This window comes from Carcharhinus amblyrhynchos, chromosome 16 (assembly GCF_965287045.1).
Source record: "Carcharhinus amblyrhynchos chromosome 16, sCarAmb.v2.hapA, whole genome shotgun sequence".
Lineage (NCBI taxonomy): Eukaryota > Metazoa > Chordata > Chondrichthyes > Carcharhiniformes > Carcharhinidae > Carcharhinus > Carcharhinus amblyrhynchos.
In genome coordinates this window covers 23796522-23868610 of record NC_137339.1, presented here as the reverse complement: position 1 = coordinate 23868610, position 72089 = coordinate 23796522, and the positions used below count along the sequence as shown (strand labels likewise).

The window sequence follows — 72089 nt, the reverse complement described above, 5'->3', positions numbered from 1 at the left end:
GTCCTGCTGCTGGGAATGGAGACTTGGCTGAGTGCCAAATGCTTTGTTCTCATTGCTAGTGGCAGCGAGAGACCAGAGAATTGTGGCCATGATGTTTTGCCTCTGTGTTAGCCATATCTGCCTCTTTGGCATCATTTGAAAATGTTGATATTATTGCCAGCTTCAAATTATTGTTCAAATGTAAATTATGAATAACAATGGTGCCAGTATTGAATATCAAACATATCTGAATAAACATTCTTTACCTTGACTCTCTGTTTAATTTTTTTAAGCCTCTCTGTCATCAGTTTAGTTGTTTGTCCCCTGACTCCATATACCCTAATTTTTGTTATGATTATGTGGCACCTCATCAAAGGCCCTTAGAAAATCCAATTATACTGCACTATGTTACCTCTTCAAAATTTTCAAGCAGGTTAGTTAAGCATGCATTAGCCATTCAGAACATATGCTAACTATTTTGTCTCTGGTTAGTCTATTACTTTGTTTAATATAGATTCCAATACCTTTCTTACCTCCGGTATCAAGCTGAGTGGTCTACAGATCCCACGCATTGTTCTTGCTCTCTTTTTAATATGGATCCAGGCTTTTATCCGCATACATTCACCAGTTGGTCATTGTTATCTCTTTTTTGTATTCCAGCTGTAAATATTCATTGCTTGTGCTATTGTGTGAAAGCATTTGAAAACTGAAAATAATAGCCAACTCCCAGCATCTCTGCAGTTTTATATTTCACTGTGTTTGAATTATAGAGAGTGGTTATAGAGGAATTCTTTAAACCTGAGTAACAGTGGACTTTTGTGGTGGCTTAATTAGATGTGATCAGAGATTCAAAAAAAATCAATGCATGACATTTCGGAGTCCATTATGCATTTGATGTAGCTGTGTTTTGGGTATTGTTCAGACAAGTTAGCCTGTAAAAGCAATGATTTACTGTGAAGTATGTACATTGTTTACTCTGGTGAGTAATGAAAATTTTCGAGTACAAGATAATCTGCGTATATTTGCTGATATATTGGCAAATGCAAATCATAATGCAGTTCATGGAACTAGAAATAAAACTTTTAGTAAAAATGGCATTCCACACTTCTTTCATGGGTTCTGTTGAAGAGTCCACACTTGAAATGTTAAATGGTCTTCTCCACTGACCTGCTGAGCGTTTCCAGCATTTTCTGTTTTTGTTTCAGATTACCAGCATCTGCAGCATTGCATTTTTTGTTTATCTCTTTGTTCAGTGATGTAAGATATTGTGAAAATCACAGTGATTAACAAGCGTTCTTTTCTGTGTATTCACAAAGTTCTGACACCACTTCAATTAGAGGGAGGGAGGAATGCACAATAGAGGTTCGGTACAGTGCATTAAATAAATTTACAATGCTCAATGTCTTGTTGCACAGTGAAAGTGTCAACGTCGAAACTAAATCAAAATATGAATGCCTGACACATAAATATGATTATTTGAATTTTATTGTATTTCGATTGTGTTAAAATGCTATTCAGTTTCGTCTGCTGAATTATTTGAAAATAGTCCTGTAATAACTTCAACAAAATCCAAGAATTTGGCCTCTCTGAATATGAGCTTCCTGATTGGGGCCATAATTGCCTGCACAATCAGGGAGAGGCCAACCTCATGGACCTCCTTGAAGTCATTACATACCCGACTGGTCATGTAAGGATAAGATTTATCTTTACCTTTGTATGTTTATAAATTCACATGACTTAGGCATTTTATGTGCGCCAACTTTTTAGATAGAAAGTTCTGATCAGATGTTAATAAACAATTTTCTCGATAATAAGATCACAATAATTTGACGTGTCTCAGGAAGGCAACATGTGTATAGATGGAGAACAACCGTGAATGTGTTGGCATCAATATCTTAGCACCTGACAACAATCCCACGTAGACCCTACCCCCGCAATCCCACACATTTACCCTGCTAATGCCCCTGACACTAAGGCATGGCCAATCAATCTAATCCAGGCATCTTCGGAATCTGGTAGGAAACTGGAGGAAAGCCACACAGACACGGAGAAAATGTGTAAACTCCACACAGAAAGTGACCCAAGGCTGGAATCGAACCCGGACCCCTGGTGCAGTAGCCTGGTGTGGTGAGGCAGCAGTGCTAACGACTGTGCCACTGTGCCACCCTGTCTCCTTCAGCTCCACAAACGTGTGAGATATCACTGCTCATTTAATTCTGGCCTTTTGAAAATCCCCAATTTAATCACTCAGCTGTTGGTGGCCATGCCTTCAGCTGCTTAAGCTCTGGAATTCCCTCCATACACCACTCCACCTCTCTGTCACACCTCCTTCCTTTAAGATATTCAATTAAAGCGTACCTCTTTGACCAAGCTTTTGATCATCTAATACCTACCTTTGTGGCTCAGTGACATGTTTTATTTGACAACGTTCCCACGAAGGCCTTCAGATATATTAATATAAATTGCTGTTGTGGTTGAGTTTTTTTGGCATTTTCTTGACTGCCAGTTGCTAAACCTAATTACAAGTGAATAGATTAGCGGCAGTAGTATTAAGATAGAGGCTGAGAAAGGCTATATTGTTTTTAATGTTACTTCATGTTTCATTGGAACACAGAACATTTGCACAGCAAAGCAAACAATTTATGTTTTTCTGTCTCAGAATAGTCTCTCCCCCAAATTCTTCTGCATTTGCTTGATTATTCCTGTGATCCACGCAATAATTCCTCAATTAGTTAACTGCCCCAAATTGTAATGAGGGGCAGTAGCGTCTGCAGCTTAACCCTGATTATCGGCCTGTGCTGCAGTCCCTGTGAATCTCAAGCATTATGAAGGAGGGTCATACTGCCAACCTCTGTTTGTGGGGGGGATCATGCAATCAATGAGGGGAGTCCTGATGCCTGTGGGTAGAAGGGTTTTAAATTCAATTTGAGTTTGGGGCGCCCCAATCTCTGTGTAGCCAGGCTTGCAATTGTTTTTAGGCCCCACCCCTCACAATGCTGGCAGTGCAAAATGTGCCCCCTTTCAAAAAAAGAGGCAAAATGTGGGAAGATCTCATTGGAAAACTTCTGTTTTTCTGGGGAGAAACACACTGGTTTTCTAACTGATATTGACACACAAATCAACCTTCCATCTATTGACTCTGTCTACATTTCCCGCTGCCTTGGTAAAGCAGCCAGCCTAGTTAAGGACCACACACACATCCTGACATTCTCTCTCCCACCTTCTACCGTCGGCAAAAAGATACAAAAGTCTGAGGTCACGTACCAACCGACTCAAAAGCAACTTCTTCCCCGCTGTCTTCAGACTTTTGAATGGACCTACCTTATACTAAGCTGATCTTTCTCCACATCCTAGCTGTAACTATAACACTACATTCTGCTTTCCTTTCCTTCTCTATGAATGATATGCCTTGTCTATATAGAGTTCAAGAAACACTCTGCCTCTTGGGCAGTGCCAGGGGAACAGGCTAACACTGCCAGGGTGCTCATGCCCAGCGGGAACCAACCCCAACCACCCAACCCCCTGAGGGGCTCTGATTGCACCCCCCCACTTCACTCCGGCAGAGTCTCCTGCTAGTTCCCCACAAGCGGGGAGCTAGTCTAAAACCCCGTTGTGACCTACAGGTCCAGTCTGGAAAGTCGCTTTGTCAGCCGATTCACAGGATTCGCGCATGCATTTGAGAACATATGCGCGTCTCCCAGAACTAATGAACAGGTGCAGTCAGGACCTTGCTGGAAACTGGCAGAAAGGGGAGGAAGTGATTTTAACCTCTTTTAAATATATTTTAAATATAGTTTAAATGTCATTATTGGGCCTGGCACGAAACTTGCCAGATCCAATAGCACCTCCTACTCTGCCAAGAGTATCTCATTCCGGCAGGGTTTGGAGTAGCTCCCCACTTGCAGGGAGCTCACAAGAGAGCCTGTCGGAGCGAAGGGGGGAAAATCAGGGGGGTTGGGCGTCCCTTGGTCATGGACACCTTGGCAGTGCCAGCTTGTGCCCTTAGCACTGCCCAGGGGGCAAAGTGCCAATGCTGATACGGCACCTCAGCACTGCCCACTGGGCATGGGGCAGCACCAAGGGGGCAGGGCCTATTGTGGGCAGGGCATAGGGGGCAATTGGTGGATCCCGCTGCCACTCTGCATGGGGTTCGGTCCGGGCTGGAGGGAGGCCAGCAATTGACTGCTGAAGGGTGGTCTGGATATCGAAGCACTTCGGGATGGAGGGGGGTTGGAGCTAGCCTGGGGATTGTCATGGGGGCCGTGATCGGGCTATGGTGTTGTCGGGACGGGCAGCACTGCAGTGGTACCAGGTTGGCCGGCCATTGAGTTCATCAGCAAAGGGGAAAACTGACAGATCAGAGCCATTGTGCATGTGCAGAGTTCTGGAACTGACAGCCTCCAGCGTGAAAGGCCCTGTTCCCTCCATGTTTTTAATGATATTCACGATTGGGACCTCTGCATTGCATAGAGTGGGGAGATTCGAGTCTGAAGCTGCACTGAAAAAAATGACATGATTCTGAACCAGTTTTCTCGCCAATTCAGCGCTTTTGGGAGAATCGCCCCCAAATATTTTTCATTGCATAACCAGAACATGTGGCAATAATAAATCAAATCAAATCAAAACTAATTTTTTGGGAAACTTCCACCTAGTACTTCCAATAGTGAGGCATTTTCTCAAGTCTGTCCTGGAGAGCCAAACCAGGTGGTGTACTTAATTCACTTTCCGGATTTGGACTACTGCTGATGTACATTTCATTTAGGAAAATTGTCTTCTACAGATACCGTCCTCAAATAACTCATCCCTATGCGTCTGCTACAGTACACTTTCTTCATAACTTCTATCGAAAGTGTTTGCTGATTCAACTTTTGATCCTTTACTTCTATATCACATGTATTTCATCTATAGTTCATTTCATTTCATTGAAACCCGTTGGAGTAAAATTAAATGGAAAAATTGCTTAACTTGAGCTTTCGTCTTTTTATAGATTTTTTTCCCCACTGTTGTAAGTTAATAAATGAATGCTATCAATAAATGGATTTTCACACTTCCAGTTTGGCCTAATTACTACATGTTCTGTGTTAAATATCCCACAGCACAAAATTAGTGTTATTGTATTGGGTTGGCCCTCCACTTAATCTTGAGATCCTAATGTATGAATCATTGTTATTCTGGTTTCGGTGCAAGAGGTTTGGTTGCTATAAAATAATTATGAATGGATGTCACAATCTCAGAAATGTTAAATTATTTTCAAAATGATGACTATGATGATTAATAAAGAGCAGCTGTGTAGTTATTTTATTTTATTATCCACTCATCAAGGATTGAATTTAGGGCAGCACAGTGGCACAAGTGGTTAGCACTGCTGCCGCACAGCACCAGGGTCCTGCATTCAATTCCCGGCTTGGGCCACTGTCTGTGCGGAGTCTGCGTGCTCTCCCTATGTCTGCATGTGGTTCCTCTGGATGCTCCATTTCCTCTCACACTCTGAAAGATGTGATGGTTAGGTGCATTGGCCATGCTGAGTTCTCCCTCAGTGTACCCGAACAGGCGCCAGAGTGTAGTGACTGGAGGATTTTCACAGTAACTTCATTGCAGTGTTAATGTAAGTCTATCTGTGATAATAATAGATAAACTTAAACTTAAAACTTACCTATTAAAATGTTGAAACCTCATGCCCAACATTATGTCAGGCAAATCATTTTCCATGTAACAAATAATGTCTTCTCGAATGTGTATAGTTAAGGTTCGAATTAATGATGCAACTTCCTTGTGTTATCGTGAATGAGAAAGCTTTTTTTGGCAATTTATTTACAGTTACTAGAAATGGAGTCATTGTTCTAATAGTAATTATGTGTTTGCAAAATAAGCGTGGGTAAGAAGTGTACACATTGTAATGAATTATCTGGCAAAGTCACTTAACAAACAAAATACCACAATGAAAGCACTGTTAACCAGGCACAGCTCTGTGGGGAATATGGAGTTCTCTCACACCATTATCCCTTTGCCCTTGCAGATATCAATTCAAATTCCAATTTGAATCCTTCAGGGAAGCCAGTGTTTATTGCATTGAAGAGGCAGCATGTTCTACAAGACAAGTCAAGAAGTTATCCATTAACTTAAGTTTAACTTATCTATTTAAGATATATCTATTTTCTGTAAAAATAATCCTTTAGATTATAGGTCCACCCCCTCCATTTATTTACGAACTTAAAAAGTTTAAAAAAAACTGATTTTTGACTGTCTCTCTTCAAGTCGATTCAGTTTGTCAGTTAAACTTTGTTCATTTTGTTGTAGGTAAAGATACCTCTGAGACCAATTGTGAGTCAAAGTATAGCAAGTTTATTCAAAAGCTTTTGGGAGATACACCTGGTACCTAACAGCAGTTCCCCAGGTGTCTCTCGGAACACAACTTAAGAGCATATATTTATACCCCCCGGTTATGCATGCATCTTTTCAGTCTCAGCAGTTTCCCAGGCTGTGGATTGTCCTCCATCGTGGGAACATGGCTGCCTCGGTGTTTCTTCATGGTTATCTCAAGGCCGCAGTTGTTGTGTGTGATTAGCCCTTAACTAACATACAGGCCGGCAAAACAAGTTAAAATTAACGGGACCGGTGTAACAGTTTGTGTTCATAAGTTGTATAGCATACTATATGTATAACATGTTGGTACATGACACATAAGCAGCGCATAACGTATATATATATGAATATATATTTACAGCATGCAAGCTTCACTATGTTAGGCAAAAGTCCACAAAATTAAAGACACAAACATAGATACAAGCTGGATCAGCTACATTTCTGAACAGACTATCATAAACTTGTGTACAACAGCAAGGATAGCTGCAGTCTCTTTGTCTGGGCCCACAAAAACAAATCTTGCATCAATCTGAGATACACGAAAGCAAACTACATACAAGTTGTACAATACTTTTTTTCATTCTCCAAGTATTACAAGGTTCATTAACCCCTTCACTACTGCAATTTCAACATTTGTTTATGAATGGATTGCCACAATTTGACACTTTTCCATTTAGAACTTCACATAGAAAGCATGCTTCCTGGTTATATCACAGCTTGGTATGGCTCCTGCTCTCTCCGAGTTGGCAAGAAACTACACAAGGTCACAAATGAAGCCCAGTCCATCACGCAAACCAGCCTCCCATCCATTGATACTGTCTTCCCACAGCTTCTGAAAAACAACCAGCATAATCAAGGACCCCATACACCCTGGACATACTCTCTTCCACCATCTTCTGTCAGGAAAAAGATACAAAATTCTGAGATCACATACCAACCAACTCAAAAATGACTTCTTCTCTGCTGCCATCAGTCTTTTGAATGGACCTACCCCGCATTAAGTTGATCTTTCCCTACACCCTAGTTATGACTATGACATTTTCCACGTTCTCCTTTCCTGCTCTACGAGCGATCAGTACTTTTCACTGTATGCTAATACATGTTATAATAGTAAATCAAATCAAATCAAATTAAGTCAAATGGGTAAATGTCTGTTACTCTTCAACATCTTTCCTATAGGCTGGACACTTAGTTGCCACTCTGCTCTGATAATATCACTAACAGTGTGGCTGGTTTGTGAATGGAATGTTTGCTGCAACTCTAACAACAGAATGGGTCCTGTTCCAAGGAATTTCACAACTCTCATGTTAAACTCAGATGACGCACGTTACTCCAACTCTAACCTTGCTGAGGATTTGTATGGCTTCACCAATACTTCTCAATTATATCCTACACCTTACCATTTAGAACTCCAGTGACCCAAGCCAGGAATCGAACCCGGGTCCTTGGCGCTGTGAGGCAGCCGTGCTAACCACTGCACCACTGTGCTGCCCATTTGAGGAGAAACTACTTCTCCCAAAGGGTTGTGAATCTGTGGAAGTGCAGTGAATGCTGGGACAGTGAGTAAATTTAGGGAGGAGTTAGACAGATTTTTAATTGGTAAAGAATTGAAGGCTTATGGGGAGAAAGATGGAAAATGGGGATGAGGAGCATATCAGCCATGATCGAGTGGCGGAGCGGACTCAATGAGCTGAATGGCCTAATTCTGCTCCCATATCTTACGAATTATAGGTAGGGCGAGGAAGCAGGTCCCAATCCACGCCAGCTGGAACATGGATTGAATCCCAGGCTGGAGGCACCAATCTGATCCACATCAACCATCTAGTCAATTGGGTCCTCCAAGGCGCCTAAGCTGCTGTGGCAATATACACTTTTACATGTATATTGTAACCTGGAGCTATGAGTAGTGATGGTAAAGGCTCCAATCTCTTTCCATCACATGACTGGCCAGGAATCTCTTACTGACGGCTATCGGCGAATGTTGGAAGGATTTAGAATCTTTGACAGTCAACCTGTTTGGTCCCATTATGAACACAGCTTGCTTTGGCCATCATGTCTTGGTGTGGGATTTGAACCCAGACCATCCGGCTCAGAGGCAGGGACATGAACACTGTGCCACAAGAGCTTCTTGAATATAATACCATTATTATTTATTTTGCCTTGTTCAGCCACTCTCGACATGCATGCTGAATTATTTAGCATGACAAATATTTTCTGTCAGAGGCAAACAGCTCTTCCTTCCTTCTCCAGAGGTCAGCACTGCTGCCTCACAGTGCCAGGGATCCAGGTTTGATTCCCGGTTTGGGTCACTGTGCGGAGTTTGCACATTCTCCCCATGTTTGTGTGGGTTTCCTCCGGGTGCTCTGGTTTTCTCCCACAGTCCAAAAGATGTGCAGGTTAGGTTAATTGGCCACAGCAAATTGCTCCTTAGTGTCAGGGGGACTAGCAGGGTAAATACATGGGAATACAGGGGTAGGGGGTGGGTGGGATTGTGGTCAGTGCAAACTTGATGGGCCTAATGGCCTCTCTTTGTAGTCTGGGGATTCTATGAAGATCAAGGCATTCTCATCAACATTCCACCTGCAGCTCCACAGCATGCTTTTGGCAGACACATCAGTGAAAATTGCATTTTCTTAAAGATTTAGTCAAAACAATAGATTTGAAGGATTTTAGAACATTAAATATATTGTTCTGAATGAGATTTTGCAGGAAAATTATTATTGAGCAAATGCCAACCACCCTCCTGGGAGATTTATAGAAACACAAATGTATTGACTTTTTAAACACTTTAGAAAACTTTGAGAAATATGCCATGCGTTTGTCGCCTACTAGCCAGTTTAATAGTGTTGAAATATTACCTCTGCAACTTTAAGGTTTATTTATTCATCACAAGTAGTCTTACATTAACACTGCAATGAAGTTACTGCGAAAATCCCCTAGTCACCAACTTGCATCAAGTGACTTCCACTGGAGGAACTTGAGTCTGCCTATATGTCCCCCTACCCCAGCTGATAAAAATGTTGCTGTGACTATGATAAGTGGCACTGCTGAAGAAACTGTCAGGCAGGATTCCTTCACATCCCTACCCTCTTTCTCCCTTCTTACTTTTATCTCATCCTATGCACACTCTGCATTGTAAGCTGCAGCTGTTTTATAAAATAACGCCATCTTTCTCAGTTCTCCTTTCACACCCAAATCTAACCCTTATTCCCTCCTTTCATTCCAGTTGTTGAAGATGTGAACATGCCTCTATCACTGGAGAGAGGAGGCCTGCCTTCTTGAAGATGCACCATCACATGATCTGATTTTAGTCAGCTGTAACATAATTTGGTGTCGTCAGTGTGATTCACGGACTACAGTTGTGCAGGAGTTAGGCCAGGGAATCAATGCCACAGGTGCCAGATCATCAGAGAATAATTCATAGTACTCTCCCGCTCTACAAATTCCAAGCAAATCTTCTTGGTAGATGCCTATCCAGTTTGCTTTAGGCCAAAATTCATGCACAAGGAGGCGATGGCCTTGTGGCATTATTGCTAGACTATTAATCCAGAAAGTCAGCTAATATTCCAGGTACCAGGTTCAAATCTCACCACAGCAGAGGGTGAAATTTGAATTCAATAAAAAATATTGAGAATTAAGAATCTACTGGTGACTATGAAACGATTGTCAGAAAAACCCATCTGCTTCACTAATGTCCTTTGGGGAAGAAAATCCACTGACTTTACCTTTTCTAGCCTACATGTGGCTCTAAAGCTTCAGCAATGTGGTTGACTCTCAGCTGCCCTCGGGCAGCTAGGGTTGGGTAATAAGTGCTGGCCAGCCAGCGACACCCATGTTCCCATGAATAAACACAAAAAAGCACACATTGTTTAGCTGGTGGAGCTTCCATTTTTGCTAGCCAGCGCCTTCTCAAATTACCCGCTGATCTGATGCTGCTTTCGGTCTGATTTCAGGCAGATGGCTGAGTGGTGTTATATGGCTAAGGTTCATGTGTTAAAACCCCGGTCTCAAATCTGGTATATAAACTCATTTTAAACTTGTCCTTTCTCCTTGCCTAGCCAAAACTCATTGACCTCACTGGTTTTTGTGAGACTTTGCAGGGCACACATTGTTGCCATGTTTGCCTATGTAAGAACTAAATTTCAATTCATTTCTGGCCGGTTGTTTTGGGATGTCCTGAGGCTCTTTACCTGTGATTTGGATGAACATCAAAGAGCACTTTTCAAAGATGAGCAAGAGATTCTGTTGGTATCTGGTCAGTTTTGTTTCCTTACCGGCACATCCAATATAATCTCACTGCTGTTAATGGGATCTTGATGAGTGCAATATGCATATTGTGTTTTCCTACACAACATGAACTATATTTCAGTATCTTTAATTGTACATAAAATGCAGAGATTTATGTGAGGGTGGCAAATGAGGACAATTCTTTATTATTAATATTTATTGTAATTCTAAGAGATTTGTGATATAATTTTATAAAGCTAGTTCTGCTCACTGATTGGAAAGGTCATTAGCAGAGGAACTCCATTAAGTAGTCTTCCATGTTATGTATCTGTGTGCATGTATAGAGAGCTGTCGTCTTTTATCAAACTCTACCATAAAACTAGTGGCAGCATGCTCAGTGGCAGCATTATGGTCACACTACTGTCATAGAAATCATAGAAACCATAGAACCCTACAGTGCAGAAAGAGGCCCTTTGGCCCATTGAGTCTTCATCGAACACAGTCCTACCCATGCCCTACTCCCATATCCCTACGTATTATACCCATTAATCCCTCTAACCTACGCATCCCTGGACACTAAGGGGCAATTTCTTAGCATGGCCAATCAACCAAACCTGCACATCTTTGGACTATATAGAGTCAGATTACTTACGTATGAAAAGCAACGTGCCCAATTTCATATTCCTTATGCACCTTTAACTATATGGCCAAATGCCCCTCCGATTCGATTTTCAACTTTGCTGATCTCAAACAAAAAATAGAAAGGGTCAAGGATTTCAGGTTTTTAGGAGTCCAGATCACCAATAATTTGTCCTGGTCCCACTATGCCAACATTACAGTTAAGAAAGCTCACCAACGCTTCTGCTTTCTCAGAAGATGAAGGAAATATGGCATGTCAGCTACGACTCTCACCAACTTTTACAGATGCACCAAAGAAAGCAATCTTTCTGGTTGTATCACAGTTTGGTATGATTTCTGCTCTTTCCAAGACAGCAAGGAACTACAAAAGGTCATGAATGTAGCTCAATCCATCATGCAAACCAGCCTCTCATCCATTGACTCTGTCTATACTTCCCGCTGCCTCGGCAAAGCAGTCAGCATAATTAAAGACCCCATGCACCCCGGATATTCTCTCTTCCACCTTCTTCCGTCGGGAAAAGGATACAAAAGTCTGAGGTCACATACCAACCTACTCAAGAACAGCTTCTTCCCTGCTACTGTCAGACTTTTGAATGGATTTACCTTGCGTTAAGTTGATCTGTCTCTACACCCTAGCTATGACTGTAACACTACCTTCTGCATGCTCTCATTTCCTTCTCTTTGAATGGCATGTTTTGTCTGTATAGTGCGCAAGAAACAATACTTTTCATTGTATGTTAATACATGTGACAATAATAAATCAGATCAAATTAAATCAATGATGAGACACAGTACAGGAATGAGCTAGAGAATCAGGTGGACTGATGCAACGACAATAATTTCTCCCTCATGTCAACAAAATGAAGGAGATAGTCATTGACTTCAGGAAGCATAGTGAAAGGCATGCCCATGTCTACATCAATGGGGACAAAGTTAAAATGGTTGAGAGCTTTTTTAAAATTCATTCGTGAGACATGGGCGTCACTGGCTGGCCAGCATTTATTGCCCATCCCTAGTTGCCCTTGAGGAGATGGTGGTGAGTTGCCTTCTTGAATCGCTGCAGTCCATGTGCTGTGGGTTGACCCATAATGCTGTTATGAAGGGAATTCCAGGATTTTGATCCAGCGAATGCGAAGGAACGGCAATATATTTCCAAGCCAGGATGGTGAGTGGCTTGGAGGGGAACTTGCAGGTGGTGGTGTTCCCATGTATCTGCTGCCCTTGTCCTTCTAGGTGGAAGTGGTCATGTGTTTGCAAGGTGCTGCCTAAGGATCTTTGATGAATTGCTGCAATGCATCTTGTAGATAGTATACACTGCTTCATGATTTTAGGTGTCCAGATCACCAACAACCTTTCCTGGTCAAGTCATGCAGAGGCTATAGTTAAGAAAGCCCATTAACCCCTTAATTTTCATTAGGAGACTAATGAAATTTGGTATGTCAGCTACAGCTCTCACCAACTTCTACAGATGCATTCTTTCTGATTGTATCACAGCTTGGTATGGCTCCTACTCTGTCCAAGACCGCAAGAAACTACAAAGGGTCATGAATGAAGCCCAGTCCATTACTCAAACCAGCCTCCCACTCAATTGACACTGTCTACACTTCCTGCTGCCTCAGAAAAGCAGCCAGAATAATCAAGGATCCCATGTATTCTCTTTCACCTTCTTCCATTGGGAAAAAGATACAAAAGTTTGCCTTTACGTGACAATGTGAAATCAATGCTGAATGGAATTGTTAAATTTTTAAAGATGTATTCATTCGTGGGTCATGGACATCACTGACTGGCCAGCATTTATTATGTGGAGATGCCGGCGTTGGACTGGGGTAAACACAGTAAGAAGTCTGACAACACCAGGTTTAAGTCCAACCGATTTATTTGATAGTAAACTCACAAGCTTTCAAGGTTTACCTCTTCATCAGGTGAATGGAGAGTTTAACCTCGAAAGCTTGTGAGTTACTATCAAATAAATCGGTTGGACTTAAACCTCGTGTCGTCAGACTTCTTACAGTATTTATTGCCCAGGCCTAGTTTCCCTTGAACTGTGTGGCTTGCTAGACCATTTCAGAGGACAGTTGAGAATCAATCCCATTAATGAACCAAATGGGTTTTTCCAACAATCGACAAAGGTTTCATGGTCATCAGTAAATTCTTAATTCTAGATTTTTTTACTGAAACCAAATTCCACCATCTGCTGTGATGGGATTCAAACCTAGATCCCCAGCTGAGTTTCTGGATTAACAGTCTGGTCATAATACCACTGGACTATCGCCTCCCCCAAAAGAAATGAAATATGAGAAAAAATCAGAAGGAAAGAACAAAAGGAGGAGAAAGAATGTAATTTACAATCACCTTTAATTAGCATATATTTAGGACATTCCAAACGAATGAATTATTTTTGAAATGCAATTATTATTATTACCGAGACCAACCTGGTAGTCAGACTATGACAATGGAAACCTAAGTGATTATGTTACTGCGTGATTGAGAAATGATACAGAGAAATGACCCAACAATGGCAACTGTGGAATTTCAATTCAATCAATAAGACATTTGGAGATTGAAAGAAGAATGCTGGTGATCATGTAACCATTGAATTGCTGTAGAACCATATCTGGTTCACAAATGTTCTTTCGGAAAGGTAATTTGCTTTCCTTATCTCACCTGGCCTGTATGTTTCTTTTATTTAATCGTGGGACATGGGAGTCGCTGGCTGGGCCAGCTTTTAATGCCCATCCCTAGTAGCCCTTAGAGGGAAGTTGACAGTCAACCACATTGCTGTAGCTTGGGGCCACAAATAACCCACAGCAGGTAAGGACAACAGATTTCCTTCCCTAAAGGGCATTAGTGAACCAGATGGGTTTTTCCGACAATCGACAATGGTTTCAGTCATCAGTAGATTCTTGATTCCAGATATTTTTTATTGAATCCACCATCTATTTACCAGAATTTTACCGCCTCGCTCGCCCAAGACTCGTAAGATCGCCCGAGGCCAAAGGGGAATGCTGTTCTGTGAGCCTCGCCTGCCCTGATTCTGGGGCAGCGTGCCCTTAAAATTCGATCCATTATGTCCAGTTGAACAGGCAGATAAGTCATGATTAGCATCCTTGATAATCCAACACTCTCTCAGTACTCCATACAAACAAGCTAATATTTAATTCTTCTTTGGGGCTTTTTAAAAATTTGTTCAAACATTCTGTGTAATGTTATGGTTTATGAAAAATTCTAAAGTGCACATAAAGTTTTTAGATAGAAACAGCCTGATGCCTGTGTGTTATATTTTCTGTATAGAATCCTACAGTGCAGAAGGAGGCCATTTGGCCCATCGAGTCTGCACCAACCACAATCCCACCCACAACCCCATGCTCGTCGCCCTACGCTAAGGGGCAATTTAGCATGGCCAATCCATCTAACTCACACATCTTTGGACTGTGGAAGGAATCTGGAGCACCTGGAGGAAACCCATACAGGGAAGACATGCAGACTCCACACTGCTAATGACCGAAGCCAGGAATCAAACTCGGGACCCTGGCACTGTGAGGCACAGTGCTAACCACTGTGCCACCGTGCCGCCCTGTCTTAGTGTCTTAATAACTGGCAGAAATGCATGACTTTGATTTCAAGTTGCACAATTCTTCATTATTCAAATTTTTAACGTGAATAGCTTGAAGACTTTGGCTATTGCACGTAAAATATCATATTTTCCCATCCTGGGGGAAGGAGTCCCAAAATGTATGCTGTATATGGTCTGGCATGTTGACTATGCTTCAAGCATTGACAGTACCATGTCAAGCAATGTTAAGCACCGTAAAGGAAAAATGCTTACGACTTGCAATTATGTGGTATAAACATTAATTTTCAACAATAAGTATGACATTTTCAAAATGAAAATTAATTACCAGGGAAATAATTTGAGCAGAATAATTGTTCAGTGGAGTCCACATAATCACAAAATGACATTGGATCCAAAAGCTTTATTGAATTTTTAAAATCCTAACTAATAGATTTACAAAATCAATAACCCTGAATTTTACACTTGCTGTTTCAACAGCAATAACAGGGGTGTAAATCATCTGGTGGCCTTTACTTTCCCATGTGTAAATAATCACATGGCATTTACAAATGGCATTACTTCTGAAATATTGCAATCATGATTGAAGACTCCTTATAAACTTACGTTTGGTATGTGTATTACTTAAAATGTTCAAATGTCCTCAATGTAATTGTCTTTTGAAAACCAACACCAGCTTTCATGAATGGAATTACTGGTGATTAATCTTTTACACTGGAGAATAAGTGTACACTCATGACTGAATTATGTTGGAGCAACTTTTCATAATTTGATGTTAATCAGTCACAATTAGATTCATTTACTGGCTTAAAGTGAAAGAAAATGGATCTTAGAATGAGAACCAAGTAACTGAAAGAAAATCCGGGAAACATTTCTTTACGCAAAAGTTTATTTATTAGTGTCACAGGTAGGCTTACATTATTACAACAACAAAGTTACTGTGAAAATCCCCAAGTTATCAAATGCCTGTTCAGGTTCGCTGAGGAAGAACTTTATCATGACCAATGCAACTAATCAGCGCGCCTTTCAGACTGCGGGAGGGAACCGGAGCACCCGGAGGAAACCCACGCGGACAGGGAGAGAGTGCGCCAACTCCACTTAGACAGTCACCGGAGCTGGGAATCGGACCTGGGTCCCTGTCGCTGTGAAGCAGCAATGCTAACCAATGTGCCAGAAGGAAGAATTGCATATTCTTAGATATATAGTTCTTTCTTTTCAGGTACTATACCTTGAAAGGGCATTGGCAACCATTGACTTATGTGTTGGTCCATGATTATGCTTGGCGTGGGGTTGCTGTGCTTCATTAAACCTTCAGCAGGTGGTCTAGCTGGTCCCCCTGATACTAAGGGGCAATTTACCACGGCCAATCTGCCTAATCCGTACATCTTTGGACAGTGGGAGGAAACTGGAGCACCCGGAGGAATTCCATGCAGACACAGAGAAATCCTCACAGACAATGACCCAAGCCGGGGATCAAACCCAGGTCCCTGGTGCTGTGAGGCAGCAGTGCTAACCACTGTGCCACCATGCCACCCAATACAATCTTGCAAATAAGATCCAAGCTGGGAAGATGAGGACCCCATCCAGGGCTTGATCTAACACTTCATCTTAGGCAAAGGGCAAGATGACCTTGAAAAATTGCATAAAGTAGAGCCTTGGTTCAACCTTATTGGCTTTACTCTAGCACAGCCCTTGCCACCACAGGTTCAGCCAGCTCCTCAGGAGGAGGATGCAGTAGAGTAGGAGGAAGAGAAAGCTGGCACATGCACATTCTAGTGAGGCTGTCCGTGAACACATCTTTTGATTCCATTTCTCCTGAAAGAAATCCCAGATGGTCTTCCAGGGTGGCCAGGCCTGAGGGCAGCTTTGGAGTGGACAGATTGTCCATGGCAACAGCATCCTAAACTGGCTGACAGGCAACAGAAGGGGCATGGCCAGATTCACATTAGTGGGTATACAATTGCTGTCATTTTGACAGAGATTAGCTCTCCAATATAAAATAATTGCACACAAAGGCACAATGGTGCCACAGATGTTCAACATTGAGGAGATCAGAGATCTGGAGAGCGTAGAGTTCATCCAGCAGCAAGGAAACTTTGTTGCAAGCAATAAAAGAACTAACTTCACAAAGTAAATCAAAGAAAAAGGTTTAATAAAGAAACTTCATTGCACCACCACTTGTTCCCCACAATCCCTATCCACTTTCTATTTATGCTGGGTCAGCTGACCCAGACAGCATGTTACCATTGGTTACATTATGACAGATTCCTATGTTATCATTGGTTATAATGCACAGGTCTCCTGGCATGTCGCAACTTCACATTAGTGACAATCCATGGAATCAGTCAGGCCTCATATGGCAGATAAACCTCAGAAACCATTCCTGTCATTTCAATTCATGACTTAACATCAAAATAGTCTCTCCACTGTATACCACTGTGCCACCACCTCTGCTGGGCCCGCCCTGCTGGTAGGACTGGACATACCCAGGAATAGTGATGGAAGTGTCTGGGACATTATATTTGAAGCATAATTCTAAAAATATGTCAGGCTGTTGCTTGACTAGTCTGTGAGACAGCTAACACATGCATGTTCCAGTGAGGCTGTCTGTGATACATCATTAAACACTAATTGCAAATGCAATTAGTGAACTGTTAGTTGTACACCGAAAGTTTCACGGTAGTAGGTTTTGCTATAGACTTTCATGTCTGTGGATACATGCCTTTTACAATTTGCAGGGCCAGTATGTTGACACTTGCAGCTTGCCCGTGTCAATCTTGGTTGAGAATGGATAGCTACCAACTTTCTTAGGGCAGATAATTTGGATCTTGATAAACGCTATTAATATTGTGACAGTTTTACTGTTTTCCACGAGATTTATGGTGTGAAATATGTTTTCACTGCTCTTCACCTCTTTCTGTACATCATTGTCATTTACTGGTTTGTCAGTTACCTCCATGTATTTGTTTCTGATGGGATATCAGATCAATCACTTCATGTATATGGCTGCAGTGTCACCACTGTTAATGCCTGGGGGATTTTCCCGTCCCTTGAATGAACAGGCACCAAATTCTCTGAACCCACTGCCGCGGGAGCATGATGTGAATGGCCGGTAAGATCGCACCCTATGGTTGGAATTTTACCATCTTGTCCGTCCTGAGATGGGCGAGATTCACAGAATGGAATTCTCTGTTGGCCTCGGGCAGGATTTTATGAATCTCACCCAAGCGAGGTCGTGAAACCCAGCATATGTTTCTGACGGGCTATCAGTGGTTATTCTTTGCTCTTAAAAGTACCTGTTGTGTACGGACTACTGGATCAGCGCATGGTTCTTTGTAGCTGCATCAACCATGGTCCAGTGCAGTGTTGCTAGCTTTGACACTTTCTGCCACATGCCTTGAAGAATTGCTAGAAGATTGAGCAATTCTTTGGTGCATAAAGACACCCACAAATTTCATGTGGTTTGCTTGGATCAGGTGTTCGAGTGAGTGCATCAAGAATAGAGCTTGTGATAAGGACCTGTAGAATTCAGCAACCTGCAACAACTGCTTTGTGCTTACTTCAATCCTTGAGTAGCTTTCAATGTTTGGGTTTGTCTAGCAGAGCTTTCTGGAACATTCTGGAGTGGTTGCAATCACCGACTCAACAATTCTGTCAGCCAGCTCTGTGATTGAAAAATCAGAGTAATTACCCTTTCCTCTGCAACTGCTGACAAAATGCTCTATGGTTCCTGTAGGCTATTGTCGAACCCTAATCGATGAATACAGAAGTTTATCCTGATTCTGAACTGATGTTCCAATGTAGTTCCTGTTTTTTGGGGATGCTTTAACTCTTCTGCTGCTAATCCTGATGCATTCACCCTGTGTAAATCTTCATTCCCAATTGCTGACTGAATTTTATGTCTTGCTTGTCTGGTTCAGCTGTAACTGAATAAAGAACTATAGCTCAGTACGCTGTTTAAACATTTTGAATGTGGATAGTGGGTCAGCTGGATTCTAATTCAGACTTGAGAATTTTGACAATATTTCTTTGACCTTCCTTCTCCTATGGTACCTTGGACGAATGTTGCTGTAGCTTCTTTTGTTTGCTTTTCCAAAGTTTCCCCCATTATGATACAACTTCCTGGCTTGATTTTATGAGGTTTCTTTTGTTTGTCTTGCCATTGCTCGCCATTGATCTGGCCCATACTCTGCATACTCACCCATTCTGACTGAGTTAATGGTGCTGGTCCTCTCAACCTGCTATCCCACTCAGTGGACTGGTAGGCTATGCTCTGAAATTGCACCACAATGGATCTGGCTGCTACAGATCTTTACTCAAGCACGATTTTTCACTGTGTCTTCAAAGCTTCACTGTACAGTTGGCAGGCCAAGATTCAAACACTCTCCAATGCTATGACTCCACTACAGATTTATCAGAAGTTCAAGAATCATCTCATGCCATTTACAACGATCTAAGACTCTTCACCATGTCGTAACTGTACTGAATCTTGATGCCAGGCTGAGCAACTTGTCATGAAGAGAGCACTGTTGCACACCATGTTGTGTTTTCATAATGAAAGAAACACACTAATCATTCATAATAAATTGGGTAAACTTACTTTTGGTTCATTTATTGAAACTTGGAACATGAGAACAGATAGCAACAGGGAAGCTTGAAGGCAACAGACCTGCAGAGCTATTTGTTAGTGCTGTGCTGAAAGCAAAACTAAAAGTGGATCATATGACAAACTTCCTTTTTAGTGATGTTATGCTGCAATCTCTTAAAGGCGTATTACAACACACAATATCTCAGCTTGTGGCTATGAATGTCATTTTGAGTGCTGGTGTTTCATCTTCCTCAGACCCTTGTCTCTCAGCCTCAGACGCCGCTGAGTGATGGATTTAAGCCTGCCTTAGCTATTGTTGCTGTCTAATATGAGACATCTTGCCCTGCAATGCAGAGTAGTGTGTCAATGGGCAGAGTTTGCTGCCTTTTCCCAAGGCATGTTTGGAGATGGTGGGAACATTTAACTGAGTGGGAGGATACAGGATGGGGAGCTTGCCACTTTTGCTCCTCAGCCCCAACTCAGTATGTTAATGTTCACTTAAGGGCCTTATCCTACCTGTGCTGATGGTCACCCTGTGGCAAGTGGAAGAATCATGCAGGGAGACCAAAAGCAAACTCTGTCAGATTTGCAAATGGACTGCTTGGGGGGGTGTTGATTGTTGGGGGTGGAGAGGTGATTCTCATTCTCATTTGCTTTCAGACACATTCTCCCCACGTCTGCGTGGGTTTCCTCCGGTTGCTCCAGTTTCCTCCCACACCCCAAAGTTGTGCAGATTAGGTTGATTGGCCATGCTAAATTGACCAAGGTGTCAAGGGGATTAGCAGTGTAATTGTGTGGGGTTGTGGGAGTGGGGCCTGGGTGGGATTGTGATTGGCACAGACTCAATGGGCCAAATGGTCTCCTTCTGTACTGTGGGGACTTTATGTATGAGCTTAACGATTTCAATCAGATTGCCTCTTGCTCTTTTAAACTCTAGCAAAAACAGCCTAGCTTGTCCAATTTTTCCTTATAAAACAATACATCTACTCCTGGTATTAGTCTTGTAAACCTTCTCTGAACTGTTTCGAATGCACTTATATCTTTCCTTAAATAAGGAGACCAATATTAGACACAACCTTCCAGCTGTGGTCTCACCATTGCTCTGTACAGCTGAAGCATAATCTCCCTAGTTGTTTAATCAATTTCTCTCACAATAAATTTTAACAATCCATTAGCGTTCCTAATTACTGTATCTTCATACTAGCTTTTGTGAGTCATGCAGTGGAACACACAGATCCCTGCAAATCTCAGAGCTCTGCAATCTCTCACTGTTTAGATAATAGGTTTCTTTTTTATTCTTTTTGCCAAAGTGGACAAATTCACATTTGCCTTCATTATACTCCATTCACCAAATCTTTGCCTACCCGCTTAACCTATTGATGTCCCTTTATAGGCTTCTTATGCCCTCTTCACAGCTCTGACGTTAGTGTACATTTAGGAATGGTTATTTTTTTAAATATGATTTCTGCAGCTTTCACAGCTTCAGTAGTTTCTTAGCTCACAGATCCAGTGACATCAGTGCTGCAGGCTTGACTGGAAATGTCCTTTTATTGCTACTTAAGTGGCTTAAATGGAATTGTTTGTGTTTATTTTGGGATTAGTTTTACAATCCTGCATTGTTAGAAGGATGGTCATGTGTTTTTGGACAGTTTTGTTTTCAGTTTGGAGTTGAAGGTCTGAGTTTTAGTTTTAGAAGGGACAACAAGCTAAAAAAAACTGTTTTCCCTTTCTCCCTTTTTTTTTCCATTGGAAATTCTCCTGCTTTCCTGAGGGGTGAAAATCTGCCGTTGTTGGGGGCTGGACCATAGTCTCTCTAGTGTTTTGGGAAGCTGCCTTGTCTTCAAACTATTCAGGGTGAATCCAGGTATCCAGAGACTTCAACCAAAGGACCCAATTTCCAGCCACTGTGCTGCCTTACACTGAGCATTCTTCTGCACCGTAGGAATTCTATGAAGATTTTGATCGGGTGCCTTAATGTCTTCTTATGTGGTTTGGTGCCAAATGTTGTTTGATAACCCACCTGTGATGAGGTTTAGGATGTTGAAGGTGCACGATAACTACTTTGTGTTATTATTGAATGATATTGCTTGCTCATTCACTGTGAACGCACAATACATTTTCCAAGGGCATGGTGATATATATCAATTTATTGAAGTTCCTTTTCAGTAATTTGAAGGTTGACATGGTGTGTGTGTGTGCGTGTGTGTGTGTGTGAGGATGAGGGGGAGGGAGAAGAGCAGCATGTATGGGATTAGAAAGAATTTGGAGTCTTTGAGGCATTTAGTGTACCATGTGGAGGTGTGTGCTGTCTTTGAGAAATTAAATCTCATGGAAACCACAAAAATAGACGAACAGAAAAGTCATTTCATTGCGATTTCAAAGCCTGTCCTTTCCATGGTTTGCTTCAGAAGACATTTTAAGTATGGCCCAGCTATTATCAATCTCAAAAATGCACCAGCCCAATACTTTCCATTCCTTATAGGGACACTTGAGTGGAACTAAGACTAACCCTGTGAAATTATGAGATGGGGTATTTTACAACTAAGTGATAGAAGTCTTTTTTTGGGCCTGGCATCTAAGGAAAGATGTGCTCGCCTTGGAAATGGTCCAGAAGAAATTCACAAGAATGATCCCTGGAATGAAGAGCTTGTCGTATGAAAAACAATGGGTCTGTACTTGTTGAGGTTTAGAAGGATGAGGGGGGAATCTTATTGCATACTCCGAGGCCTGGATAGAGTGGACGCAGAGAGGATGTTTCCACCAGTAGGAAAAACTGGAACCCGAGGGCACAACTCCAAGCTAAAGGGATGATCCTTTAAAACACAGAAAAGGAGGAATTTCTTCAGCCAGAGAGTGGTGGATCTGTGGAACTCTTTGCCGCAGAAGGCTGTGGAAGCCAGGTCATAGAATGTCTTTAAGACTGAGATGGATAGGTTCTTGATTAATAAGGGGATCAGAGATTATGAGGAAAAAGCAGGAGAATTGGGATGAAAAAAATATCAGCCATGATTGAACAGCGGAGCAAACACAATGGGCTAAGTGGCCTAAATCTGCTTCTATGTCTTATGGTCTTAAATGTAACTTATAATTAGAATTTGAGGTTGTGTAAAGTGTATATATTGATTGCTATATGCATGTCTTACACACACACAAATGCTTCTGGACAAAGAGCCCTTAGAATAAGTAACAAGTCTTCTAATCTTTGAAAGAAATATTGTGAACAATTTAGATGATAGAGGCATGAAGTGCCAGCATTGGACTGGAGTTGGCACAGTAAGAAGCCTGACAACATCAGCTTCCATCCTAAATATGTTAAAGAAGCCATTCCCTACAGACAAGTCCTCTGTATACACAGGATCTGCTCAGATGAGGAGGAACACAACATGCACCTACAGGCGCTGAAAGCTGACACTATAGTTAAGAAAGCCCACCAATGCCTCTACTTTCTCAGAAGACTAAGAAATCTTGGCATGTCAGCTGTGACTCTCATCAACTTTTACAGATAGAAAGCATTCTTTCTGGTTGTATCACAGCTTGGTATGGCTCCTGCTCTGCCCAAGACGACAAGAAACTACAAAAGGTCATGAATGTAGCCCAATCCATCACACAAACCATCCATTGATCCTGTCTACACTTTCTGCTGCCTCGGCAAATCAGCCAGCATAATTAAGGACCCCACACACCCCGGACATTCTCTCTTCCATCTTCTTCCATTGGGAAAAAGATACAAAAGTCTGAGGTCACGTACCAACTGACTCAAGAATAGCTTCTTCCCTGCTGCTGTCAGACTTTTGAATGGACCTACCTTGCATTAAGTTGATCTTCCTCTACACGATAGCCATAACTGTAACATTACATTCTGCACTCTCTCGTTTGTTTCTCTATGAACAATATGCTCTGTTTGTAAGCGCGCAAGTAACAATAATTTTCACTGTATGCTAATACATGTGACAATAATATATCAAAGCAAATCAGATCAAATCAAAAAGCCATCCATGTAAGACGGGGATTTTTAAAAAAGTTTATTTATTAGTGTCACAAGTAAGCTTACATTAACATTGCAATGAAGTTGCTGTGAAAATCCCCTAGTTGCTACACTCTGGCACCTGTTTGGGTACACTGAGGGAGTATTTAGCATGGCCAATGCAGCTAACCAACACATCTTTGGGACCATGGGAGGGAACCAGAGCACCTGGGGAAAACCCATGCAGACATGGGGAGAACATACAGACCCCACACAGACAGTGACCCAAGCCGGAAATCAAACCCGGGTCCCTGGTGCTTTGAGGCAGCAGTGCTAACACTGTGCGACTGCACCGCCACTCAACTCATTGATCAACATTTCCGATGCACCACAGTGAAAAACCACACTGACCTCCTCAGAAGACAAACAAGGTACACGACCGACAGAATACCCTTCGTCGCCCCATACCTCTCCAGAGCAGAGAAACTATAACATCTTCTCCGGAGCATTTATATGTCATCCATAAAGATGAACATCTCGCCAAGGCCATCCCCACACTCCGACTACTTGCCTTCAAACAACCACGCAACCTCAAGCAGACCATTGTTTGCAGCAAACTACCCAGCCTTCAAAAGAACAGTGACCACGACACCACACAACCCTGCCATAGCAACCTCTGCAAAATGTTCCACATCATCAACACAGATACCACCATCACACATGAGAACACACCCATCAGGAACACGGTATGTGACTCATGCGACTCGGACACCTCATACGCTGCAGGAAAGGATGTCCTGAGATGTGGTACATCGGCAAGACCATGCAGATGCTACGACAATGGATGAAAGGACACCACACAACAATCACTAGGCAGGAGTGTTCCCTTCCAATCAGAGAACACTTCAGCAGTCAAGGGCATTTGGCCCCCGATCTTTGGGTAAACGTTCTCCAAGACAGCCTTCAAGACATATGACAACGCAGAATCGCCAAGCAGAAACTGATGGCCAAGTTCCACCCATATGAAAATGGCCTCAACCAGGATTTTGTGATCATGTCACACTATATGTAATTTTCACATTCGGCCTGGGCTTGCAAAATCCTACTAACTGAGCTGGCTTGAGACAATTTACATATCTTTAACCACTGATTATCCCTCTCTACACTTGTGCTGTCTGTATTGGTAAAGACTTGATTATTTGTAAAGACTCCCATTCCAACCATCATCCTTCAATTGTGTCTCTGTCTATATATGCTATGATTGTGAACCCACCTCTCCACTCACCTGATGAAGGAGCAGTGCTCTGAAGCTCGTGATTCCAAATAAACCTGTTGGGCTTTAACCTGATGTTGTGAGACTTTTTACAGAGTAGAGACAGTGCAGTGATAGGCTGTTCGGCTGACAGATTGTTCACAGTGAATTGGAATAATTTTGGCGAACAGTTGATACACATTTGCCCAGCACTTGGACTGTTTTGATCAAATATTTTGAAGACATTCATCAATTCACAAGTCATGTATGTTTTGATTCGAAATCCAAACCCCATCCTGTTACTTTCTTTCTTGATAGCAATGACTTAGTACCTTCTCTTTACTATTGACAAAAGGTATTACCAGCAATGTTTGAATGCGCATTAAAGTTTGACACTTCCAGAAGTGTGTTTATTTTTAAATTATATCTTTCATTATAGAAATACAGAAACATAGGAGATAGGAGCAGGAGGAGGCCATTTGGCCCATCAAGCCTGCACCACCATTCATTACAGTCATGGCTGATCATCCAATTCAATAGCCTAATCCTGCTTTTTCCCTACAACCTTTGATCTCATTCACCCCAAGTGCTATATCCAGCCATCTCTTGAATACATTCAATGTTTTGGCATTAACTACTTCCTATGGTAATGAGTTCCACAGGCTCTGCACTCTTTGGGTGAAGAAATGTCTCCTCACCTCCATCCTAAATGGTCTACACTGAATCCTCAGGCTGTGACCCTGGTTCTGGACTCCCTCACCATCAGGAACGTCCTCCCTGCATCTACCTGTCCAGTCCTGTTGGAATTTTACAAGTCTCAATGAGATTCCCCCTCATTCATCTGAACTCCAGTGAAAACAATCCTAACCTAGTCAATCTCTCCTCACACATCAGTCCCACCATCCCTGGCATCAGCCTGTGGAGGAAGTTGAATCCAGTGCCTCCTCATTGGTAAATTCTGAAGCGATTGTTAAATCCTTATTAGAAAAGGAGTTCTGATCCAATCGCGGTTTAGAAAGGCTTTTTGGGTTTAGTCACTATTATTGAAGAGAAATCATTCTAAAGACACTTGAAAGTCAAGTGTAAATAACGAGTAACAGGTAATTAGTTTCCTCACATTCCCTGGGTCCTGCTCTTCCACTAAGATCAATTTTGAGACTGTTGGTCCAATATTAAATATATTTTTAGACACCAGCAGAGTTGCATTTGTGCTTGGTGTCACTTGTATTCAAACAATTCAACAAATCTTCCATCCATAGCCGGAATATGATTTGCAATATTCAAAGTCTTTGCTGCAAAAGCATTACCATATTATTTATGCATATCAGAATTATAGGGAGTGGGATAGCTTGATCTTGGGATTGGACATAGCTCGGCACAACATTGAGGGCTGAAGGGCCTGTACTGTACTGTAATGTTCTATGTTCTATTCGGTTTTGTCAGCATTTTTAGAATGAAAATTTGGTGCTTTTAAGGAATGGAATTTATTGGTTCTGATATTCTGTCATCAAATTAAAATTATGCAACAAAAACAGGAAAGGCTGGAAAATCTCAGCAGGCCTGATAGCATCAGTGTAGAGAGAATCAGGCCAATCTTTTGATTTTGGATGACCCTCAGAGTTGGCTCATTGAGGTCGGACAAAGGATCATCCAGACTGGAAACGTTGGCTCTGTTCTCTCTCCAAAGATGCTGTCAGACCTGCTGAGATTTTCCAGCATTTTCTGCTTTTGTTTCAGATTCCAGCATCTGCAGTAATTTGCTTTTAATGCAGAATGCACTGCCCTCAGGTTGGACCAAACAACCCATGGTTGGCAGAGACCTACCAACACATCCACCCTGGAATCAGGGTGGGTGAGCCTCACAGAACAGCATTCTCCGTTGACCTCGGGCGGGATCTCGTGGGCCTCGGGCGGGCATGCCAGTAAAATTCCAGCATGGGAATAGGCCTCTTTTAGGGAATAGGGAACATGGAAAAGTGGCCAAATGATGGAAGTGGTTTCAAACATTTGAAAGACAAACTGCGGGCTTTATTGGTGATGACAAGACCAGTCACCATGTGGGCTCAGTGTGGTTTGAAAATAATTTGGTGGCAGTTTTGTTTTAACACACAGGGGAATGTTGTGACATTGCACTCCTCCACAGGTGTGAAACTCATTGCGATGTAGACGGTGTTTTCTTTGTAACAGCATTTTAATAAGGTGCTTATTTTTGGTTCTATTTCTGCTAGCCCATCAGATTGAAAAATTGGAACTGGTGGCGCATTTTGAGAATTGTTGACAAAGAGGTTTTTGTGTGTGTGAGAGAGAGAGAGAGAGAAAGAGAGAGAATAAAGGGGATCACAGATGAAAGCCCAGCGGATTGGACGCCAGTTGCAGTGAAGAGGCAGTTCCTACAAGCTGAGTTGGTGAGTCAGAGTGAAAGATCCCACACTGGCTGCTGCAGGAACTCAGCTTCCCCCACCCCTCCCCGGGCACTGTTTAAACAGCTGTGTGCAGAACAGTCACAATATGCTGCCTGTTTAAAACCTGAACAGTTTACCCGGCTCGGAATCAGCTCCTTTGCAACCCGGTGAATCTGCCTTTCTCGACGGATGTGAAGGAGGCTTGTAAAGTTACTCACCTCGGAGTCAATAAATAGGGCAATTCTGGTTGAGACTGATTGCATGGCTTTGGGGAGGAGGGGGGGATTCTGTACGGAATGCAGCAATCCTTAACATCCTTTATAAAGCGATGGTGTAACTTATAAATGTGCTTTTTTTCCCTGTTTGTGTAGGTGATGCCATTTGAAGTATTAACTTGAAGCGGCGGAATGGATGTCCGGGTGAAAGGTATTCCTTTAGCCATGGGGGCGTCCTGCGTTGCCAATAGCAACTTTAAAGGATCAGTTTCCTAGTCGTTCACACGGGAAACAGGCTGGATGTTCTGCTGGAGGCGAAGATGGGACTTGGGCTGAATAAAAGGGACTACTGAGTCACAACAGGTAGCATCTGCTGAGTAATTGCAAGCAGTGATTTAAACAAAAAGAGAACAACCCCAATGTTAGTGACAATTTTTTGTGATGGTGCTTATAGCCGAATAGTCTCAGTTTGAAGGACCCTTGGAAGGGTTGGGGGGGGGGGGGGGATATATTCAGCATGGAAAACAACACAGCCGCAGGGATTCTGAATTGCTCCGGCTTGGAGGATGTGTGTGAGTTTTCCAAGGGTGCAGAGTCTAACTTCACCCAGCCAGAACACTATCCGGATTTGTACTTTGTGCTGCCGGTGATCTACGCGGTGATCTGTGCTGCCGGCCTGACGGGTAACACGGCCGTGATTTATGTCATTCTGAAAGCCCCCAACATGAAGACAGTGACTAACATGTTCATCTTAAATCTAGCCATTGCGGACGACCTGTTCACTCTGGTGCTGCCCATCAACATAGCGGACCACCTCCTGTACTACTGGCCCTTTGGAGAGTTCATGTGCAAGCTAATCCTCTCCATCGACCACTACAACATCTTTTCCAGCATCTATTTCCTGACGGTGATGAGTATAGACCGCTACCTGGTGGTGCTGGCCACCGTGCGCTCCCAGAAGCTGCCTCAGCGCACCTACCGGGCGGCCAAAATCGTCAGCCTCTGCGTCTGGCTGCTGGTCACCCTCATCGTGCTGCCCTTCACCGTGTTCGCCGAGGTCTACACCGACCCCATGGACAGGAAGAGCTGCGCCCTGGTGTTCCCCAAGCCCGAGAGAGCCTGGCTGAAGGTCAGCCGTATCTACACCCTCATCCTGGGCTTTGCCATCCCGGTCACCACCATCTGTGTGCTCTACACCCTGATGCTGTACAGGCTGCGAAGCATGCACCTCAACTCGAACGCCAAAGCCCTGGACAAAGCCAAGAAGAAGGTCACCTTGATGGTCTTCATTGTGCTGGCGGTGTGCCTCTTCTGCTGGAGCCCCTTCCACCTCACCACCATCGTCTCCTTGACCACAGACGTGCAGGAGACGCCGCTGGTGATCGGCATCGCCTACTTTATCACCAGCCTCAGCTATGCCAACTCCTGCCTCAACCCCTTCCTCTACGCCTTCCTGGATGACAGCTTCCAGAAAAGTTTCAAGAAGCTGCTGGAATGCAGAGCAGGGTAGAGACGCTTTAGCCGGGAGGGTCAATCCCTAAAACAATGTTTTATGATGTTTGAATAGAAATGTAATTGTTAAACTTTCAAGTTCGCTGCCGCCACCTGTTGTTTGCAGGCGCTGGGTTATTCCCAACCCCCGTGGGGGGGAAATCTACTCAGCCTTCCTGGGATCCCCAGAACTGATTCCTGGGGTGGACGCACAAGAGCGGGGGGTAAAACTTTTGAGTAAAAACAAATTATTGCGGATGCTGGAATCTCAAACCAGAAAGAGAAAGTGCTGGAAAATCTGAGCAGGTCTGGCAGCATCTGTGTAAACACAGTAAGAAGTCTCACAACCCCCAGGTTAAAGTCCAACTCTCCACTCACCTGACGAAGGGGCAAACCCCGAAAGCTTGTGGGCTTAACTATCAAATAAACTGGTTGGACTTTAACCTGGTATTGTGAAACTTCTCACTGTGTTTACCCCAGTCCAACGCCGGCATCTCCACAGCATCTGTAAGGAGAGAGAAGGGCTGACGTTTCCAGTCAAAGCTTTGCCAGTCTGGACTCCAAAGCTCAGCTCTTTTCTCTCCTTCCAGATGCTGCCAGACCTGCTGAGATTTTCCAGCATTTCCACTTAAGATAAAACATTGAATGTCTTGCAGCTAGATCTCACTTTTAGATTTTAGGTATCACTGCGTCCTGATTTTTGCCGCATTAGTGTCGGGATAGGGGGTCAGATTTTGCTGATTTTTAATCTTCGCCGTGTGGGACTAGTATATGGGTAATTAATATTGTCAGTAGCATGAAGTCTCAAGTGGGAGATTCAGATTGACATTATGTAGTTGCTGCAGCTTTATGCCATGACAGGGATAACATGTTATCAATGTAAACGGATCAATAAAGACGGCTATACCCACACAACACACACATCATCCTTTCTATTCAGGAGATTGCATGTTGAACGCACTGTATTTTTGAGGCTTGCCAACGCTTGTTAAACGCTCTAAAAGTTGTCGCACTCTCCCTAATTGCACGTTACAATATGTCATTTGGTCTTTGTGTCAAGCTGTGCCTGTTTGATGTCCCCGCTGTCGGTGTTCACATTGTTCTCAATTCATTTCAATAAACGGCACTGCCAGGTGGCTTTTTCTTTGCTTCTGTTTTAACGCACGCAGCGTACAGATCCAGGAGGACTGATCTCTCCAAAGTCAACAAACACTGAAGTGAATATCATTACTCTGAGATTGAAAACCTCATTTTGTTACACTCGTTTTGTAAGGGTAAAGTCAGGAAGTAACGAGTTTGAGCGCGTTGTTGGCGGTACACATTTGGAAAATATACATTTCACTGAATGCTTTAAGTTGAAATCACATAATTGCTATGAAATGAAATTTGCGAAAAGTTACTGAAAATGCTGCATTTTCGTCCGTATTGCATGCATTTCGTTTATAATGAATGTCAAGAACAAGGCAGGAGCGAGTCACAATATTGAATGAAAGTAAACCTGTTAGAATCCATCTGCTGATTGTCTAGTTTGAGTTTATTTATTAGTGTCACATTAACGCTGCAATGAAGTTACTGTGAAAAGCCTCTAGTCGCCACAGTCTGGTGCCTGTTTGGGGACACTGAGGGAGAATTTAGCATGGCCAATTCACCTAACCAGCATGTCTTTTGGGCTGTGGGAGGAAACTGGAGCACCCGGAGGAAACCCACAGAGACACGGGGAGGATGTGCAGACTCTACACAGACAGTGGCCCAAGCTGAGAATCAAACCCAGGTCCCTGGCACATGAGGCAGCAGTGCTAACCACTGTGCTTCCATGCCACCATATTATTATGTCACAATAATCTCAGCTTGGGACTAATATTCTAACCAACCAGCTAAGATCATCAGCTATCTCCAAATACAACAAAAAAAAGTTGGGTTTAAATTAATTTCCCACCTTTTGGAATATCAGGTTACTGGGCTGAATCATCATTGCAAGGTGGGTTTGAAGGTGAACTCTGCTGGTTCACAGTGCCACTGGCCTGCAGGTCTGTCCACATTTTCCATCGGGGGCCTATTTTCAGGGAGGCAGTTTCTAATGGGTAGGAAGAGGGGATGAGGGGTGAATTGGGGAATAGGGGCAGAGGCACAACCAGCAGAACAGCTCAGCCTGAATTCATTGGGGCTGAAAGGAACAGCCACAGGCCATCCTGAGGTGAGCTCTCCCTGCCCCCTCCCAGTATAATGATGAGCCAGCAGCCTATGTATTTTGCAATTTACCATTTCTCAGAAGGGTTTCCTTCATCTTGAGATACCTTGATAGTCGGACAATGCCAGCACCGACCTCTCCCAGTGAGGCTGTCCAAGGCTTCGAGTCTCCCCCATGGATCCTTTCAGCTGTGAAGACGGTCACTGGCCTTAACTGGACAAGGTTGGATTTTTGCCAAGGAGGAAGGAAACAGAAGCTGGGTCTGATGCCTATCTCTGATGGGAAACTGACTGAGGTCCCAATATTCACAGGAATGAACTCTTATTTGATATGAAGCCAGTAAACATAGAGATGGATCAGATGAAGGGTAGACTCATTTAGTGTCCAGGGCAACCATTATAGAGGCTGTTGGTTGTCCTGAGGGATAGATCTATGATTTGTGCCAAAATCTTCCACAACACGACAGGGAGGTAGAGTGTCACAGGAGAGCAGAAGACTCATGCCTATGCTTCACCAAGCAGACCCATGCTTCACTGATACTGATCTGTATCTAATGGTGGAGGTTATGAGGGAGAGGAGAGGGGTCCTCTTCCCACAAGGTGGGTAGACGAGGCCAACGCATTATGCTGCCAGGACCTCTCTCTATTCAGGACCATTTCCCTCAGCCTCCAATTCCTCCTCCTCTCTTACCATTTCTCCTCCAAACAGCTGTCTACTTCCAGGACCTTACCATTCTCAAGGTCTCCACCTGTAAGGAGTTCAATGTTATAGAAGGAGCAGCAGATCACCACAGTGCCCAAGATCCTTGCAGGAGGGCACCAGCTGACCATTCCAGGCATAGAGTCATATGCCGGAATTCTACTGCCCTACCTGCCACAGAATGGGAGCGGGCAGGGGGCAGGCAACAGAAATATCCATTGACCTTGGGTGGGAAGTTTAAGTCTCGTTTGACCAAGGCTATAAAATCCCGCCCATAGAGTTTTACAGTGCATAAAGAGGTCCTTTGGCACATTCTATCAGTGCTGACCATCAAGCGCTTATCTATTCTAACCCTGTTTTCCAGCACTTGGTCTGTAGCCTTGTATGCCATAGCATTTCAAATACTCAATTAAGTGCTTTTTAAATGCTGTGAGGGTGCTTGCCTCCAGCACTCTTTCAGGCAGTGAGTTCCAGATTCCCACCACCCTCTGGATGAAAAAGACTTTCCTCAGATTCCCTCTAAATCTCCTACTCCTTTCCTTAAATCTCTGCCCTCTGGTCAATCACCCCTTCTACTAAGAGGAAACATTCCTTCCTATCGACATTACCGATGTCCCTCATAATTTTGTGCAGCTCAGTCCAATCCCCCTCAGCCTTCTCTGCTCTAATGAAAACAAGCCCAGCCTAACCAGTCTCCCTTCATAGCGGAATCACTCCAACCCAGGCAACATGCTGGTGAATCTCCTCCGCACCCTTTCGAGCGTAATCACATTCTTCCTATAGTGTGGTGACCAGAACTGCACACAATACTCAAGTTGTGGCCTAACAAGCGTTTTATAGTTATAATCTTACTGCTCTTATATTCAATGCCTTGACTAAACAAGGTAAGTACCCCATAATCCTTCTTAACCACCTTATCTACCTGTCCTGCTGCCTTCAGGAATCAATGGAAATGAATCCTAATGTTCCTCTGGTCCTCTGTACTTCCGAGTGTCCTACCATTCATTGTGTATTCTCTTGTATTGTTAGTCCACCCCGAAATGCATCACCTCATTCTTTTCAGGGTTAAATTCCACTTGGCTCTGTTCTGTCCACCCATTGAGTGGCCACTTAATTGGTGAATGGGTTGGTTTTATGCCCAAGGTTCTGCTTACCCGAGGGTGAAATTGAGTTTGGCTGTGCAGTTTCCTGGGGGGATCCCATCCATTCAATTTTACGTTGGAATCAAAAATACAATTTCTAAGCTTACGGATGACAGGAGGGCTTGGGCATAACGAAGAAATGCAACACATCACTTTAATAATCTTGCAGAATGGTCAAATAATTAAAACATCAAATAATGCAAATAATTGTAAAGTAGTACGTTTTGATAAAAAGAACAGGGAGGTCACTTACTGCCTGGAAAGTGCAATTAATCTAGATGGTAGAGAACAAAGGGATCTCAGAGTACACATACACTAGTCACTTAAAGTTGTGCCACATATTAACAAGGTCTATTAAAAAGAAGGCAAACCAAACACAAGGCTTTATTTCAGGAGTAATAGAGTTGAAAATTAGGGAAGTTATACTAAACATGCAAGCTAACTTTTTTGTCCTTGTGCCTTGTGTTCCAAGTACAATTCTAATGAACGATCGCAGCAAAATCAAATCTATTAGATCCAGTTTAGTGCAAAGCAACGCTTTTAAAAATAACTTTTTTTTAGGTTAATAGAAGCAAGTGGATGCTGGGAATCTGAAATATGCTGAAAAATGCTGGAAAAACCCAACAGGTCTGGCAGCATCTGTGGAGAGAGAAAGAGTTAATATTTTGTGTCCATGTGGTTCTTCAGAGTAGTTTTTAGGTTAGCTGACAGTCTGAATAAATACAAAGAGTCATCATTGTGTTTAACAACCTTTTGAAAAAGCCCCTGGGAAATCAACTTGTAGAAATATTGGGGGTGATACTCCCATCCTGAACCGTAACTTTTCTGGCGGGTCAGGCTGGGCAATGCACATCATTGGCCTTGTTCCGGGATTTGTGCAGGCTCCGGGAACGCATGGTCTTCTCCCAGAGCTGGTGAATAGTTGGAGACCAGACTGTGCTGGAAACCTGTGGGAAGACAGGTAAATAATGCGAATTTTTTTTTAAACATGTTTTAAATTTATCTTAAATTATTGGGAACTTAGCGGTCCTGATTGAATTTCCCATCCCACCAGAAGTACTTCATTCCAGGGGGTTTAGAATAACTCCCTACGTTCAGGGAACTAGTGGGACAACCCGCTGGAATGAGTGGGGGGTGGGGGAACAATCGGGACTCCCCAGGGGGTCGGGTGGTGGTGGTGGGGTAGTGCTTCCTGGGCATGGGCACCCTGGCAGTGCCAGCCTGTGCCCCCATTACTGCCCAAGAGGTAAAGTGTCCATGCCCAGGGTGTACCTTGGCACTGCCCACCAGGCAGTGCCAAGGGGGTGGGGACTTTTGTGGGCAGGGCCTGGGGCGATCGATGGGGATGGGGAGTCCCCCCTGCCATTCTGCATGCCGATTGGTCTGGGATGGAGGGAGCGCAGTGATTGGGGCAGGCTGGTAGTCTGCTGGGGGTGCCCTGTCTCCTGGGAGGGTGAGACCTGCCCTGGGGTGGGGGGGTGGGGGTGTTGTCTGCTGGGGTGAGGGGGATGGGCGGGGGGGGAAATTGCCACTGTTGAGGGGGATGGTGGGCTGGACATTGGGACGCTCCAGGGCAGGGGAGGGGTACTGCAATCGGGCCAGCGTTCAGGCTGGCCAGTAAAAGGGGAGTCCGGCAGATAGGGATCACAGTGCATGCGCAGAGTTCCAGACTCCGGCATGAATAGGTCCTGCACCCCCACCCCCGACACGGTTTGCAAAGATATTCATGATCGGGACCTCTGCAGCGCACAGAGTGCAGAGATTTGAGTGAGAAGTTGAACTAACAAAACAGTTGTGATCTAGAACAGTTTTCCCACCAATTTAGCACTTCTGGGAGAATCATCCCCATTGTTTCCCCGAGACCAACAGTATGTTCTCCTTACAGATGCACCTGCTACTTTAATCCAGAGAAATAAGATTGGTTGACAGCAACAAGACTTAACAATTCTTAAGTTTGGCAACGTCATTGCTGAAATTTAACCAGTTACCCATGATTTGGTAAGTTCCCCATGATACATTAGCGTGCATCTCATTCAATAAAGGGTGACCATGGATTACCAGATTGTCAGGAAAACCCATCTGATTCACTTTGGGGAAGGAAACCTGTCATCCTTACATGGTCTGGCCTAAAAGTGACTCCAGATCCACAGCAATGGGGTTGACTCTTTACTGCCCTCTGAAGTGGCCTCGCAAGCCGTTCAGTTGTGTCAAAACTACTACGGAAATATCAAGTAAAACATAACTGGATTGACCATCTGGCATCAACCTAGGCATCAGAAACACACTCTACACTATTTTTTAAATAGGGAAAGGCTTCGGAAATCTGAAGCACAGAAGTACTTGAGAGTCCTGGTTCAGGATTGGCAGTGCTGAATTGCTCCTTGGTTTCCCAGGTTATGGGGATTAGTGGAGGAAAATAAGTGGGGTTATGTGATAAACCTGGCTAAGAGTCAGTTCAAACTCAGTGGGCTGAATGGCCTCCTTCTGTACTGAGGGATTCTATGATTCTAGGTCACTGCTGATATCTGTAATCTCCTGGAATGCAAACTCTTTCCTAGTGGACCAGTTGGACATGCATTGCTAATGGCTAACAAGGTGCATATCACTGGAAGATCACAGCCTCCTACCCCCAGATTTCTATCAGCCGCAGGTCAAGTTGTGTGCTCTCTTTTCCTGGAAGGAAAGGAAGCAGCAAAGTGTGTTTGTTGTGTCTTGCGTGGAGAGAATGGATGGACACCATTTGTGGAGGGTGACTATGAAACATGGATATAATCGGCTGAGAATAGTAGTAAGTAATTGGCTGCCTGGAGGAGTATGTGAAGTGCCTGCAGAGAGAGGAAGGTACTGCTTTTCACTGACCCAATAAATATCTTGGTATTAGAGTCACGTCTGACCTGTTAAAGGAAATTAAGTTGAATTCAATTCTGAAACTAAAAATCAATTGGTTGTGATTTTCAAGAATGGCAATTACTCTACTGCCCTGTGGGATGAAGTGAACGCTATCAAATCATTAACTATATTGGAACTGAATTATATCTTTCTCAGGATTGCTCGCGAAAATCAGCTTCAAGCTCCGTCAAAATCACAATAATGTCAATATCTTTTCCTTGAGAGAATGGCAATTACAAGCATCCTAATATCTTTAATTGGGATGTAATTTTGAATGCATAAACTTAGACTGGCTGATTGCTTTGAATGGTGATCGCTTTGCTGAACACCTTCGACCCGTCTGCAAGCAGACCTTCCTAACATAAGAACATAAGAAATAGGAGCAGGAGTAGGCCATCTAGCCCTTCGAGCCTGCCCCGCCATTCAATAAGATCATGGCTGATCTGTCGTGGCTCAGTTCCACATTCCCGCCCTCTCCCCATAACCCTTAATCCCCTCTCTTATCAAAAACCCATCACAGCACCCTGCTTCCCTGTCCGCATGTCCGTCCTTGACCTTTTGCAAAGTGCAAGTGAAGCCCAGCGCAAACTGGAGGAACAGGACCTCATCTTCTGATTGGGCACTTTACAGCCTTCTGGACTGAACATTAAGCACAAACTCCTTCCTCCATGTTCACCCCGTTTCCATTTATTTTGTTTCATCTTGTTTCATTCTGTTCCATCCATTTTAGCATCCCTCTTTTTTCACCTCCATGTTTCCACTTTCCATTCCAGATCTCCTTTTTGTCTACCCCACAACCCTTCAGGGCAACTGCCACATTCCTCAGGCAGCCCTTTAACAATCTGTACCTCTGTTCTGCCATCAGATGAGTGTTTTGATGAAGGAGCAGTGCTCCGAAAGCTTGTGATTCCAAGTAAACCAGTTGGACTTTAACCTGGTGTTGTGAGACTTCTTACTATGCCTACCCCAGTCCAACACCAGCATCTCAACCTCATTTATATTCCGTCCCATTCCACTCCCCCCCCCAATAGTATAAATCGCCACTGATTTGCTTTGCGGCATGGTGGTACAGTGGTTAGCACTGCTGCCTCACACTGCCAGGTACATGGGTTCGATTCCTTGCTTGTATCATTTTCTGTGTGGAGTTTGCACATTCTCCCTGTGTCTGTGTGGGTTTCCTCCAGGTGCTCTGGTTTCCTCCAACAGTCTGAAAGACATGTTGGTGCATTTACCTGAAAAGACTCTGGAGTGTGGCGACTAGGGGATTTTCATGGTAACCTCATTGCAGTGTAATGTAAGCCTTACTTGTGACTAATAAATAAACTTTTAGCTTTGCTCTCAGCTCTGACTCATCTAGGTTCGAAACGTTGGCTCTATTCTCTCCCCACAGACGCTGTTAGACCTGTTGAGATTTTCCAGCATCTTCTGTTTTTGTTTCAGATTCCGGCATCTGCAGTATTTTGCTTTAAACTTAAAATAACTCTTTGGCTAATAGCTCATTACTGTTTATGGGATTTTTGAAGTGTGCAAGTTGCCTTGTCTTGTTTTCCTACATCATGGCAATTATAAACACACTTTATATATATTTGCATATATGGCAAGGAATGAATTATGTTTAAACTTGGCTCATTGAATTGTGTTACATCAAACAGTCCAGATTTTATTAGCACGTACATTATCAATCTCCAAGCTACTGAGCAAATGCATTAATCCATTCTTGCCAATTATGAAAGAATCCAGTCATGAACTAGCAATTCTTTATTAATATAAGAATCAATTTGTTGCACTTATCTGAAGCATTGATATTGATGGATTAGATGGTGGGGAGTCAACAAGTATGCGACAAGAAGTACTGATTGACTGGAGACAGGTCCTCTGCCCCTCAGCTGGGAGGATCCTCCCTCCCCTCGAAGTCTTGCCTCAGAGAGAGCTGCCAGTCAAACTGTGGTCCCAGCGGCATCAGAAGCAGTCGTAGCTACAGCTGGGACTTACAGGCAGTCTCTGGAGTCCGGGACCAGGTAAGTGCAGAGGGTTTTAGAATGGGGAGGGAAGATGACACCTGGGGTGCGTTTGGGCAAAGGATATTGATGGCAAGGCCTGACAGGTAAGGAATCATCTTGTGGGGCAGTGCCCAGTGTTGAATAGAAGGCATTGAAGGCCTTGCCAGTCAAAGCCTCAAACCCCTGCCAAGGCCTGAGCATGGTGAGTTTCTGGACTCCCCCCCTTCTCCTTCTGGCACCTGAATATTGAGACCAGGTAAGAAACATCCTTAAGTGGCCAATAATTGGGTGAGGGTGGGCAGGCTGGTCTCATCCCACTGCAAAACTGTGGAGAGGTTGATGTGGGAGGGCAGTGACAAAACTTCCAGGGGATTTTAAGAACTCCCTTACTGGCCTGCAAATTGGATGTGGGGGATCATAACATTCTGCCCAATCGAGTGTATAACTGATGACATTGGATTAACCAACAATATAAATAACAGGTTAAAAATGCAGTTCAGTTATGTAACAGTAATTTAACATTCTTACTGATTACAAAATTACAGTTGTGATCGATATTTGAAATTCATATGAATTAATGAGATTATTTGAGGATTGAACTCCTTGCATAGTTTAAACTTTTACTTCCTTAGGTCGTCAGTCTATTGTATAAATTAAAGATTGTATGCTTACAGTTAGCAATCTTTCCTGATGTATAGAATCTTCCCTTATGCAATGGCATGGAAGAATTGGGCAGCACGATGGCACAATGGTTAGCACTGCTGTTTCACAGTTCCAGGGACCTGGGTTTGAATCCCGGCTTGGGTCACTGTCCGTGTAGAATTTGCACATTCTCCCTGTGTCTGCATGGGTTTCCTTTGGGTGCTCCAGTTTCCTCCCACACTCCAGGCTAGGCTGATTGGCCATTCTAAGTGTACCGGGATGCATAGGTTAGAGGGATTAGTGGGTAAATATGTAGTGATATGTGGAGAAGGCCTGGATGGGATTGTGGTTGATGCAGACTTGATGGGCTGAATGGCCTCTTTCTGCTGTATGATTCTATGAATTGGTTGACTTTCCCTCCTCTGGGAAGATGGTGCGAAGCTTCTAAACGTCAGGCCAAAGCGATGCTGGCCATTTCTCTTGGATTTATCTTACATTTCAGGCATTGCCAAGAATGTTTCTGATGTAGCGGGATTTGCACCAGGGTAACATGGCCAGAAAATCACCTCCTGTAGTCCTGATGGATTTTAACTTTGGACAAGGTACTACATGACAGACTAATCAGAAGAGTAAAAACATGGGATTTAAGGACAAGCGGATCTAAAATTGACTCAGTGGCAGAAGGCAAAGGGTTATCATTGATAGGTTATTTTTACGATTGGAGAACTGTTTCACAGTTCTAGATACCTTGTTTCTCATGGTATATATCAGTAATTTATACTCAAACATAAAAGGTTTGATTAAGAATTTTGCAGATGATACAATAATTGGTTGTGTGGTTGATATTGAGGAAGGGATCTGTAGACTGCAGCAAGGTATCAATGGACTGGTCATGTGGGTATAGAAGTGGCAATTAGAATTATGAAGAATGAGGTAATGCATGAGGAAGGGGAAATAAAGCAAGGAAATACAGAAAAAAAAGTAGACCACAGTGAAACAGAGGGGTTTGGATTACATGTCCACAAATCCTTGAAGGTAGCATGACAGGTAGATAAGATAGCAAGTGGGATACTGTCCTTTACCAGCTAATGCATAGAATATACGACAGGCAGGTTATGCTAGAACTGCATGAAATGCTAGCCAGCCCACTGCTGGAATACCACTTGCATTTTTGGTCACTGCATGTGGAAAAGTTGTGAGCACTCTAGAAAAGGGAAAGAGATTTGTTCCAGGACTGGAGATTTGTAACAATGAGAAAAAGTTCACCAGATTAGGACTGTTTCCTTTGGAGCAAAGGAGGCAGATAGAGAATAATTGAGGTTGGTTGTATAAAATAATGAGGGGCTATAATAGAATGGATAAGAAGGGTATATTTCCCTATGCATACAGATCAACAACCAGGAGGCATAGATTTAAAGTAACCGATTCATGGGTTGTAGGAGATTTGAGGATTTTTTTCTTCCACCCAGGATGTGGTAGGGGTCTGGAACTCACTGCTTGAAAGAATGGGAGGAGCAGAAACTTTCATTACATTTATGAAACAGTAGAGTGTCATAAATTACAAGACTATGGACCAAGACGGGATAGCTCTTTTTCAGAGGGCAAAGCCACAATGGCTTCCTCCTCCACCTTGAATTCCTAACATTCTAAAGGGAAATGGTGAAATTTGAGAATCAAGTTTTAAGGATATCTGACCATAGATCTTTACTTTTTACTTTGACCAGACTTGACCTGCGTGAAGGCTTTGCCAGCTTTACAAAAAGTGATCAAAGGTCATATTTACACCATAGAAATTAACAGATGTAAATATTTCACTACAACCATCAGACACGAACATTGTTTTATTTTGTTCCAAAAACTGGATGGTTCCATTCTGAAAACCCTGACAGAAAATGTAAAATAGAGGATGTGTAGCTATTTGGTATCGTTTATTTTTTCCATAACTGATAATAATTGTACCGATTGTCAAAATGATCATATTGATGAATTTGTACATTTATAGGGTGTACTTGTACTCATAAATACCAACTAAATGAAATGCATCATCTGATTCACACAGCAGATTGAATAGACCAGGGCTGTTTTCCTTGCAACAGCCAAGGTTGAGGAGGGACCCTATGGAGCTGTAGAAGATTATGAGGGACATAAATAGGAGAGCATTCTTTCCATTAGTAAACAGGCCAATGAACTGAGGGCATAGATTGAACATGAGAGATAGAAGGCTAAGAGTGGAGTTGAGGAGGAACCTTTTCTGGTGCAGGGAGTCTGGGGCTCAATGCCTGAAAGAGTGGTTGAGGAACTCTAATAACATTTAAGAAGTATTCAGATTTCACTGGCATTGCCATGATCTCCTGGGCTATGGGTCAAGTGCTGGAAAATGAAATTAGTGCAGTCAGATCTTTGTTGACCAGCGTGGACATGATAGGCTGAATGGCCTCCTTCTGTACTGTACACATCAATGAAGTGACCAAGATTTTACAGCTTGTGCATGTAATAAGAAATGAGCTGTCAGATAGAAAAGTCCAAACATTAGACTATTTTAAAGCTGTCAATCATTCTGATTACACTGTGGAGTAGCAATGGACAGCTACTTAACTTATCGTTGCATTTGGAACTAATTCCAAAACTCTTGAAGTAACATATTACCCAGTGATTACCTGGTGAGCTCATTAAAATACATGATTCGTTGATAATCCAATGCTACTGGCATGTTGTGGAGATGCAGGTATTGAACTGGGGTGGGCACAGTAAGAAGTCTCATAACACCAGGTCAAAGTCCAAAAGGTTTATTTGGAATCGTGAGCTTTCAGAGCGCTGCTCCTTTGCCTGATGAAGGAGCAGCGCTCCGAAAGCTCGTGTTTCCAATAAACCTGTTGGACTTTAACCTGGTGTTGTGAGACTTCTTACTATTTGCATGTGATCACCTGCTAGTTTCATCATAGTGTAGTCTGATTATTTTGTATAATAATCAAACAATCTGACTACCTCAGTACCTGGTGTCATTTTTTTTTCTTTTTCACATATTGGTGACGATGAGTCCAGACTTTTCATTCATGTTCTCCAAATTGTGGTCTTCAAATCTGAATTTGCAATTTTACTCTGAATTAGGGTGCATTACAATTCAACAGCTGCAGTTCTGCAAAGCTGTTTTCTTTAAACATAGTGGCTGTTTCTTCCTTAGATATCTGGCTTCAAGGTCTAGATAATGTTTGTTCTGGTCTTTACCCTCATAAACTCATGTAGGATCGAATTTGTTCCCAAGTAGCAAAGAGTAATGCAACTTCAAGATGGAGAAAGTCTCATCGGGGTTTCACTTCAGCCAGCTTGGGCCACGCTAAACTTAAATCTGAATACACCAACTGAAGTCTAGCCATTCAATGCGGTTTTGTTACTAAACAGTGCCATCTTGTGAAAATGTTGCTGCATTTCAACATTGTAACTTCTATGTTGAGAATGCAGTCACAACATTGGGCTCTGTAGTGTTGCTACAATGGCACTTCGAGTCACTTCCAGCATGATCTACAGTTGCCATGCTTGTAAGGACACTAGTGCAGTATGTTCTGCACAAGGTAATCCAACTTAACTACAACTTCTTAAACCAATCTTTCCCCATCAAGGAGATTTTGTTCCTTCCAAATGCTATCAATGGGTTGCAATTGGATGCATCATCATTATACACCCTAATGCTAACTTTACTTAACACTGAAATAGAATTATTGGAATAACTAGTCAGTTTCAGATCAGCTTTGCACGAGGAAAGTTGACTTAGGGACTCCTTGTAATCTCCTTCTGAAGTAAGTCATTGCTGCAGCTGTATCATAAATGTTAGTAAATTGTAAATCTCCGACTTTTGTTTCTGTTCTTGGTGCTGGAATTATATCTTCAGCCTTATTACTCTCATCTTCTATGTGCTGTTTTTCCTGCTCTCTGACTGAGTGACTTCCTGCTCTATAACATCAATTTCTGTTTCCACATCTGTCAAATGCACATTTGAGGATTTCAGGCTCCAGAATTAGCTTTGATTCTATCACAAACTTGACCGAGCTGGATAGTGACCTGGAACATTATTCTTTCCCCTCCTCCTGCCTGCTGCCTCCATATGACTTGACTTTCCCACAGGCATAGCAGAAAATGGGGACACTTAAATAGGTAGGGGAAGGCATGGCAACGGAACCATGTTGGCACAGTGGTTAGCACTGCTACCTCACAGCTCCAGGGACCTGGGTTTGATTCCTGGCTGGGGTCACTGTCTGTGCAGAGTTTGCACATTCTCTCCATGTTTGCGTGGGTTTCCTCCAGGTGCTCTGGTTTCCTCCCACAGTCCGAAAGACGTACTGGTTAGGTGCACTGGCCATGCAAAATTCTCCCTCAGTGTATCTGAATAGGCACCTGAGTGTGGCGACTAGGGATTCTCACAGTAACTTCATTTCAGTGTTAATGTAAGCCTACTTGTGACTACTAAAATAAACTTTAACTTTATCTCAAGTTTTGATTCTGAGGCTGTGAACTTGGCTGCCATGGTCTGTATCCCAATGAAATCCGGTGGATCTCCCTTTCCAACCCAGGAAAATAAGTCCTTTTGCAATTTATAATCATCTCTTTTGATGATTCCCATCACTGTAGCTTCATCACAGGCCTCCTTCCATGTCTGCTTATTGCCTTTGTTCAAAACCTTGGTCTGGATTTTATTCATTAGAATTCCTACAAACATGTCTCCATGGTTGATTTCCAAGTTCCCAGCATACACACAGTGGCAAGAGAGTTTATTTAATTCGAGGATGCAATCTGCAACAATCTCACATGCAACTGTTTCCGTTCCTGGATTGCAACTCCCAGTGTAATCTCATTTTTAGTCCATATTTGAGACAGAATTTCATTAACTTCAAAATCGTCCACAGTACTGGATCATAGAACCCTACAGTGCAGAAAGAGGCCCTTCGGCCCATCAAGTCTGCACTGACCACAATCCCACCCAGGCCCTACCCCCATATCCTCCTACATATTATTACCAGCTAATCCCTTTAACCTAAGCATCCTAGGACACTAAGGGGCAATTTTAGCATGGCCAATCAACCTAACCCACACATCTTTGGACTGTGGGAGGAAACCAGAGCACCCGGAGGAAATCCACGCAGACACAAGGAGAATGTGCAAACTCCACATAGACAGTGACCTGAGCTGGGAATCAAACCCAGTTCCCTGGAGCTGTGAAGCAGCAGTGGTAACCACTGTGCTACTGTGCCACCCAATGTCTAACCAATGTTGTCCTCGGGGACAATGGTTAGACACCACCTCAAAAACATCTGGCCTTACCATGGTGAGGAAAACATTTTCTCTATCCTCAGTCCCTATTTTGCTTGTTTTCAGAAAATTCATAACCATTGTTTGCAATCACACCTCAGTTACTACTTGTTAGAGTTGAATCCCCCTATTGTCCCCAAATAGGTCATTAATATTACCATGCTGACTCAGTGTACCTGGGTAGACATGGAGCAATCTTTCAAACTGCTCAAACTTCCTCAAAGCCAACTTTATAAGTGTGTTGCAATGTTCTTCATCTTTAATTTCTCAAATTTATGTAAAACAAATTGCATCCCAGCCTTGTGTGTGGCACTTGAGGAAGACATGGTCTGCCGCTGGCAGCCATTATTGAATCAACTTTGTTTACACATCCCCAACAGAGAGAACAGCAGAAAGAACCATAGAAAATAGAAAATTAAGGGTTATGTTTAAAAAAGTTTGGATCTTGCAATACATTCAGATCTTTGCTCATGGAGCAAATTGTGCAGAGGACACTGAAAGTCTGCAAAGGGTATAGATAGTTTAAGTGAATGGGTAAGAGTCTGACAGATGGAATACAATGTTGGTAAATGTGACATCACCTATTTTGATAGAAATAACAGCAAAATGGACAAATGGTAAAAAATTGTACCATGCTATTGCGCAGAGGGACCTGGATGTCCTTGTGCATGAATCACAAAAAGTTGGTTTACAGATGCAGCAGATAATTAACAAGGTAAATGGAATTTTGTCTTTCATTGCCAAAGGGATGAAGTTGAAAAACAGAGAGGTTATGTTGCAGCAGTATATGGTGCTGGTGAGACCACACCTCGAGTACTGTGTACAGTTTTGGTCTCCTTACCTGAGAAAGAATATATTGGCACTGGAGAGAGTGCAGAGGAGATTCACTAGATTGATTCCAGAGTTGAGAGGGTCGGCTTATGAAGAGAGACTGAGACTATACTCATTGGAATTTAGAAGAATGAGGGGGGATCTAATAAAAACATATAAAAACTATGAAGAGAATAGATAAAATAGAAGCAGGTAGGTTGTTTCCACTGTCAGGTGGAACTAGAACTAGGGGATATAGCCTCAAAATAAGAGACAGCAGATTTAGACCTGCATTGAGGAGGAACTTCTTCACCCAAAGTGTTGTGAATCTATGGGAATCACTGCCCAGTGAAGCAGTTAAGGCTACCTCGTTGAATGTTTTTAAGGCAAAGATAGATAGATTTTTGAACAGTAAAGGAATTAAAGATTATGGTTAGTGCGTGGGTAAGTGGAACTGAGTCCATGAATAGATCAGCCATAATCTTATTGAATGGCGGAGCAGGCTCGAAGGGCCAGATGGTCTACTCCTGCTCTTAGTTCTTATGTTCTTCTTAATATGCTACAATTCCGTGGACAATTTATAATCTAAACTACAGGAAAGATCCTCCTTTTATCTTTTAATCCACAGAGATACCCCCTCCACAGTTATAATTTACACTGTCCCTTAAGTGGACACCTCTTTCTCTATTCCAAACCTATTGTTGGCTTGCTTGAGATCCATGCCTTTCCTTTTCCAGTCAGAAAACCTTTAATCTCTGGATTTACTTTCACTGTGAGGAACTGGCACAGTGGTTAGTGCTGCTGTCTCACAGCCAAGGATCTGGGTTCGATTTATAGCTTGGGTCACCATCTGTGCAGAATCTGCATGTTCTCCCCATGTCTATGTAGGTTCCCTCTGGGTGCTGTAGTTTCCTCTCACAATCTAAAAGACGTGCTGGTTAGGTGCATTGGCCACACTAAATTCCCCCTCAGTGTACCCGAACAGGCACTGGAGTATTGGGATTAGGGGATTTTCACAGTAACTTTATTGCCGTGTTAATGTTGGCCTATCTGTAACACTAATGAATAAATTTTAACAAATTCTAAATTGGAAATAATTCCCTCTGGTCAAGCTAGCGAATCTTCTACTCTGGTTTAAATCCTCACAAACCTAGCCTCTGAGCTCCACCTATGTTTTGCAATGTAACCAACGGAACCAGTATTTTATCTGCTCTAGATGTAGAAATAGTAGCACCTATCAATCTGCTGTCTCACTCTCACAGGTTTTTGAAGACTGACCATGTCTGTGAGGTTCAGGAAAACCTGCAAGCTTATCCTACAATAGCTTTCCTATAGACTCTTCTCCTCTAAAGTTCCATGACTATGGCAATATGAATCACAGGGCCCTGTATCCAAGTAGAAAACCTGATAGCTATCCGCTAGACCCCCAGCTCCATTCTATCTTGGAATTAAATAAGTAGTTTAAAATACAACTATTCATAAAACTTGATATTGCTAATACCACCTTGGGATTTGGGGACTCTCCATCCACCATTGGCACATCTGCTCAGCTCACTGTTTACAGAGGAGAATATCTTGCGCCTTCTTTCCAGTAAAATAATCTGCATCCCTCTCCTCCCCTCCCCCTTTGACCTTTGAGAACCAAACCCGCAGGCCCGTATGTCTTTGGGGCGTTTAAACTCAAATTTTATGGGCGGGATTTTCCGGCCACTCTCTCCCCAAAGCTGGAAAATCCCACCCGAGGTCAACAGACCTTTGCATGGTTCATCCCCCCCACCTGTCCGCTTTGATTCCTGTGGTGGGTGGGATGGGAAAATTCCCTCCAATGTGTTCACTCATTTAATATGAATTTGTCCTTTTGAGATTTTAACCATTCAGGCAAAAGGACAGTCTGGTGACATGGAGTGGAATGCTACCACCTCACCCTCCACAGAAATGCTGCAAGCAAGGGCCCGACGACGGAAATCTCTGCTTTCCTCGGGCTGGAATTTGCAGCCTCGCCCAAGCGAGACCCATAATGTCAGGAAAGGTTTGTTGTGTAACAGAAGCTAAGACTTCAGTATCAATTTTACTGGCTTCGTGTGGGTCTTGCCTCCCAGTTCAGCTTTGGATGCAGTCAAAACGTGGGTTGGTCCCTCTCTCTTTGTTCTTCCATCACAGCACGCCTGCAGTCTCTCTCTTCTCCATAACTTCTTCAATTCTTTATCTACCCATTCCACATGCCTTGTTGCTGGAACTTGCTGCTTATTGACCCTCTCTGACACACAGCCCATCCTCACAATTGATGGTTTTTTTGAACTCTGGTTTGGGCAAAGAATGGTAAGTTTGTTTAACCTGGTGCTTGGTCAGGTTCTGATTGATTTCTGAAGAGTAGCAGTTATCTCCCGATATCATTTCCTGTTATCTGATTGATTCGCTAAAGTGTCACTAACCTATAGCACAGTCCTGTGTTCATCTGTAATTCGGTTAAATTTTATGACTTTCTACTCAGATAATAGGATGTCTGAGAGAGATTCTGTGTCTGCTTATTTGAGATAAGAAAGTGGGTGGAATGGAATGGAGTGATCCCGCTGAGACCAATGGACCTTTGCATGGTTCTGTCCTGCCCACTACAATTCCCATGTAGGCAGGATGGGAGAATTCCACCCAGTATACGGTATCAGTGTACTAATGATTAACTTCTGGGTTCGTCATCTGAAATGTCTAATTGATGTATCAATATTGAATGCCACGTAGAATTCTCAGTAAGGTCGACAATCAACAATGTTTTGGCTGATAGAACCTCTTGCTGGTGTGGATTTCTGCCCTGACTGTTGATTCTTGAACAAGTTAATTAAAAATAAGAAACAAGTCCAAAGTGGCACACAGCCTTAAAAATAGCACTGAAATTACAACACATGAAATCTATATAAATAATGAGACAATGCGCAAAGATGAGGTAGAAAGCAACAAACAGCACTAGGATACATTCAATTGATGCAAGTTCTTAAGTAATAGGAGGAAAAAGAAGTACGTAACTGCAAAACTGATTATCATAGAATCCCTACAGTGCAGAAGGAGGCCATTCGACCCATCGAGTCTACACCAACAACAATCCCACGTTGGCCCTATCCTACAACCTCACATATTTAGCTCGCTAATCCTTCTAACCTACACATCCTGGGACATTAAGGGGCAATTTAGCGTGGCCAATCAATCTAACCTGCACACCTTTGGACTGTGAGAGGAAACCGGTGCACCTCGGAGGAAACCCATACAGAGGCACGGGGGGAAGGTGCAAACTCCACACAGTCACCCAAGCGGGGAATTTAACTCGGGTCCCTGGTATTGTGTGGTAGCAGTGCTAACAACTGTGCCACCCTACTACATATTTTAATTCTTGAGCTTAAAAAACCCAAATAATACATCGGCTGATTATATAACTTGAAAGAAAAGTGACTATTTCTTTTTAAGGCACCACAAGTTAAAACAGTAAACTAATTTAAGATATAGGGCTGAAGATTTGGAACCTTACAGATGTTCTCCTCACAGAAAAGGCGTTTGAGTTTTAGGTAATGAGTGCAAAACTGATAAGACTTCATTGTCAGGATGTTTACCAATTCCAATCAAGAGCTTAGACTGACTTCACAGCAATGGACTGCAATTAAACTATGCTAGTGTAGCTCAGAGCTAGAGCCAACTGTTATAATTCACTTGTCAAGTAAGGATTTTCTATCACACATGGTAACAGTGTTCTACATTGATTAGAGTTATGCAGAATACAATATTAGGTTAATTGATTAATATGCTTCAAGTATTTGATCATTGTGCATAACTAAACTAAAAACTAATCATAAAACATGAACTTTCCTGTAAGCTTGTTGTCGGCAGATTCAGATCAGGTCACATGACTCCTTTCATTCCTCCATTTTACCCTCAATTTAAAGATACAGTCCCAAGAGTTAACAAACACAGGAAGTAATACAAATGAATACATTTTATGAGACTCTGCTAAACAATGGAAACTTAACAACAAAACATTTTCTGATATATCCTGCTGCTCTTACACAGTGCAAACAATGTGGCTTCAGAAGAGGTGGAGGCAGGACACTCAGATTCCTGCTTTGACTGTTCATGTGGAATGGGACCAGAGAATTGCAGCCATGGGTAAGGTAGGAGAATTCTGGCCAAAGTATTTAACTTTTAATTTACTTTGTTACACACAAACTAACCTCTGACCTTCCTCATTACACACAATGTAACTAACCTCTGACCTACTTTGTTATAGTAAGAAGTGTCACGACACCAGGTTAAAGTCCAACAGGTTTATTTGGTATTAAACACCACTAGCTTTGGGTCTTTGCCTCTTCATCAGGTGACATCGTCAGGCATCTCCACATCATGACTACTTTGTCATACGCAAGGTGTCCTAAAGATATCAAAGCTTCACAAAATATCCAAATTCACAACTTGGACTTAGAAATACTTGCCACCAGGGTGATAAGCTAAACTGATCCGGTTCCCTCCTGATGGGCTTTCTTTCTTTCTGGTGTCTCCGAGTCCCAGTCTCGACATCTTTCTGCTTCTTCTGCAGTGGTTGATCCTGGGTTACTGCTGCCAATGTCTCTTTGTCTCTCCTTCTCATACAGATATTGCTGGCATGGATCATTCTCACAATCATGTACTCACAGGACAGGCACTAATAAATTACTGTCTTTTGGTCATGGAATGGTGAAGAGTTGTGCTTCTGTCAGGAGTCATAATACACACAGGGACATGACACACATGGGTCTGTGTTCAACTACTGTTTGTTCAAGGCATAGCAATTGCCACTGCCCAATAAACTCCCATGCTTCTTCCTTGGCTGCGTATCCTATTTTTTGCTGCTCCCACTATCCCTAGCCCGATACAGAATTAGTCCTTTTAACAGTCAGGCTTGGCTGGTGTCTTCACTTTGTTGGTGCCTTTATGAAAACCCATCAAGCTACAAAATGTACTTGTGGCGTTATGTTCTGTGAAGCTAATGGTAAATCAACAAAGCCGTTTCAGAGATTCACTGTTCTCAGCATGAATTTAATCCAATAAATTTATTTGCTAATTTATATATCAGTAATGGAACGCATCATTAACAAGCTGCAATTTTTCTAGCACATTCCAGCCTAATGGTCATTATGTTCCCATTAAATGACTTTAAAGCAAATGTAACTTGTTTAAAAAAAAGCTCGATTCTCACATCACTAATTAGCAATAAAGTTGAGAGCAACACTTGTCTGTGATGTTCATATCTTGTGATTAACAAAACTGACAGAGAAGGAATATTAATGACATTTGCAGAAAAATAAGTTGTATAACGGATGCTTGCATTCCTACACTTACTTAAGGGATCTGCTCCTTTCTATGTGGAAGAGGCTTAGATCTGCCAATTCAGAGTGCTCAGTACAGATCTTCCGACGGTGGAGCCGTACATTGGAAACTTGGCCAAAGAATTCAACACACCTGAATTATGGCTTCCATGATTCTTAATGTTTTCACCAGTTGGACTTCTGCTTTTGAAATCCCGATCTGCACTCCCATTCTGGGACAGCACTCATAACATATAAGAGATCTTCCTCTGCACCCTATCTGCGACTGTAACACTATATCCTGCATCCTCTCCTTTTCTCTTCCCCGTGTACTCTTTGAACGGTATGTTTTTCTGTACAGCGTGCAGGAAACAATACTTTTCACTGTATCCCAATACATGTGACGATAATAAATCAAATCAAATAAACAATACAAAATTTCCTCTGACATTGCATTAGCTAAAACATGGTGTAAAACTCCCATTTGTGCTGTTTAATTACTCTATAGCATGGGGTTTATGTTGGTGGACTAGTTTTCCAGAGGCCGAAAGTAAAGATTTGGCGACATGAGTTCAATTCCCACCACGGCAACTTGGGAATTTGAATACAGTTAATTAAATAAATCTGGAATAAAAAAACGTAATCAGTAATGGTAACCATGGGACTACTGATTTAAAAAACCCTCTGCCCCGCCCATGTCCTTTAGAGAAGGAAATCTGTCATCCTTACCTTGGTCCTGCCGATATGCGGTTCCAGACTCACAGTAATGTGGTTGACTTTTCAATGGCCATGTAGTCCATTTGCTTATCAAACATGTCAAAATGCTATGAAGTATCTACGAAAAATAAAACCTGGTGGGTGACCAGCATTGACACACTGAGCTACATCTTCAGACCCATGACTTCTACCATGTAGAAGGACAAAGGAGACAGATCCATGGGAAAACCAACACCTACAAATTCCCCGACACATGATCCTGACTTGAAAATATAATTACCATTTCTTCACTGTCACTGGGTCAAAAACTGAGAATTCACATCCTAACAGCATTGCAGGTGTAGGTACATCAGATGGACTGCAGCAATTCCAAAAATCTGGCTCGCCACCATCATCTCAAATGTACTTAGGGGTGGGCAACAAATGTTAACTGCCCAAATGAGCATAGAAAATGGAAGCAGATGTAGGCCATTCAGTCCCTCGAGCATGTCCGGCCATTTGATAAGATCATGGCTGATCTGTTTGTGTTTCAATTTCCACATTCCCATCTAACCCCGTTACCCTTACTCATTGCAGGATTCCTAGCTGCTGACTTGCTTTTGTAGCCAAAGTATTTATGTGCCGAGTCCAGTTCAGTTTCTGGTCAATATTAACCCCCAGGTACATCTATCCATCACAGTATTATAGGAATGATCACTGCACAGTTCTTTTGGAAACAGAATCCTCTCTCCGCACTGAAATACACCTTCCAATGTGTTGTGTGGCATACCTATCATGGTAATAGCATACATTCAGTACAGATTAACAACTGGGCATTCATGGGGTGCTTTGGGGCATCAACAGTAGAAGAATTACACAATCTATAACCTCCCAGCCTTACACATATACCCTTCCAATATTGCCATAACCCTGGTGCAATGAATCGTGTTGGAGAGCATGTCATGAAAAACGCCAGCAATTCCTAAAAATGAGGTGCCAATTTGATGAATTTACAACACAGGACTACTAGCAGGTCAAACAATGGAAGCAGCATGCGATAGGCAAAAGTGGCCTCAGAACTAACAGATTAGATCGAAGTTCTGCAATCCTGCTATATCCAGTCATGAATGGTGACGTACAATTAACTAACTAATGGGGTGAAGTGGAAGATGATCCATAAACATCCCCATCCTCAATGAAGGCAGAGCCCAGCACATCAATACCATCTCAAAAAATGGTTGAGTTCATTGGATACAGTAAAGGATAGTGGCCATGGCAAAAACACAGCTATGGTGCCCAAGGTTTCTGCTCCAGAACTAATATGCCTCTAACCAAACTGTTCCAGCACAGCTATAACACTGACATCTACACAACAATGCAGAGAGTTGTCCAGTCCACAAAACACAACAAGGTGATGGAAGGTGTTATTGACAGGACTATCACCATTAACCTATGATGTGGAGATGCCGGCGTTGGACTGGGATGGGCACAGTAAGAAGTTTGACAACACCAGGTTAAAGTCCAACAGGTTTATTTAGAATCACGAGCTTTCAGAGAGCTGCTCCTTCATCAGGTGAGTGGGGAGATAGGTTTTCTTTCTGTTTTCTTGCATCTTTGTAGAAATTTGATGTTTGTGGTGACATGTGTGATCTTCTTGGAGATCCTCTCCACTTTGAGCTGGCGGTTTACGGTGTCGATGGTAGCTATGGCTCGCATTCCAACCATTATCTTGCAATTGTGCCTTTGTCTCTATATGCCATGCTTATGAAACCTACCTCTCCACTCACCTGATGCAGGAGCAGCGCTCCAAAAGTCCATGATTCTGAATGACGTGGACTTTAACCTGGTGCTTTGAGAATTCTTATGTACCATTAATCCAATCAATGCTCAGTTCGAATTTTATGAGGACTACTCAGCTCCAGACCATATTACAGCCTGGAAACAAGTGCTGAATTCTGAGAGTGATTGCGCTTGACATCTAGGCAGCATTTAACTGAGTCTGGCATTAAGAAATGCTTATAAAATTGGAAATAATGGGAATCGGGGGAAATCAATCCATTGGCTGGAATCATGCCTAGCACAAAGGAAATGTAATATTACATGTTAATGTTTTGTCTCTTTTAATCCACAGGTGTTGGTCCACCTTGTTGTCAAACGAGGGGCATGCACACGGTGGGTCGTGCGTGGGCTGCTCTTGGAGGTTCCGAGAGTGGCCCAGTACTTCGTGTCGTTGTGTGTGCTTAATCCTGGACCAGCAGTCGGGCACCGCAACAGCTCAGTGACTATCGCTGCTGGCTGTGCAGATACATGGATTTGGACCTGTGTCTGTGGGAGTTTGTGCATTCTCCCTGTGGTTGCGTGGGTTTCCTCCGGGTGCTCCGGTTTCCTCCCACACCCCAAAGATGTGCTCTTAGGCTGATTGGTGTACCAAATTGACCCTACACTATTCTCCCCTGAATCTGGCTACATTAGGGGTACCATTCACATACACATGGGGCAGGGTAGGTGTAGGAAAATGCTTTGTTGAAATGGCGGCGTGGGCTCGTTGGGCCGAAGGGCCTGTTTCCCATGCTGGGTTGTTCTTTGTTCTTTGTATGGTTGTGGTTATTGAAGTCAATTACCTCAGCCTCAGGACATTGCTACAGGAGTTCCTCAGGGGCAATGTCCAGGCCAAACTATCTTCAGCTATATCATCAATGACCTCCTCAATAAGTAGGAATTCACTGATGATTGCATTGTTCAGTTCCATTAGCAAAGACATTGACGGAGCCTTTGGAGACATGCACCATGATCTGGATAATATTCAGTCTAGGACTGATAAACAGCACGTAACATACATGCCAACCAAATGGTAATGACCATCTCCAAAAGGAGAGAGCTTACCCATCTTTGTTACGAGATTTACTGGTATTACCATCATTGAATTCCTACCATTAACACATGGAGGGGTTGTGAGTGTGCACCATTGATTAGAAACTGGGTATTCTGTGTTGAATAACCGACTTACTATCTCCCTAAAGCCTTTCCACTTTCTAAACAAAACAATTGTCAGGAGTGAGATGGCATACCCTCTATTCACCTGGATGAATGAAGCTCTGATAAAACTCGAGAACCTTGATACCACCCAGGATAAAGCAACTCATTTGAGTGGCAGTACAATGAGCACTTTCAGTCCGTCTACAGCGAGGGTAGCTGTGGTGTGTACTATCAATATGCTGCAGCTCTCCAAGGTTCCTTTGACAACATGTTCCAAATGCGCAGCCCCTACCATCGCAAAGAACAAAAGCAGCAGGCGCATGGGGAACAACACAGCCTGAAAGTTCCCCTCCAAGTCATACCATCCTATCTTGGAAATATACTATTATTCCCTCATGACTGCATCAGAATCCTGGAACTCTCTACCTAACATGGAATGAAATGGTCTAAGAAGACAACTTCCCACCTCTTTCTCAAGGACCCTTACAATGAGCAAGAAATGCTGGCCTTGCCATCAACACCCCTGTGAAACCGACCTCTTCATTCACCTGATGAAGGAGCAACGCTCCAAAAGCTCCAAATAAACCTGTTGGACTTTAACCTGGTGTTGTGAGACTTCTTACTGTGCCCTGTGAATGAATCAAGGACGAAGTAGTCTGGTTATTTTAAAGAGAAGATGTAAACTATTTTTAAGAAGCACCAATATGGATTTTATCTGAAATGCACCTAGAGAAAACTGTACTGTCTAAGCAATTGAGGTAACCATTTTAAACAATCCAATGGCTGCATGCATTTCTGATACTCCCTTGTGTTCTGCTGGAAGAAGTTTCAGAAAATGCCTGCTGCAAAACCGTAAATCTGCAGCAAAGACAATGCCTCTTGGACAATAGATGTTTTATGTAAGGAATAACTTTTGGATCCCTATATTTCAGTTGCGTAATACCGAGGAGATATTACCACCAGATGGCAGTCTGTGATCTGTTGTTCGGATTACGTTGAGTTAAGACCCTGGATCCGTGTGTTGCTGTTGGCAACACTACAGAACCTTCAAATTTATAGCACTCATCTAGTCAGTTGCAACATGGCCCACATTGTGCCCCTCAATGGGAGCAGGATCAGTGGGACTGTGTATTATGCAGGTACATACCTGAGACTCTCAATGTCAGTACGTTCTGATATTAAACAACCACCCTGGTTATTCAATGCACGTTTTTGAAACTTGGAGTCCACAGAGTGGCCGAACGCCTCTACACGAACCACTCTCAGTTGAAAATGCTGTAACTCCCACTCACATTATTTAAAGGAACAGTCATCCAACGGCATGGTGGTGCAGTGGTTAGCACTGCTGCCTCACAGCGCTGGGGGCCCAGGTTCGATTCCTGGCTTCGGTCACTGTCTGGGTGGAGTTGCATGTTCTCCCTATGTCTGCGTGGGTTTCCTCCGGGTGCTCCAGTTTCCTCCCACGGTCCAAAGATGTGCAAATTAGGTGAATTGGCTATGCAAAATTCTCCCTCAGTGTACCCGAACAGGCACAGGGACGTAGCAATTAGAGGGTTTTCACAGTAACTTCATTGCAGTGTTCATGTAAGCCTACTTGTGATGAATAAGTAAGCTTTACTTTAACTTTCAGGTGAAATGCTTTTGACTTAGTTCTGTGGCTGGAAGATGTGTACAAAGTCTTTTGAAGGTGTTTGGGTAATTTGTCGGATTTTGGAGGAAGCATTGTATCCTCACGGGGAAATATGGTGCTATGTTCACACAAAGGCAGTTTAGGGGCTGCAGTTCCAATGCCTCTGGTCTGGAACATGTTAGACAAATGGAACAGAGGCTGCAGAGAGGGCGAGCTCTGCACAGAAGGAGCTGAGAAGGAGGGTTCACCAAAGAAGGCCCTGGACATTGTGGCCTGAACTTTTAGGATAGTGGAGGTTCTGCCCTGCTGTTTGAAGAGTTGGCGAGCAGCACATGGCCACTCAATCCTACAGCCACGTTGCCACCTTGCATTCTAATAAGCATTCATTGGCATAAGGCAAGACATCCGCCACTCGCTCGGAAGGATGCTCTGCCCTGGAGATTTGCTGACCAATCAAGTTAATCATTAACTCACCAGTCCCTCCAGGAACAGCGCTTCAGTGGCCGGAGGAAGCACTGCATGAAGCTTCCTAAGTCTAAGTCCTGGGAACTGAGTTATGAAGAGAGGCTGGATAGACTTGATTTGTTTTCTTTAGAGCAGAGAAAGCTGAGGGAGGACTTGATTGAGGTGTATAAGATGATGAGGATATGGGCAAGGTGGATAGGAAGCAAGGTCAAAAAGGAGGGGATGGCATTTTAAGATGAGGGGCAAAGGGTTTCGAGAGGATTTGAGGAAAATGTTTTTACCCAGAGAGTGATAGGAGTCTGCCTGGGAGGGTAATAGAGGTGGGAAGCCTCAGGACATTTAAAAAGTACGTGGATGAGCCTTTGAAATTCATAACATTCAAGGCTATGGGCCAAGTTCTGGAAAGTGGGATTAGTGAAGACTTAGTGTAGCTTTGTCAGTGGGCCAGTGGGCCTCTTCTGTACGGTGTGACTCTATAACTGGAGGAGAAGTTAAGTGCCAGGGGTCTAGGCAGGGAGGGTAGTGAAGGCCTGAGGGGTGATCAGGGCCTCGGAGGTCAGGCCAGGAGGAGGAGGGGCTAAGGAGAGAGATCCGGAGGTCACTGGGCCCAAAGGAGAAGGTGCCCCCAGTCAGAAGGCATGTCAACTGGGGCAAGGGCAGTCTTTCCTTCCAAGGCTCTGCCTCCCCCAGTGTAAATTGCTTTGAGGTCAGGGAGGATGGAACCTGGAAGGAATCCCGTCCATGCAATTTCGTGCAACCAACCTCTAAACTAGCCGGAGGTGAGTTTAAAATTCGGAACCGTAGGTTTTCAGGGAGCATCTCTCCCTTAACCCAACCAACAGCAATGTGTGAGTGGCAGGGGGTCACAGGATTTAGCCAGCTCCTTCAGAAGGACTTGCAGCCTCACAACAGGACAAGGAGACCACTGCTGGTGCCACCAAGGTCATCATCACATTGAACTTATCCATGACTGAGTCATCCAGGTGGGAACTGGAGACATACGGAGATTTCCCAGTGCACCTTACATTGACGTGGAAAGCCATGCACACCGTGATCACTGCTCTGGATAGTCTGTCTGTGAGCATCCTGTCAGATTCTGGGTCTTCTGAAGAAGATCCGCAAATCACAGTGGCTCCACGCTTGCCACATTCCTATTTCTCTGCAGCACTCAGACATTGGGTAGTGTCTGTCGGAACCTCTGTTGGGAGCTGATACATCAATCATCAGACACTGCACCAGGGTTGAGTCCACAAGTATTCTTATGCAGTTGGCCACCACTCCCATGCTGAAAGAGAATAGGATCCAAACTCTGCAAGAAACCCAATGCCGGGTTGGAGCCAGACTCTTTCTTGCTTGGTGTCAACAATTCAGTACTCTCAGACAGTTCTGCCAAAGCACCAAACATCTCTGTGTACCCATTTATTGAAGATCTCTGCAGCAGAATTGGTTCACGATGTTGCCCTCTGGCACAGGCACTTTCTTTTTCTCCTGGCCTAGGTGTGGCCCACTTGTGCCAATCCTGCCTTATTCTACCTTCTAAAATTTGGGCAGTACCGGTACCTGAGCTGGTGGCTGCAAGAATCTTATTTGTCCTTCTCTGATGAATGCTGTCTTCACTATCAGACAGTAATGGATCGAAAGGCAGCAGGTTTTAGAACTCGAAAGCATAAATGTGCCAGGGGAGGATTTTAGTGATGGAAATGGGAATGGATGGAAAGCAAGAGACACCATGTGCAATTTGTACTTTAGAGTGTGCACGTAACAGCAGGAAAGGAATGTCTAAGAAAAGGTTAAAACACAGGGTCCACTGTAACTGTGGGCAGACGTACCCAATTAACATCTCAGACTGCCAACACAGTTACGTTACAGGCGAGATCATTGGCGAACAATGCAGAGTAAATACTGAGTAGGAAGACTCCACTGACCCTAGAGAAGACATTGTTCTTCAAAACTGGGGAGATGGGATGGTTATCACACCATCAAAACCTATTTATCACACACATCACTTTTGTATCACAAAACAGGTAGCCAAGGACAGCCAGGCACAACCGATTAATGTGAATTCCCAGGATAATAGACCCACTTAATGTGATTAACTATAATCAATTCAAGCTATTCACATCAATGATATCCTGTATTACAATACTCTGGACCTCAGAGAACAGTAAAAGTGATGTGTACAGCCTTTGTATCTTCAGAATCAGCCTAGACACAGCATGGACTTCACTGGGTCAATTCTCCCTCCTGCATGTGGAAATAAAACCGTTTTACTGAAGCCTGACACAGGCTCAAAGATTCTTTGTTTATTCCCTCCTAAAGTATTCGTAACAGATTGTGGGCTGTGGGCTGTGGGTGATGGGTGATTTGAAAGGGAGCATTAGGCAGGGGTACATCATCATCCTCGATGGCTTCAGCACTGCAAGTGACTGCCATTATAATACAAAGAAGCATCATCTCTTTCAAGTGGCTAAGAACATGTGCTGGTTATCTGATGCTCCATCCTAGAATCTGGTTTCACAAGAGAGCAAGCATGCGACAATTAGTCTGGGTAATGAGCCTTTCATAGCTGAATAGTTACAATCATATGCATTCTGTGAACTGTGGGTGTGAAGCTTGAAGCTGCTTATTGCAAGGATCATGTGGAGCAAATGAATATTAGGCATGAGTCCTGATAGTTAAAAATTGTTGATGGGTGAGTGATGGGGCAATGGTGCATTGCACAGTGCATCAGGCTGCTGGACAACAATGAGTTGATGCATTCATCGACCATAACCAGTCTTGTGAGGTAATTGAACTCTTTTTGGTATTTTATCCCAGATCTGCAGTCTAGACTCCTGGCACCGACCTTTGTAATTATCTGATCCTGCTAAAGGCACAGCTGATGGTAAATGATGAGCTGTTCAAATCCCAGAAGGGAAACTTGAAACAACAATATTTGCAATTTGCACAGTATGAGGAGAGGTTTTGAAATCCAGAAATGATGTCCCCGACCACTAGTGATGATTTTATAGTAAATTAAACATTTATTAAGAAATAGAAAATACAATAAAATAAAACAGAATTACACTTGAATATGACAATGGCTTCACAGAATACTTCAAAACAGTTCTAAACAATCTTAATTTAACTACCGTCAGAGCTAACTTTCCCCATCTGTTCAGCAACATCTTGTAGATTTTATAAGACCATTAAAAGTTCCGTTTACCACACAGTGCCTTTAATTCTCTCTTTTAGTGCCCACAGAGACTAAAACAGCTGGATTTTCAGAACTGGTTTCATTTGAAATTGCTTGCTAGGAGTTAACCAATGATTCCTGCTGTCTCCTGAGATCTAAAACAGCTACCACCATAGGTTTCGCTATCTCCTTAAATACGTTATTTCCCTGTGATGTCTCCATTGTCTCACTTAATCTCTTTAGAAATGCTCTCTTTCAGAATTGACTTCATCCCTTTAACTTTTAGAATTGGCACAGTGGTTAGCACTGTTGCCTCAGTGTCAGGGACCCGGGTTCAATTCCTTAGGTCACTGATATGTGTAGAGTTTGCATGCTCTTCCTGTGTCTGAGGGTTTCCTCCAGGTGTTCCAGTTTCCTCCCACAGTCCAAAAGATGTGCTGGTTAGGTGCATTGGCTCCTGAACATTCACTGTCTCTAATACTGCATAACAGCAGTAGTGTGTGCCATCTACAAAATGCACTGTACCAACTCACTCAAGCTCTTTGGTGTTACCTTTCAACCACTTGGAAGGACGAGGTTAATAGCTGCATGGGAACAACAACACCTGCAAGTTCTCTTTAAAATCACACACCATTATTACTCAGCAATGTATCCTTCATTGTCACTGGGCCAAATTCCTGGGACCTTTATGCACTGTGGGTGCACCAATACCAATTAGAATGCAATGGCCATCTAAAGGGCCATTAATGATGGACAGCAATTATGAATGCAAAGTTTTATAACATAATCATGTTTTAACTGTCTCCTTTAATTACTGGTAAAAAGGAAGCTTGTGACCTCCTGTGGGTTGTGCCCAGTGATAAGCCAATGTGACCTGGTTATCATGATTTGATTTGATTTATTATTGTCACATGTATTAGTATACAGTAAAGTATTATTTATTGCACACTATACAGACAAAACATACGTTCATAGAGAAGGAAAGGAGGGAGTACAGAATGCAATGTTACAGTCATAGCTAGGGTGTAGAGAAAGATCAATTCAATGCAAAGTAAGTCCATTCAAAGTCTGACAGCAGCAGGGAAAAAGCTGTTTTTGAGTCGGTGTACATGACCTCAGACTTTTGTATCTTTGTCCCAGTGGAAGGGAGAATGTCCGGGGTATGTGGGGTCCTTAATTATGCTGGCTGCTTTGCCGAGGCAATGGGAAGTGTAGACAGAGTCAATGGATGAGAGGCTGGTTTGCATGATGGACTGGGCTACATTCACAACCTTTTGAAGTTTCTTGCTACATGGCTACAGGAGTTCCAGAACAAGTGCTATTGAAATCCATGTGCTAGGTTTAACACCAGAAAATGACAGGACAGCTGTTCTGTTATCAGACAGAGATTGGAGAGAGAGACAGAGTCCTAGAGAGAGAGAGAGAGAGAGACAGGGACAGTAGATGATGCAACCAGCAGAGGCTAAAATGCTGTTTGTTAGTTATTAAGTTAGCTATGAAATTAAAGGATGGCATGGTGGCACAGTGGTTAGCACCACTGCCTCACAGCACTAGGGACCTGGGTTCAATTGCTGGTTTGGGTCACTGTCTGTGTGGCGCTTGCATGTTCTCCCTGTGTCTGCATGTGTTTCATCCAGGTGCTCCGGTTTCCTCCCACAGTCCAAAGATGTGCAAGTTACGTAGATTGGCAATGTTAAGATTGCCCCTTAGAGTCAGGGACTAGCTAGGGTAAATGCATGGGATTATGGGGATAGGGACGAGGTGGGATTGTGGTTGGAGCAGACATGATGGGCCAAATGGCCTCCTTCTACATGGTAGAATTCTGTGATACTATGAGATCGGAAATAGGTGGGAAGATGTTCTCTGACTGAAGATTTGGAACCTGTGGAAAGTTAAGGACACTGGAAGATATGCCCTGTCAAAATCAGCAGCAGGAATCACTGGAGTGAGCCTTGCTGCTGGAAGACTGTTTGGAATTTCTCAGAAGGAGGAGGGAAGGGACATTTGAAGGTTGTTATGTCTGTTGGGGGCGTAGCCCCTTCAAGGGAATGAGTCATGTGACCCTGGGTGTCTAGGGATCTGCTGGGGACCGCCGTGGAAGGGCAGGAGGGAGTTGGAATGTAGAGGGATTGAGACCTGCAAATAAATACCTGTGTTCCCAGACGTGGAGACTATGTTCCCTGTGGAGTCAATTCTTGGAATCTCCCCAGAAGCCGAACATACAACAGACGTCACTGGACATTACAACTCAGCAAAATAGGGAGAAGTGAGCCTGTTGGGAGGTGGGAGTAACAATGGTCTGGTTTCTGTAAGGACTATAATTCAAAGGGGAGTGTGCTGTAACATATAAATGTAGCATATGGTTTTCTAGTGTGTTGAAAATGCTAAAAGAGATGTTTTTGCAATAATTTAGTGTATTTGTTGTCTACTGAATAATATTTAGTCAATGTTAATTTATTACCAAAAAAATGTAAAACTTGGAATCTTGTTATACAATTCATTTAAGGTTATTGTTGTGAATTTAAGTCTCTTTTTAAAAGTTATTGAATTCTGCAGGGATTGTAACACAAGAACTGTTGGTCTTGTGTGTAACACATCGCATGAGAAAATAAAATATTTCAGTATCAAGTGGTTAATATACGACAGCTGCCTTGGGAAGAAATTTGAAAGAGAATGGATTTATATTCATCAGAAAATTAATTTGTATAATATTTAAACTAATATATTTAATCTTTCAAACAGTTTTATCAGTTATAACACACAGAAGAGCACATGCATATCAATTCCTTTGTGTTCTTTAGTAAGAAGTCTCACAACATCAGGTTAAAGTCCAACAGATTTTTTGGGAATCACGAGCTTTCGGAGCGCTGCTCCTTCATCAAGTGATGTTGTGAGGCTTCTTACTGTGCTTACCCCAGTCCAACTCCGGAATCTCCACATTTGTGCATTTTTACATTATAGCAGCTATCAGTTCTTGAGGGGGCTGTCTGAGTTGAAGCATAATTGTGATATTTAGCCATTTTTGGGGTATTGAATTACATGCTAAATTTCAACTAGGAGCACAATTGTATCTGCTGCCATAATAACAAGCGCCAAATAATCGACAGTGTCAAAATATCATTTTGTTGTCTCTAATGCTTCCCAAGAATTTACACTTGGCCCACTCCTATTTTTCATCAACATGATGCTACTTGGAAATATCTTCGCTATCTACAGCATAAGTCGTAGAATCAGAGAATCCCCACTGTGCAGAAGGAGGTCATTCAGCCCATCGAGCCTGCACTGACAACAATCCCACCCAGGCCGATCCCCGTAACCCCATGTATTTACGCAGCTAATCTCCCTGACACTAAAAAGCAACTTAGCATGGCCAATCCACATAGCCTGCACATCTTTGGACAGTGGGAGCAAACGGGGAGCACCCAAAGGAAACCCGCGCAGACACGGGGAGAATGGGCAGACTCCACACACAGACTAACCAGAGGCCAGAATTGAACCCTGTTCCCTGGCAGTGTGAGACAGCAGTGCTTGCCACCACTGTGTACCTTGGTACCTCCAAAGTCTCCAAATTGTCGCACTGCTTATCCAAAGTGCAGTACTGGATGAGTAGAAACTTCCTCCGACTAAATACTGGGAAGACAGTAGCCGCTGACTTCAGACTGTGCCAAATTATTGGTTCTCTAGCCACTGACTCCATCGTTGGAATTCTACCACCTCGCCCGCCACAAAATCGGAGCGGATTAGGTGTGGACAATGGAATTTCCGGTGTTGCTCAAGCGAGGCTGTAAAATCCCGCCATATCTCTCTCTTCAGCTGTCTGAGGCTGAAACAGATAAATATTGGTATATTCTTTGTAACAGGTTGAAAATTTGATGTGAAAATGTGTACACCAGTGCCTTTTTGCCTCAGTCAGGCAGTCTTTTAGATCAATCCAGATGGCTTCAACTTGTGTAGTTTCCAGTTCAAAGATTCACTGAAGCAACTGCAAGCCAACTGGGTCCAGTTAATTTCAAATGGTTGCAGTTTATCTGTCAACTTGTTCCAGCCAAAACCAGCGAGATTTAAATGATTATAGCTGAAGTCAACTGGACAAATAGAATCACAACAGGTTTTTCATTGTGTGCGCCAATTATTCCAGTTGTATACCATTCACCTAGTGAACAACTCACGTGGTTCCAGTAAAACTCCAGTATCTGTGATAAATCAAATTGGACAATTAAGGATATTGGCTGGATTCCAGTTCTAATTTCCTGTTAATTTACTTAAAACTGATTGTGTCCTATTATTCTGACAGCAACCAGTTAAGACCAGTTGGATTTTCCAACTGGCAGCAATTGATTTTTTAAAACTGTTCACAACCCTGGCGATATTTATGACTGCAGGACTTAGTGAAGCAAATTGGAACTATTGTGCACAGTTATATTCTCCATATTAGAAAACAGATGTTGAGATTATGGATTTACAAGGATTATGCCAAACCGGACAGGGTGTATTCATGAGGAAAGGCTGAATGGTCTGGGCTAAAAGAGAGAGATAGGAGGGTAATCTGGCAGAGTTCTTCGAAATGAGAGGAACTGAGGAAAGGAACATGGGAAAATATTTCCACTTTAGGCCATAAATACAGAATAGGCACTGATAAATGTATTCATGTCATTCAGAATTTTTTTATAACCCATACTTTGAAAGAATGGACAGTTCATAGAATCCCTACAATGCAGAAGGAGACCATTCGGCCCATAGAGTCTGCACTGACTCATGCCCAGGCTCACCCTGTAACCCCACCTATTTACCCTGCTAATTCCCCTAAATTATATTACTTTGTGACTTTAGGAGGAAACCGGAGCACCTGGGGGATACACAGAGAACATGTAAACTCCACACAGTCACCCAAGGCTGGCATAGTAAGGCGACTGTGCTAATCACTGTGCCATCAGTTGGGGCAAGTTACGTAGATACATTTAAGAGGAAGCTAGAGAAGCACATGGAGGAAAAAGGATTAGAACATTTAAAGTCAAAAAAGGATCTGATAGGGCAGCCTTGAAGAAGATTTTTGAATTTATGGAGAAAACTGAAACTAAAGGCCATAAAATATAAGATAATAAATGCAACAGGTAATTCAGTTGAAACTTCTCTCTCCAAAGGGTTATAAGAACATGGATCGAGCTTTTACAAGCAATAAGTGAGGCATATAGTATAGACACATTCAATGGAAGCTAGGTAAACAAGAGAAAATGAAAATGTTGAAGAGTGCAGAATAAAGATTGCGTTGGGCATTTGGGCATAGATTGTAGATATTGAATAACCTGTTTCTGGCCTATAGATTCAATATAAATTGTATGAATTTATATGTAGACCAACACCTTGGTAAGATATCCACTAGAAGTGTTTTTTCATTTATCTATGGATCTATATTTATATATTTCATTGAATAGAATTCAATGGCCAATCAGAGAATTACACTTTATCAAATATATCATTACTTTATCACATAAAACATTTTAATTAACATTATCATTTATTTAAACACAACAGTACAGCTTAAAAATGAGCTTCAGCTCATATATTTCATCTACATATTTATAATTTAGCATCAACTCATTAATATTTATCAGACTCTTTGAGGAAGAAGTTAGAATCAGAATCATTGGAAAGTAACCTGTTCAACATTAAAGCTAATGAATTTAAGTTTTAAACTGGCTTTCTGAACTATAAGGCACAGAAGAACATAAATATACTCATATTTTTATGTGTTCTTTGTAACAGCTAGCTTTTGTTGCGATGTTGGCTGAGGTGAGGCAGAGTTGTGATGTTTAGCTGCTAACCTGGCTTGCTTCTCGATGTGGGCCTGGAAATTCGATCACATAAGAGCTGTTTTGTGGGCACCAAATAACCTCTTACATTTCCAGTTATGAGCCACAAGTGCAACTCCTGTCTATAATGGTAAATGGCAAGGAATTGGTGTGTAATACCCACAGGCAAAGCACTGTTTTATTTCTTCTGGTGCCCCCAAGGGCCTATCCATGTCCCACTCCAATTTCTCATCCAACAATGCCCCCCGGCAACATTATCTGAAAACATGGTATTAGTTTCCGCATGCATGATTGCAGAGACGATCCTGGAGAGGAGTGAAAGCTTGTTAGAGGGGTCAGTTTTTACACAAAGTGTGCAGGAAGGTTTTTTGACTCAGTATGTAGATAGGCCAACTAGAAGTGAGGCTATATTGGATTTGGTGCTGGGAAATGAGCCAGACCAGGTGTTAGACTTGGAAGTTGGTGAGCATTTTGGTGATAGTGACCACAATTCGGTTACGTTCACCTGAGTGATGGAAAGGGATAGGCATGAATCTAGGGGCAGTAGTTATAGCTGGGGGAAGGGTAATTATGAGGCTATTAGGAGAGAATTAGGGAGCATAGGTTGGACTAGGAGACTACAGGAGCTGGGAATATCCGAAATGTGGAGTTTATTCAAGGAACAGCTACTGTGAGTCCTTGATAAGTATGTCCCTGTCAGGCAAGGAGGAAATGGTCGAGTAAGGGAACCGTGGTGCACTAAAAAAGTTGATTCACTGGTTAAAAGGAAAAAGGAGGCTTATGTCAGGATGAGGCTTGAAGGCTCAGGTAGTGCGCTGGAAAGCTATAGATTAGCCAGGAGGGAGCTAAAGAGTGAGTTAAGAAGAGCTAAAAGAGGACACGAGAAGACTTTGGCTGATAGAATTAAGGAGAATCCTAAAGCTTTCTTTAGATATGTTAAGAATAGAAGATTGGTTAGGGCAAGATTAGGGCCAGTCAGAGACAGCAGTGGGAAGTTATGTGTGGAGCCAGAAGAGATTGGAGAGGCACTGAACAAATATTTCTCTTCGGTATTCACGCAGGGAGATGTAAATGTAGTTGTGGAGAACACTGGGTTACAGGGTTGTAAACTGGATAGTATTGAAGTAGATAAGGAGGATGTGCTAGATATTCTTGAGGGTTTGAAAATAGATAAGTCCCCTGGGCCGGACGGGATTTACCCTAGGATTCTCTAGGAGGCAAGAGAGGCGATTGCAGAGCCTCTGGCTCTGATCTTCAGGTCGTCGTTGGTCACAGGTATAGTGCCAGAAGACTGGAGGATAGCGAATGTTGTCCCATTGTTTAAGAAGGGGAATAGAGACTTTCCCGGGAATTATAGACTGGTGAGTCTTACTTCTGTTGTGGGCAAAGTATTAGAAAAAATTATTAGGGATAGGATTTATAGTTATTTAGAGAGTAATGAATTGATTGGAGATAGTCAGCATGGTTTTGTGAAGGGTAGGTCGTGCCTTACTAACCTTATTGAGTTTTTTGAAAAAGTGACCAAAGATGTGGATGGGGGTAAGGCAGTTGACGTGGTATATATGGACTTGAGTAAGGCATTTGATAAGGTTCCCCATGGAAGGCTTCTGCAGAAAATGCAGATATATGGGATTGAGGGTGATTTAGTTAATTGGATCAGGAATTGGCTAGCTGATAGAAGACAGAGGGTGGTGGTTGATGGAAAGTATTCGTCATGGAGTTCGGTTACAAGTGGTGTGCCTCAGGGATCTGTTTTGGGGCCACTGCTGTTTGTAATTTTTATAAATGATCTGGATGAGAGTATAGAAGGATGGATTAGTAAATTTGCTGATGACACCAAAGACGGAGGAGTGGTAGATAGTGAAGAGGGGTGTCATAGTTTACAGAGAGACTTGGACAAGTTGCAGAGCTGGGCCGAGAGGTGGCAAATGGAGTTTAATGCGGAAAAGTGTGAGGTAATTCACTTTGGCAGGAATAACAAATGTGTAGAGTATAGGGCTAATGGTAGGATTCTGAATAGTGTTGACGAACAGAGGGATCTAGGTGTATATGTGCATAGATCCCTGAAAGTTGGAAGTCAAGTCGATAAGGTTGTTAGGGAGGCATACGGTGTCTTGGCGTTTATTGGTAGGGGGATTGAATTTCGGAGCCGCAACGTCATGTTGCAACTGTACAAAACTCTGGTGCGGCCGCACTTGGAGTATTGTGTACAGTTCTGGTCCCCACATTATAAGAAAGATGTGGAGGCATTGGAGAGGGTGCAGAGGAGGTTTACCAGGATGTTGCCTGGTATGGAGGGAAGGTCCTATGAGGAGAGGCTGAGGGATTTGAGGTTGTTTTCGTTAGAAAGAAGGCGGCTAAGAGGAGACCTTATTGAAACGTACAAGATGATTAGAGGTTTAGATAGGGTGGACAGTGATAGCCTTTTTCCTCAGATGGAGAAAGCTAGCACGAGGGGACATAGCTTTAAATTAAGGGGTGGTAGTTATAGGACGGATGTCAGAGGTAGGCTCTTTACCCAGAGGGTGGTGAGGGATTGGAATGCCCTGCCTGCTGCAGTTGTAGATGCGCCAAGTTTGGGGGCGTTTAAGAGGTCCGTGGATAGGTTTATGGATGGAAAGGGAATGGTTTAGGTTAGAGGGTCGTTGCTTTTTTCTTAATTGGTCGGCGCAACATCGAGGGCCAAAGGGCCTGTTCTGCGCTGTAACGTTCTATGTTCTATGTTCTATGATGATGATGCCCAGTTCTGCCTGGTTACCTCCCTCTGGACAACTCCGTTAAATTGGCAAGTGGCTAGTCCAACATATCGAACTGGATGAACCGAAATTTCCTTCAACTAAATATTAGGAAGACAGAAGACATTGGTTTTGGTTTTTGTTCCCTGTCACAAATGTATTTTCCTGGCCAACAAGTCCATTCCCCTATCTGGTAACCATCTGGAGCTGAACCCAGTCTGTCTGCAAACTTAATGGCCGCGATTCTCCCATCCCAATCCACTAATTTTTTGGTGGGTCAGTTCGGGAGAATCATGTCTGCGTCGGTTTGCGAGATTTGCGCATGCACTCCCACGCACGTCTCCCAGCAATGGATATCCGATATGGTTGGGACCACACTGGAAACTGGTGGCAACGCCAGATAAGTTATTTTAATCTTATTTTAATGTGATTTGAATGTCACTATCGGGTCTGGAACTGAATTTTCTGGGCCCGATTGCATCTCCCACTCTGCCAGCGGGGTTTAGAGTAGCTCCCCACTTGTGGGAACTAGTGGGAAAACCACCCCCCTGCCCCCCGGAGTGAAGGGGGGCAATCAAGGCCCTCCAGGGGGACAGGCAGCAGGGGGAGTGGTGCCCCCTGGGCATGGGATACCTGGCAGTGTCAGTCTATGCCCCCAGCACTGCCCAAAGGACAAAGTGACCATACATAGGGGACACCTTGGCACTGCCCAACGGGCATCGGGCAGTCAAGGAGGTGGGGTCTAATGGGGAGCCGTGCCAATGGGGCGTGTTGAGGGGCAGGGATTTGGGGCGATTGGTGGTGGTGGGGGGTCCTGCTTCCACACTGCATGGGGATCGGTCAGGACTGAAAGGAGGCCAGCGATTGGGAAGGGCTGGGGGGATCTACCGGGGAAGGGTGATATACCTCCCATGGAGGCAGGTTTGCCTGCCAGGGGTCTTCCCCCCCCATGAATGGGAGGTCTATCAGGTAGGGGGCTGCCTCCCCCAGGGTTGGGGGGGGGGAGTGTCTACCTCCTTGGGGGGGGGGGGGTTCTCCCAGGGATGGAGGGGTCTGTTCCCCGGGGGGTGTCTGCCTCCTGGGGTGGGAAGTCTGCCAGGGTAGGTGGGTGAAGGGGGGATCCTCACTGCTGGGGTGGTGCTGGAGATTGGGACACTCCTGGGCAGGCGGCATTGGGCAGGCCCAGGAATGCTTGTGGGGGGCCACGATCAGGCTTCAATCAGGCCATGGTGGTGGGGGGAGGGTGCTGGAGGAGCAGCACTGCAGGAGCCCTGGGCTGGTCAGCGATCGAGCTGGTCAGCAAACCAGAGGCTGACAGATCAGGGCTATTGCCCATGTGCAGAGTTCCAGAGCTGTCAGGCTCTGACACAAATAGGCTCTTTATGAGATTCATGAATGTGATCTCTGCATTGCACGGAGTGTGGGAGATTCTGCTCTGAACTCCCACTGAAAATACAATCATGATTTACACCAGTCTTCCCATGAATTGAGCACTTAGAACTTTGTGGGAGAATCATTTCTAGTCTCATATTTGAATCTGAAACATTTAGGCTGTTGTTTAGACCATGATAGGAGTTGACTGCAAAGTAATAGTATTCAGATCATAAAAAGAATGTAGAGACATTGGTGAAAGCATACAACAGCTTCACAAGGATGATTCCAAAGTGAATTTGCTAATATAAAAAGCTGAACAGTTTGGGGCTCTTTTCATAAGATCAGTTGAGCAGCGATCTGTCAGGGTTATTTAAGATGATGGAAAGTTTGATAGAGTAACCATAAAGAAGGTGTTTCCACTTGTGAGAGAGACAAAAACTAGGGGTTATAAAAATAATATAATTACTGGTAAGTACAATACGGAATTCAGGAAAAACCTCTTTACCAAAAGAGCAGTATGAATGTGGAACAAGTCACAAATAGGTAAGTAGGTAATTAGTTATAACCTACGAATTACTGCAGGCACTCCATGGTTAATCTATGCAGGAGACAAAAAAATGAAGAGTGGATGCTGGCCATTCCCTCCCTCTTTGGTGTGTGTGAGGACACAACTTTCAACTTTGATAGCACTATGTGGAGAATTAGATTTTACTCTTGGTTAGCATGAACAACATCTACAATACTGGCACTGTTTCCCTCCAGATTTATACAAGCCTTTGAACACAGAAACTATCAATAGATTATTCATACTGGCATCGTGCACTCTCTTCTTAGCCTTCTTAACATCGCTCTCTCTCAATTGTTAATAATGCCCCTTGTGATCTCAACTCAGGCCCTCCTCCAATCCTGACTATCTCCACCGCTTGCTGAGAGCTTCAGAGGTTATTCCTCCAACAGGATGAGAATAGTCAGGTCAGCAATACTGCTTCCAGTCCTGCTGCTCTCTCACTGACAGACCTCTCCTCCTGCAGTGAAGTGTGACAGGGTAATGCCTTTGATTCGCAGGTATACTCATGCCTTTACCCTTCTGCACTGTGAGAACTCCACAGTCTGCATAAGATAGCACAGTGGTTAGCACTGCTGCCTCACGGTGCCAGGAACCCGGGTTTGATTCCCGGCTTGGGTCACTGTCCGTACAGAGTCTGCACATTCTCCTAGTGTCTGCGTGGGTTCACTCCAGGTGCTCTGGTTTCCTTCCACAGGTTTCTTTCCATTTCTTTCAGACATGCTGGTTAGCCGCATTGACCATACTAAATTCTCCCTCTGAGTACCCGAACAGGTGCCGGAGTGTGGCGACTACGGGATTTTCACAGTAAATTCATTGTAGTGTTAATGTAAGCCCACTAGTGACAAATAAATAAACAACTTAATGATTAGTAGCCAATAGCCCATGTGCTTTCCATACCTCACCTTGCCAACCCACCACACCTTCCCTACATAGATCTTAGGGCCATGTTGTGTATCATTTGTACATCTTGTTGCCTCAGACTCATGAGCAGGAAACAAGGCTTTACCCAGACAGAGCCTTCTCAACACCTTACATAAATGCTCAGGTTCACAGTGGAAACATACATTCACCTTTGCAGATTATAGAAATTATTGGGCCTCTTATGGCATTGTTCTCAGGGTGACTACAACATTGCTGATTTCTGCTGCCACCTCTGTCCAAGCTGCTCTGGTCATTCTGAGAGGCCTTCTCTTCCCATTACCAAGCATTGCTACCTCCTGCGTGGAGGAAAGTTTGCAGGGAGTCACCATTGGACCTTGGGGTGGTTCTGGGTCTTCTTTCCTCCCCACCATCTTGTTCCTGTCTCCTGGAAGGAGACGGTTAGCTGCTGCATTTTCCCTATTTGCACCATGTTTACGATGCATGCCACGCTGTGCCTTCCCTGCCAAAGTTCCTTAATTCTGCCCCTCTTGTGAAAATAGTCAAAATGAATTAAAAATTCAAACGTGGCCCTGAGGTCTATGTAGTGGTGGGTTGGGAAGGGCTGTGAGGTATGGAAGGTACACAGGCTATTGACTGCTAATCGTTGTGCAGACTGTGGAGTTCTCACAGTGCACAAGGGGGAAGGAAGACATGAGTGTGCCTGAGAGTCAAAGACACTGCCACGTTTCACTGCAGGAGAAGAGAGCCCTTGGCACCAGTGAGAGGAGCAGAATGGAGGCAGTGTTCTGATCTGGCTATTCTGACCCGGTCAAAGCTTGCACATTTTTTCCACACTCCACCAAAACCTTTAGCCTTCCAGGAAACCCTCCATCCAGGTCACAGCCTGCCAATTCAGAGCACAGAAATCCCACCCTCAGAGCACCATTGGGTAGACAGGCTATCTTTCTGCAATATTGTGGGCTGGAGACCTACCTGCTGGGCCATAATTGAATGACTTGCAGTGTCCTGGAACAGTGGATGAGACTCAGAGCCACTCAATTCCCCCATCCTCATTGCCATGGAGTGTAATCATCGAACCCATTTGATAAAATAGCCCCTAGAGTTTCTTTTTACATTCATTTACAAATCTGCATTTATATATTTTTTCAATGTTTCTGTGATTAATAGTTATTCTGAGAACTACACTCTTTAAAATGATCAAAACCATTCAAGATATCATCACTTGATTATATAAACACATTTTAATTAATATTATCATTGATTTAAGTGCTACAGTGCAATTTTAAAATTAGCCCCAGCTCATGCACTTCCCTTATGTATTTTAGTATCAACTCATTGATATTCAACAGCTGCCTTGAGAAAGAAATTAAGGAAACTCTACATTCATAATCATCAGAAAATTAATCTGTATATCATTTAAACTAATGCATTTAATTTTTAAAAGGGCTATCATACATAGATGCATGTTTGCATATCAATTTCTGTATTAATTCTTTATAAAAACTACTTACCCTTTATAGCAACTATACAACAATTTTATAACAATAGTTGTTGAAGGATTCGCTGAGTTGATGTGCAGTTCTGTTCTAACTTTGTTTGTCCTTCTGTGATCATTAGTTAGCTCCTCTTTGTGGAGGTGTGGGCCTAGGAATATAATCACACAGTACTTGTCTTTAGGGTAGTAAATGGTCTCCTAAGCTTCCAATATGAGCTAAAAGTGTGCTGTCTGTCACAACAGCACAGAGTGTACAGTGCCTGCACCTGAACCAATGTTTTGTACTTTGTGTATTATCCAAGGATCTCCTTTTGGCTCACTCCCATTTCTCATCTCCCTTTGGCCCACTCTTATTCCTCATCTCCCTTTGGCCCACTCTTATTTCTCATCTCCCTTTGGCCCACTCTTATTTCTCATCTCCCTTTGGCCCACTCTTATTTCTTATCTCCCTTTGGCCCACTCTTATTTGTCATCTCCCTTTGGCCCACTCTTATTTCTCATCTCCCTTTGGCCCACTCTTATTTCTCATCTCCCTTTGGCCCACTCTTATTTCTCATCTCCCTTGGGCCCACTCTTACTTCTCATCTCCCTTGGGCCCAC

The 72089-nt window shown here is 43.2% G+C and overlaps 1 protein-coding gene across 1 annotated transcript; it reads left to right on the top strand.

The window, feature by feature from the left end:
- Positions 1 to 27717: 27717 nt before the first annotated feature.
- npbwr2b (neuropeptides B/W receptor 2b) lies at positions 27718 to 28737 on the top strand. The gene has a single exon (XM_080204416.1). The coding sequence runs from the start codon at positions 27718 to 27720 to the stop codon at positions 28708 to 28710; it is 993 nt and encodes a 330-aa protein (XP_080060542.1). The 3' UTR covers positions 28711 to 28737.
- The last annotated feature ends 43352 nt before the right edge of the window (positions 28738 to 72089 follow it).

Coding starts and splice junctions, on each gene's coding strand:
- npbwr2b (XM_080204416.1), top strand. CDS start 27,718: ATGGAAAACAACACAGCCGCAGGGATTCTGAATTGCTCCGGCTTGGAG.